The 60106-nt window shown below is 42.5% G+C and overlaps 4 protein-coding genes and 1 long non-coding RNA gene across 6 annotated transcripts; 3 read left to right on the top strand and 2 right to left on the bottom strand.

The window, feature by feature from the left end:
- Positions 1-1364: 1364 nt before the first annotated feature.
- LOC115054782 (uncharacterized) lies at positions 1365-3002 on the top strand. The gene is made up of 3 exons (XR_003841628.1): positions 1365-1459; positions 2518-2639; positions 2864-3002. It is a non-coding gene; the product is annotated as an uncharacterized LOC115054782 (long non-coding RNA).
- A 5631-nt stretch (positions 3003-8633) lies between these two features.
- Positions 8634-20350, top strand: castor2 (cytosolic arginine sensor for mTORC1 subunit 2). 2 transcript variants are annotated; one of them, XM_029519308.1, is made up of 10 exons: positions 8634-8663; positions 8975-9115; positions 12841-12911; positions 13968-14161; positions 16078-16210; positions 16608-16731; positions 17682-17792; positions 18801-18883; positions 19360-19454; positions 19632-20350. In XM_029519308.1, exons 2-10 carry the CDS (start codon positions 9003-9005, stop codon positions 19692-19694), a joined length of 987 nt encoding a protein of 328 aa, XP_029375168.1. In that variant the 5' UTR covers positions 8634-8663; positions 8975-9002; the 3' UTR covers positions 19695-20350. The 2 variants fall into 2 exon arrangements, with proteins under 2 accessions (XP_029375168.1, XP_029375169.1); XM_029519309.1 differs by lacking the exon at positions 8634-8663 and having other exon boundaries at positions 8962-9115.
- On the bottom strand, positions 19133-33210 carry rcc1l (RCC1 like). Its single transcript, XM_029519307.1, has 12 exons — positions 33085-33210; positions 31943-32228; positions 30990-31119; positions 30072-30200; positions 29664-29730; positions 28786-28837; positions 28234-28318; positions 27741-27922; positions 27019-27106; positions 26207-26380; positions 25093-25178; positions 19133-24821 (listed from the first exon to the last, which is right to left on the bottom strand). The coding sequence occupies exons 2-12, from the start codon at positions 32225-32227 to the stop codon at positions 24744-24746; spliced, it is 1356 nt and encodes a 451-aa protein (XP_029375167.1). The 5' UTR covers position 32228; positions 33085-33210; the 3' UTR covers positions 19133-24743.
- A 1992-nt stretch (positions 33211-35202) lies between these two features.
- tlcd5b (TLC domain containing 5b) lies at positions 35203-36075 on the top strand. The gene is made up of 2 exons (XM_029519280.1): positions 35203-35392; positions 35534-36075. Exons 1-2 carry the CDS (start codon positions 35203-35205, stop codon positions 36073-36075), a joined length of 732 nt encoding a protein of 243 aa, XP_029375140.1.
- Positions 36076-36792: 717 nt separating this feature from the next.
- On the bottom strand, positions 36793-59814 carry arhgef12b (Rho guanine nucleotide exchange factor (GEF) 12b). Its single transcript, XM_029519281.1, has 37 exons — positions 59749-59814; positions 52194-52285; positions 50571-50669; positions 50445-50494; positions 50256-50313; positions 49717-49913; positions 48891-48968; positions 48692-48811; positions 48026-48148; positions 46618-46749; positions 46364-46462; positions 46003-46113; positions 45583-45681; positions 45418-45460; positions 45011-45116; positions 44785-44922; positions 44647-44679; positions 44208-44322; positions 43833-43938; positions 43428-43655; positions 43100-43250; positions 42775-42944; positions 42545-42691; positions 42209-42294; positions 41875-42000; positions 41460-41574; positions 41274-41374; positions 41113-41190; positions 40926-41001; positions 40670-40837; positions 40351-40438; positions 40179-40259; positions 40024-40091; positions 39402-39698; positions 39091-39315; positions 38790-38992; positions 36793-38591 (listed from the first exon to the last, which is right to left on the bottom strand). The coding sequence occupies exons 1-37, from the start codon at positions 59778-59780 to the stop codon at positions 38478-38480; spliced, it is 4353 nt and encodes a 1450-aa protein (XP_029375141.1). The 5' UTR covers positions 59781-59814; the 3' UTR covers positions 36793-38477.
- Positions 59815-60106: the final 292 nt, after the last annotated feature.

Here is a 60106-nt window from a genome sequence, read left to right as displayed (position 1 = left end):
CATTATTTTACCTTTTTATGCTGTAGCTTTACGGTTAACGTAGCGTTATTTCCATACTCACGCTGCATTCATCTATTTGGAATGAAACTTGATTTTAATAGCCGATTTCACACCTTCACAGCTGGGTAATGAAATGTTTAACGCCACACATCTTACTTTTCTTAAAGTGTTATCAGCCTCTACAGCCACATTGATTTGTGAGGCACGAAGTCGCTGTGAAACCTTTTTGGCATCTCAATAAACTCCTCGACTCAACAGTGATCTCTCTCTCTCTCTCTCTCTCTCTCTCTCTCTCTCTCTCTCTCTCTCTGATGAATATGTAATGAATTCAACCCAACGTGTGATTTTGATTTTGTAACATGTCCGCCTTTGTATGCAAGCTCAATATTACGGGGAGATAAAACAAACAAGAAAAAAGAAAAACTAATTTGCATGCGTATGTTCTTGGTTTTGTCATGAGATGACTTTGCCTAATGTTTGATACTGTTTTCTGTATTTAAAAAAGGAGAAAAAAAAACTAAATACACGACTGTGGATGCTCTAAGATTATGCTATAAGTCAGTCTTTCTTCTGGACGACATTTTGTACCTTTGAACACTATCGCATTGCCTGTTTGGCTGCTCTGTTGACTATCTGGAAGCGTGACTTGATGTGAATTAAAATCTCTCCTTTGTTGTTTTGTTTCCTTTTTAACACTCAGGCACTTGTTTGCATTATTCTGTTGTGTTGAATGTATGACTATAAATGATTGTCCCAAATTATATTTTAGTCCTATGCCAAACGGACAGTTATTTGTGCCTTTTTTTTTTTTTTTATATATATATCTGTTTGTGTATTTTCACACCACATTCTTGACAAAAACATGTTTGGATGTGGTATCTTGATCGAGGTAAGAAAAAGTCTGACAGAAAAGTTTTACAGAACCTATACAGCACCAAATGAGGTTTTTTCTAATTGTCCTGTCGACTTCCATTAGATTTCCATGGATTGAGCTCTCAGGGCCACCGTAAGTTGTGCAATGTCTCCGGGACTGTACTGTACTGTGCTGTACTCACTGACATCTGCACACTGTTGTCGTGGCTAACGATCAGAAACGCAGTTATTAGCGTGGTGAAATGTCTGCGGTGTGGTTTTTCTGCAGGTCAGGTCAGCGTCCGTGCTAATGATGGCTCCAGACAGCAGGTGGTTCCTGCCTGTTCACTGATAAAAGCATTCTGTGTTTTGACTGGAAAGCAACAGGAAGCTGCATTACTGCTGCGTTTTCTGCTACTGTATGGCCAGTGTGATCACGCAACTTCAGCAGAGTAGATTCATCAGATTCTGTGCTTTTGTTTGTTTAATTTTTTCTTTTAATGCGTCTAAATAACCTACGGCACATTTCTCATCACCTACAGAAAGCTGCACCCCGATGGGAGGTGTTTCTGCACAGACCTCTGTCAGACCTGCTGATGTGCACCAGGTAAACTCCCTTAGTTCAGTATGCTAAAGGATCACTCACACAATTTCTGTCCTTTCATCCTGGATGTATTGTTAAAACGTTTTTCTTACAATTACAAATACGATCCGCGTGATGCTGGAAAAAAAGGGACACTGTTATATATTATAGATTCATTACATGTAGCCTGGGGACTTTTTTTGGTGGGGAGGTTGTTTTGATTATTGAAGCTCATGAGAAAAAACCCCAGTATCTGAAATTATAAGAAGGCCAAGGATAATAAATGGTTTAATCAAGAGGAAGATGAGAAACACACAAAGAACCGCAGGCTGATTATCAAATGCATAAATAAACATACTCTCCAGAAGCTGAACATTTCTGTTTTGTAAATCTGTAAATCTTTTGTCAGATCTTGGGGAATATTAAGATATTTTAAAACTCCAGATTTCAGATTTTCATGAACTGTAGGACGTTATCATCAATGAGATAGATTTAGGATTCATTGATATCTATTATGATGTCTGTACCAAAAGATATTCTGCTGCTTCTGGTAAACGTTCATCTGCCAAAGGAAAAACCTCTGATGGCTTATTAGTGTATGTAATGTAAACCCCAAGCCAATGAGCTAGTTGATGTACAAGAGATGAATTAATAACAAAAAATGAAAAACCGTCCGAATGGATAAAACTACAGCTTATAAGATGTCATTATAGTTAGCATCTTTTCAGTAGATCCACTCTGCAGCTCCATCATACAGACATTAAATAGACTCCCTGTGACTAACAAACTGATCTTTATCTGTAAAATTGGCTTTCCTTGTAAAGAACCTGGCAATCTGAAGATAATCTTTGTTTCTGAATCACTGCTTCAGTACCAGCTGTACAAAATGAACCTCGCAAAAACAAAAACTCAATTAAGGTCACGTTATTATTCAAACCTCAGCAAACCTGGCATTAGTGTTGTAACTTCTGCTTTTTTTGCACAGTGAGAGCTGTTCCTGTTCAGGCCGCTGAAAAGTGCTAAACCTACAATTCACAAAGATACAGATCTCTTTTTTTTTTTTTTCTTTTGCCTTTAAACAGGTTACAAAACAACGAGGCTACACAGCCCTGATTTAGATGCAGCAAAAAAAAGAACGTCATTTAGCTGTGTGACTGAAGGAGTCCGACCACGTACCACACCTCAGCCTTGTGTTTAATAAGAGGTAACATTCATGACATTCAGTAGTTACTTACTTCCACTGCTGTGAATCTATATCTTGGCCAATGATCGATAAATCAGATGATGATCATATTTAAAGAAATGTAACAGCGAACTTGCAACATTTGGAAGTTTTGTTATCGCTACAAAGCTAACATTAGCACAAGCTTACCTTCCAGTCTCAAATAATCATTACGAGGTAACTACTTGTTTGGCTTCATTTTCTAGGACTTCCTGTCTAAAATCAAAGGCAGGATGGTAACCAGGCAGTCTTGTCCCTTTCCAATACCGAGTCACTGAGGGATCCCTCTGAATCTGAAGAAGAAACTCTGCTCAGGCCGACCCAACGTGGACACCAGCTGAAGTCACTGAGCTGCTGCTAATTGATGCTTATTGATCATGTAATATTCTGACAGGAAACCTGTCGTCTTTGTTCGTCCTGAAGGAGCGTTATTGTTCATCACTTCATTCATCAGTCACCTGGCACAGATCCAGGCTCATTTCATCCCAAATTATTCTTCAGGTTATGGTGTTCTGTCTGATCATTCTTTGGGATGCTGTATCTACAGAACTCTCCTGTCAACAGCCTCTCTTAGACATGATTTGACATCATTTGTCCCTGAGCACAACAAAAATGAGGAAATTTGAGGTTCCAGCCGTCTTTAACATCTGAGCTCCAGTAAGAACAGAAAGCCACAGTATGAATATAACAAGTGATGCAGCTAAATCATAAAAATGAGGAATTCAAAATGAAAAACGAAACTAAATCATTTTCTTGAAAACACCCTTAAAAGTTGTATTTCTGCTTTCACGCTGATGTGTGACTAAGCAGCATCTTCGGGGGGGTTTCTGTGCGTTAGCTAACCATCTGATGATTTCTGTTTTTTAAAGACGGGCAGAGCTGGGTGTGACCATGGCAACAGCAGGAAGCACACACACCACCACGCTGGGTCTTTCTATATCAGGTGAGTTGTGTGAGAATCGTGCCTTTACCCAGCTCGTGGGGGCGTCACCAGGTCCAGTTTCAGCATTGAACTGACACCAGCTGGTGGCCGGGGGGGTCGAGCATTGCAGCTCCGGCTGCAGGGTTTGCATGTACTCCTCGTGCCCATGTGGGTTTTCTCTGACTTCCTCCCACAACCAAAACAAATGCAGATTAAACTTCCTGCAGGTTTGAACAGCTGTCCGTGTTTTAACTCCGTCCTGTCCTGTCCAAGTGAAAATAATTCAAACCAGCGACCATAACGTAAATCTGTAGGGTTGTGTTTCCATGTTCAGCATCAAGGATCCTGTTCAAAAGGAAACACAGAGAGGGCAGGAAGCAGCAGCCTGGAACACGTTCTGTTTCTATCACTGAAAGATAGTTCATAATGTGCTTTATTTACCCTTTATTTATCAGCAAGCTGCTTCATGACTTAACTGAAGGTGGTTTGGGGGAACAGCGCACAAAGTGCACTGAAGCACGATGATCTTAGTTGTGTGTAGTGGTGGAGGGAGGTCCTTCTAAGACTCGGGCTACACTCCGGTCGTTCTCAGGATTTCATCTGCGTCATGCGGAGGAGATTATAGCTTTCCCTGCCCTGTCCTCCATCTTACATGCCTACGTCGGCCTCTTCAGTGACTCCAGGCAGCAGCACTGACGCGACCGAACGTACAGAAATTTACAAATTCAGTCTGCGCTTCTACCATCATGCAAGGTGTTTGTTTGTCTCTTTGGGAATTTATTAGCAATGAAAACCCACACCACAGACCAAGTGTATTTAATTCAATACAACATCTAAGCACAGGCCTCATAATCCTTGAGCCAAAGCCAAATCTCTGTTTCTCAGAGCCTGATTATATTATTTCTGGAAAATGGCTCACATATTCATCATGAATAAATGGTACCAAACAAAAGCTCCATTCATTCACACGGTCCAAAATCTGCATTAGTTCAGACCACAGAAGACTAGAGCCCTGAAGTTTCAGGAGAGGGAAGCATGATTATAATCTTTAATTATAGAGCGCTTTAAAAAAAAAAGGTTAACTGACCAAACACTTGAAAATGAAGTCCAGTCTGTAGAATTGGAGCTCCGCCCGTTTTCGTCACTGTACAAAGTGTTTAAAAAGGTTAATGGGATCCAGAAACAGGATCATTTCTGCCGTCATCTCGCTTTCCATTTTATGATTAATTTCCTTTGACCGTGTGAAAATGGAAACAATGACCAATAGGAAAATAAGAGTTTTGATTTGTACTGTGCCTCAGAACAAGTTACAGACGACAGAAAGTAATTGTGTGTGTGCGTGTCCCTGGTTGTGTTGGCACGTTGTGGTTTAGTAAAGATCTGTTTTTTGGTTAGGACTCAGTTTTCAGGTTGTTGTTAAGGTGTTTGTTTGGGGGAGGGGAACGCTTTGTCTCAGCGAGTGTCCTGCTACTCTGAAAACCTGTTTGTGTGTGTGTGTGTGTGTGTGTGTTTCCTGGGCCAGTACACAGCACACCTTTTTGTGTACTGGAGTCATCAGAAATCGTCTTATCTCTGGCTGTTTGGCGCCACTGATGTGTGAAGCTCCATTGTGCATCTTTAAGGACAACTGTATCTTGAAAAGTGCTGAGTCGGCTCAGAAAAAGCGGTGACTCAGGGACTGAAGGCTGCAGAGAGGAATGAGTCAGGCAGTCAGTCCGAGGAAAGTGAAACATCCGTTTCTCACCATGAATCACACTCAGACATCTAAAAGTTACATTTTCATTTTTTTTTTTTTTTGGGAGGGGGGGCAGTTTGACAACCAGCCTGTGAGGTTTGTTATTCAGTGCATGATTACAGGCAATCATACCTCCAGAATGAAACTTTATTATTAGCACCCATAACAAAACAGCCCCCCCGAGCCACATATAGATTTTAGATGAAGAGTTCCCCCCTCCGTCAACCCGTCAATCTGTCAGCTGTCATCTGCAGCTCCTGCAGTTTTCCCTCATGATGCCTTCGTCTTTTCAGGGAAGGAATCATCACGGTGCTGCCAGAATTTAAAACGCTCCATCGCTCTGCTGCATTTCTGCCCCCCCACCACCACCCTCCTGCGTTCATTCTGCTCCTCACAGGGAGCTCATGAAGTTTTTCTAGTCTTTCTAGTTTTTTATCTTCTGTTGAAAAATGTCTGACACATGTGAGACAAAATGGTGGAAACTTCTTACGCTCAGAGAAGCTTCATAATAAACAGGAGAAGAGGCGTGATGGTTCATTTTGAATAACTCACAGCTGACTGAGGATCTAATTTGTGTCAAGTAAATATAGAAGATATTTATTTCTTCATGTCCTGTGAGGAGAAAAGAAAAACAGGCCCAGAAATCACTGTGTGTAGTTTTCCTACCTTATAAACTGAAGTGGTAAATGTATTTTCACTGACACAGATGAAAACAACACAATGGAAGTAAAACAACAATCGTACAACATCCAGTTTGGCATTTATTTATCTGCTGCAGCTTTCCGTCTCTCAGGTGGAAGGTTCTGTTTACTCCAGGTCAATCTAAAAGGCATTTCTCAGTCAACTCTTAAGTCAGCTCGGAGCTTTTTTTGTGCACGAACAAATGCTGACGCGACAACAGCTGCCCGACAAAACACTGTGCTGAATGTGCTGCCTGCCCTTTTCAATCCAAACCGCTAACCTGCACATGTCATCGTGACTGTTGACGAAAACGTCGATCTGAGGTCAAACCGAGGTCAAACCGAGGTCCACAGCTGTGGCTCGATCAAAATAATCGCCTTCAAGGGCACTTCTCTTCTTCGGGGGGGTTTGTGAGCGATGCCATCAGTGAATGCAGATTACATTATATTGTGGGCCTGATGTGCTTCCTTACAATTGGACGATTGCTCACACAGCGACTTGTACAGCTACTCTTGTTACTTTGTGTGTGTGTGTGTGTGTCGACACGATGACTAAGCTCAATGAAAAGCTTCTCCTTGAACCAAAATAAGACAGACTGAGCATCACAGTCGATTTGACTAATATTATTTTTTAAAAAAGGAAGACCCTCCCGAGTGCTTCTACCTGAGGCCGCTGCAGCGTCAGAAAAGGAAAAGCCAGAGAAGTGATGACATAATGGACCAACCCAAAGCCATAAAAGAGCCATCTGTACACACATCCAGCATCCAGTCGCTCACACACGATAATTTAAAATGCATTAATGAGAACGAGGGAACATTTCATTTCTGGAACGTCAGAGTTTCTAGAGGATGGGAGATCTATTTACCGTTCATCACATCCAACTCTGCAACTCTTTGTCAAGTTAAAACTGAAAAAAACAAAATATTTCTGTGTAAATGGCTGTAACCGTGTTTGTTACTTTGGTCAGTTACCTCATCTGGTTGTTAAAATATCAGATGATATCATCACTGCTCTATTTAACTGTTTCCACTCCATTAAACAGCTAAATATCCTGTTTGCACTGACTTGAAAGTGAAAGTCATGACTAATAATCGGTGCAGTATATTAGAAATATATTTTTATTTAAAAATAAACTGTTATTCCAGTTTCAGTGCTGTTAAAGTTTCTTTCTGGATTTATTTGTCCAGGGGCCAATTTGCTTTCATATTCCTTTACAAGAGTTTCCCAGCACGAGCGAAATCCTTTTTTTTTTTTATCCAACTGTCTTTCTGAGTTGTTGTAGCGGCGCTCGCCTCTGTGTTAGTTAATTCATACTTTGTTTTGTGGGCTGTTACAACCCAATGTTATGCAATTAGAGCGTTGGCTGGAAACGCTGCGGCAACAGAGGCCTCCGGCTGCAGCCAATTAACACCACAGTGCTTCTGGGAGTTTGCAGAGAGAAGCATACTTGTCAGAGAAGTCGTTTAAGACATTCAATAGAAACGCACACAGGTCAGCTGTGGGGCAAAGTAATGGTCAGGAGGGAGTGGCTGCAGATTAAACCATCCAAAACTACATTTTAGGGAGCCGTCAGGGAGCAACATTCACTCCAAAAAGATGGAATTTGGGCGATAATGCGTCAAAATTGAAAGCAGGATTAAAAAGCACTCTGATATTGCTCCCTCTGGGGCCTGAGATTTAAAGGCAGGGATTTAAGGTTAGAGCACTTCTTCTTCCTGGCAGCCAAAATACTCAACACGACGGGCAGGAAGCTGCTTGTTTAAGTGGACATTATTCAGGAATATTAGGGACGATGTACTAACCCTAACCCTCGAACATCCATTTGAACAGATAGATAGAAGAAGAAAAATAAAATAATCACGCTGTCTTTGATTTGTTAGTTCAACAGGACAGAAAAAGGAAGAAGTACGCTGAGGAAGTGCTTCTTAATTATGATGAGTGAATTCCACCCTGTTTGTGTGAACAAGGTGTACAGAATTTAACCATTATGGAAAATAATAACAAGAGAAATGTCGACTCCTCCTCAGATCCACATCTGCTCTCACGGCTCTCATTTAAAATCCAAGCTGCGTGCATGTGTGGCCAGAACTCCATTTCCCATGATGCCTCGCTGCACTGCAGACCCGCCCCCCCTTCGTTTGAATGGCAAGTTGTTTGTCTCAGTCCGACCAGCTGCTGGCTATTCCAGTCGGAGAGCAAACATGGGGAGCAGCGGATCTCTGCCCCCCCCAAACTGAACAATCAATGCACAGCTGCTCACACAGCCACTTCCGCCTGCAACACCCCAGCTTCAAAATAAGAGCACAAAACACTCCCTCACACCCCCAATCCGTTTTTTTTCTGTTTTATAAACAGCTGCTGAGGTCACAAGTGTAATCTGGCTTTAATTTAAATGTAATTTAGACACACAAACTCTTCAGACAGCTGACCTGGAATCACAGTTAAACAGGCTTTTTTTTTTTTTTTTTTTTGGATCTTGAGCTTTTCCCACCACAGCTTCAGATCAGACAGTCTGAGAGTAATTTCCTGATTATTTCTTTTTTTTTTTTTTTTTTTTTTTTTTTGGTCAACAGTTTTTATCAGAGGGAGTGGGCTCATGCTGCGGGCTTTTACTGTGAAAATCCTCCGGCCGGACGTGTGTGTGGTTCCCGTGCAGGTTTGACAGCAGGTCCGGTTCTTTCCTCTTTGCTTTCTTTATTCCTCCTTCTTTCTTTCTGTCTCTATTTAAAACGCCTCAGTCTGCCGTGTGCGTGTCTCTGTGCGTGCGTGCGCGTGAGTGTGTATATATACATTTATATTTATATATATATACACACCCCTGTGTGTGTGTGTTTGTGCAGCCGCGCACGCTGGTGTGTATTTATTTATTTATGCATCTTATTTGAAAGTATCTCCAGGTTTTTGTTGTTTTGTTTTGTTTGTTTTTTTGTTGTTGTTTTGGGTTGTTTTTTTTTTTTGTTTGTTTTTTTTACATTACAGTCGCTCCTCAAATGAGAAGACGTAAAAGATGGAGCTTCATATTTTAGAGCACAGCCTGAAAGTGGCCAGTATAGAGAAAGACGGGATCCAGGTCTGCACTCACGGATTAATCAAACTCGCCTTCTTGGCCTCCAAAACAAGGTGGGTAACTTCACGGACCGGTCTAAGTGTGGAAATCCTCAGTGTCGTGTGTGTGATGTGTTTACTGTCGGAACAATACAGCAAACTGTGTGTGTGGTTTTTTTTTGTTTTTTTTTGTGTGTGTTCCTGCGGATTCAGGTGTTATCTTTGTGTGTGTGTCGGTCCCTACCAGTTTCCAGGCCTGTCCTTGTTGTGTAGTGTCATTTTGTAGCTGAGTCGACGCCAGCTGGTGTGTACATATTTATATTTATATATATATATATGTGTGTGTGTGTGTGTGTGTGTTTGTGCCTCTGTCTGTAATATTATAACCAAATCAGACAAACTTATGAGGGCCTGGAGAAACTTTAATTTAAATAGGCAGCGCCACAACAACAGGCCTTGTTGTTTTATTGTTATTATTATGCAGTGTGTTGATGTGACTTCACTTCACGGCAGGCTCAGTCAGTCATGAGCCTTCAGTGTGGCAGCAGATGGGTAATCAGGTCTGAGGGGGGAGAAGTTACTGATAAAACACAGATTACATGATTTAATCAACATCACCCCTCTGGGTTTAACTAATGAGCGTCCTCTCTGTGGGTGCATGTTGTTGAATCTTTGGTCATTTAAATGTGGAAGAAAAAAGAAAGTTGCTGTGGATTAGTTAGCAGATTGAAGGTGAAGGATGAATCTGCCGTTTCAGGCCTCCTCACAGATTCTCCGCTTTATGGGTCTCTATCTACGTCATCCGGTTTCTTTTTTTAAAGCAGCTTCTGGCTTCATGATATTTGTCTCAAACAGAACGTACTGTGTTGATGGAAGTGAGGAAGTAAACATGATAAATGTGGTTTTTGTTTTTAAAGCCGGCTTGGTTGTCACGCACGCTGCTGCAGCTTTTGTCATTGTCAATTACGAGCAGCTTAAACTACTAAAAAAGCTCTTTGTGTGTGTTCTTTGTGAGGCAGTTACAAGATGCTTTTATGTAATCATCTGACATGAAGACCTGAATAGTGATAGTTCATGTAAAGAGATCACCATCACATCAGTGAAACCTGTTTCAGGCATTCAGTCTTCATCTTGTAACAAAGAGCAGCTAATTCTTCAATGATGCATTCAAGGACTTGTTTTTACACCAGATGCACATTTACTGTTTGTGTCTTCAGTAGTGAAACAGAAAAAGTTGTGGGGTTTTTTCTGGATATTTTCTGGACTCAGTACTTCCTGTAACGTCAGTTTCTTGTGTTGGATTTGTTGTTTGGTGAAACCCCCCACCACCACCTCCGAGGCTTGTGATGCTCACAGCAGTCAAACACTATCAATGTCAGCATCAGGTCAGACTTGGAAGCTGGAAATGTGAGGAAATTCTGAGACGGAAGTGGGAGAGACAAATGAAAAAGCTCCTTCTCTCTGATGGGATGAATCATGTCGTTCCCTGAGAGGCTTCGTCAAATCTTCCCAGCAGGCTCGGCTTTTAGCTGAAAACGTGAAACGCTGCACCTTGTGTGGGGCCGCATGTTGGCGTGGTCATGGCAGCCATTCATTAATGATTACATAACTTCATATCATTTGACTGCATCACACAAGTGTCCCTTACATGGCTCCGCTTTCTGTCGTTTAAACAGCAGCTCTAAAGTTCAGGCGTCCTCCTCGACTGAACGCTGTCCTCTTTAATCACAGCGCTTCGTTAGAACTACGACGATGGTTAAGTATCTGACACCTCCCAGTGAAGCCAAGTTTACCTTTATGCATAAAATTGAAATTCACATTTCGTGTGTATTAACACCATCACCGGACTGACACAGATGTCATTTTTTGTTTTTTTTTTTCATGGGAGTAGATGCCAAAGTGTTCGGTGTTCAAATTGCACTCGTTAATCAAAATATAATCATAGCTGCAAAATGTCCAAGTGCATTATTCAAATCCGTCTAGACCTAAAAGAAAAGGCCTGTTTAGTGCGAGCCCCAATTACATTTCAATAAGTGAATACGAATGGTTGATGAGTCAGACTGTGTTGAAGTGAATGTGAAAATGTCCCTGATTCTTACCTGATTTATCAGCTCAGTAAACGTTTTCCTGATGAGTTTATGGTCTCAGTCTGGAGTTTCTCTTCAATGAAACATGATGTCCATTTTTTTTTTTAAATGATTGTCTCATTTAGAGGAAAATAGACCATAAACCAGGGGATTGATTAGGAGGCGTGGCTACTGGCTGATTGACAGACTATAGCACCCAATCAGGATAGAGTACAGTAACATGTCTGATCAGAAGCATTAGAAGCTTGTTTACTCTTCAGTAAATCTTTTTGGTGCTCAATGTGTTTCATCCTTCAACAGATATTTCCGTCATCAGATTGTTTCAGACAGTTTGCTGTGATTCTTCTCATTTTTGTGTGACATACTGATGATTTTACATTATTTTACCTTATGAGCTTCCAAATACTCCCCTGGTGTAATGGTGCAGGCTCAACCTTCAGCACCCCCCCACTCCCTCAGTGATCACTCAGGTAACACACTAAATCTCTGCAGCGATTTGCTGTTTCATTGTTGATGTAGACAAATGCTGTCAAAGAATGAAGTAAGTCATTCGGCAGACGCTGGTGATGACCCAATCACAATTTTCTGCCCAGAGAGGACAGAAATTTAAAAAAGGAAAGAGTCCGGCGCTCATCGTCTACACAGCGCACGGCCAAAGTGACACTTGACAGCTCATTTATTTCTAAGAGAAAACGCTGCTGTTTCCATAGCGAGCGAGGCCGAGAGCCTCTCTGTTGTTCCCCCGCTGCAGTTCACACCTTTCAGCCAAATATGAAGTGCGAGCATCGGGCGGCTGGCCTGTAAAGAATGAGATTATCACAGGAGTGTTGTGCGTGGTGTTTTTCCAGAGCGGCGCTTTCCTTTGTGCAGGACGTGATTTCAAGCCGATCTTTCCGACCACGTCCTCCACTGTTTGGAGGATTTAGTCTTTACGCTTTCAGACAAACGACGACGACGCTGGTTTGGAAGAAAGCTCTTCAAAAAGTTCTTTTTATTGAGCGTCTTCAAAAATGTGTTTAATCTTTGATTAATGATTAATATTGTGAGTCGTTTGTTTTATTGTCATCAAAGTGTCAGAGTGATATGAAAAATGCGTTATAACTAAACTGTTGTATTGTCATCATATCATTTCATTTTGGGGTATTACTGTGAATGTTAGACTGTTTTAGTGCTGACATCATTATTTTCTGAATAATCCAACCTGGGGGCGTTCTGGTGGTTCAGTGGTTGGAGGGAGCACCATATGGGCACACTGTGCCCCGAGTATCAGCTCACAGGCTCGATGCTGACCGGGCTGGACTTCTCCCACATTTCTTGTCTGTTTCCAAAAAAAAAAACAAAAACCCCAACAACCTTAAAATCAAACTTTAAATGTTGAGTAAACAAAAGCAGAATCAGGATCGATGTGATCCCAGATCAGATCTGACCACAGCAGCTTTTCTGACCTGGCGGTTTAAACACAATCTCTTTGTTGACATTAATGTTGTTGAACCGTTATGGAGGTAAATCTAAGTCGTCCTGTTGTGTGTTTAAAATTGTTGGAGGCAGATCTGTGATATGAAATGATATGGAAGACACTGTCTCCTTGTCGTTTCCCTTAACATGAATCTGCCTCCTGGATTCTTCAGACTGAACTGAACGGAGACATGAATCCGATTTTGTCCAGCTCTGTTTATATTTGTTTTTGTTCTTTTCTCTCACCCTCCCCCTCAGATGCAAGTTCTTCAGTTTGACAGAGACCCCGGAGGACTACACCATCATCGTGGACGAGGAGGGCTTTAAAGGTGGGGCCTCGCTCTGTGGATCTTTAAAGTCGCTGTGGCAACCATAGATCGGGCAGCGGGGACGGATCACATTGTGCAAACTCAGGAGTCTCTCCAGCGCCACGTCGCTTCGGCTGCCAATGTTTGAGCACACTTTGTCATTATGGACGCGAGGCCAAGCTGCCGCTCGCTGTGTCTTGTGGTTGGCTGAGCGAGCGAGGCCGTGTCATTACACACCCTTTTCCAGGGTGACCCTCTTTGGTTACCCTGGAGACCGCAGGCTGTTGGTTGCATAACTGGCTCAGGTATTTTGTCCTGGTCACTGAGTCTCAGCGTGTTTTCTACTGAAACGAGTCCGTGAAGCTCAAGAAGCCGTGAAGAAACTTCAAAAAGGGCCTTCAGATACATTAAATATGATTCATGTGTTCATGATACTATCAGGCCTGCGAATTTAATAGAATATTTGTAGATTGAGTTGGCTGATAAGATGTTGATATGAAACACATTTCATCTATCGACATATATTTTAGATTTTAACTTGGAAAAACAACTGAAACTGCTTTGATTGTTTGATTGTGTCGGGTGTTGCAGGTTAAATTCCTTCAATCATGTTGAATTAATCACCAAATTGTTGCACCTCAATCAGTTTCATTCATTCTGTATTCCGGTCTTCAAAGAGGGAAAATGTCTGTGCTCTCTCTGCACCGACTCCCCCGATAATTTGTCATTTAAAACCGCAGACTAAGTGATGAGGCGTTTTAGGTGTCCGTCAACAGTCGCCGCTCATGCAGGCGAATTATCGGTCAAAAAGCCAGAACTCTCACACTCTGACATGATGATGTAACAAAACCAAACTTTTGTCAGGGCCTCCGTCTCTGACTCTCACATGTGCTGCGGACATATTACTTCCCATAATTCCAGCATCAGAAACAGAACAGCACAGCACAGAATGAAAATCAGGAAGTATTTCACAAGAACAATGAGGAACAGTCGTTACTCTGCCGTCACCTTTTTCCAGGAAACTGGAATAGTTTCATGAATTATTATAAATCCAACTGTTTCTCTGTCCTCTCTCAGAGCTGCCGCAGTCGGAGCACATCAGCGTCGCAGAGGCCACATGGTTGGCGCTCAACGTGGTGTCGGGGGGCGGCAACACCTCCAATTCACAGCCAATCGGAGTCACCAAGATCGCCAAATCAGTCATCGCTCCGCTGGCCGACCACAACATTTCCGTTTTCATGCTGTCCACCTATCAGACGGACTTCATTCTGGTGAGTCAGGAAACACATTTCTTCGTTCTCTTCATGTCCTGCAGACTTCAAATTTCTTTATACAAACATGAATCTCCTTCAGAAAAAGCCTCAACTCAAGATATTAAAATCACATTTCATTGGACTTCAAGAGAAACAAATATTTAGAAGTAGATGAAAATCCCACTACAGCTGTAACACAAAGTTTGTTGACTGGAAACTTTTGTGTGTTCAGTGATTATTCTGGAAGAAGTGACGAAATTTTATTGAGACAGTTTAATAATAAGTCACCCTGTTTGGAGGCTTTTAATGTGAAGCTCGAGTTCAGTGTAGGAGAGAGAGCATAAAGTCTGAAGCTTTACATTTAGGGATTGAAGATCATCTTCAGTGTCACACAACATTTAAATCATGAACAAATAGATCAAGTTGATCACCGATCTGTCAGTAATCAGATCAGATCTGTTTCAGAGCCTGGAGAGCTGCCAGCCACACTGTGCAGCTTGTTCACATTCAATCCAGACGTGAAAAAGCAATAACCTTGGAATATACGCCGCCCCTTCCTTTGGTTTAGGGACACCGGCAGTCCCTTTTTTTTTTTTTTTTTTTGTGCGTTTCCTTGCCGGTGAAAAAACAAGGTCTGCTGAACAGCTCTGGTATGTTTATGAAAATGGGATAAAAAAAAAAACAAACCCCGTGTCGATGCTGGTAATCTGTTACATAAACGGGATCAGCAGCTCAGCCTCTTTCTGGAATTCCAGGTATCAAACTCAGGCCCCGCTTCCTGTCCCGCCTGAGATCAGCGGCGCCGACCCACAATCCTGATCTTCGACCCATCAGATGAAACCGGTCGTCTCGCACTCACACTGTGTCGGGTTGTTACAGAATCTCAGAGCGGACCGGCTTTAGATGTGTGTTTGATTTATTTATTTATTTATATTTTGGTTTTATTTTTATGCTGTTAGGATCTTTTGTGTTACATAAAGCAGTAAAGCCTGACCCGGATGATAGATGCACTCATTTTGACGGAGCCATAAGTATCCAGACTGAGGCTCTCACACACACACACACACACACACACACACACTCAGAAATTCAATCCAAGTAAAAAACTGTCACCCTTCATGCAGAAACGCTCTGATCCTTTGAGGTGAATGCACTTCCACAGCTGCACAGATCGCCTTTGGATCAGGCACAATATGTTCTTAGAGAAACAACACGGAGCTTCATCTATTGATTCGAGTCAAAATGAATCTGCTGTCAATATCTGAGCTCCGTCAGCTCCGTCAGCAGGGAGCCAGCTGCATCACAATCACATCAAAAATCTTTACTGCAGTCCTCCAGCATTAACGGCAGTTTTAACGTGACCCCCCCCCATGCTCCCTGAATCTCTCTGACCTTTTGACCTTCAGTTCCTTCTCGTATCGACGACACATTAAAATCTGCTGCATCAAACTACCACAGTGGTTTTATAAGGAGCAGATGAAGAACAATGGATGGTGGTCCTCGTTGGTTCAGTTTGTATTTTACTGTATCTTTTTCTTTTCCTTTGAAAAGATTAATTTTCCTCTTCTGTGTGTGTGTTGCTGCTCTAATGTGTTCAGGCTCACACACTGAAATCAGTCCTGCTGGGTTCGGCTGCCCGGCTCAGATGGTCTTTTTCAGTCTTTGTGCTGTTGTGGCGAACAGAGATGTGACCCTGAGGGCTCAGCTCTCCATCAGCTGCAGGCCGCAGTAAACAGTGTCTGACTTTAAACAACCCCGACGTGAAGAAACACACACATTCGCTTTTATTTCCTTCACCTTGACAAAACTTACAAAACAAGCTTCCCTTAAACTCGATGTGGCGCGTTGGGCAGAATATCAATCAGTCATTCTTTTCTTTTTCTTTTTTTTTTTTGCAATTTCAAACAAAATCTAGTTTTGTTTTTTCTCATCAGGTTCGAGAGCGAGACCTGCCGATGGTCATGCACACGCTGTCTTCCGAGTTCACTCTGCTTCGGGTTGTCAACGGGGAGACCGTAGCCGCGCACAATCTGGGCATCACCAATGGATTTGTGAAACCAAAACTTGGTAGGTGTAAAATATTTACTTGTGTGTGTTTGTTTTGCTTAGAGGCCAGAGCTTCTATTTTCAGCTAACCCTAACCCTGTAATGATGACGGACCAGCTAACATCTCCTGATGGTCTGCAAGTGAGCATAAGTTTATCAAACGGCATGAAAGTCACCACATTTTTAAATATTAGATCAATTAAAACACTGTGTTTGGTTTAACTTACGTTCCTGTATGGTCCAATAATTTGAAATGAAGAAATAATTTTGTTTAAAAAAAAAAAAAAAAAGGTTTTGGAGGTGTTTGTGGAGTTTGCTGTTCCTTAGCTGCTTCCGAACTCTGAGGATTATTTTCGGAGCTCCAAACTTTGTTCTCGACCTTTGACACAGCAGTTAACCAGCTGTCGGTGTGTTTCAGTGCCCCGTCCCATCATCCACCCGTTGTCTAGTCCCAGCAACATGTTCTGTGTTACCAGCCTGGACCCCGACACGCTCCCCTCTGTGGCCACGCTGCTCATGGACGTCATGTTTTACTCTGGAGGGTAAGAATCAGCCTCCACTGTTTAAATGTGGCCGCCGCGTTACGCACACCTCTGAACTGACTGACTTCTTTTACCTGTTTGAGCTCAAAATGGGGCGTAGATCAGAATAATAAGAAAACTTTTGGACTCTCAGAGAGTCCGATTGGATTTTTGTGTTTCAGTAATTAACTGTGTTTGGACCAAAGTGCCTTTTAGCCTCATTAGCAGCAGGGCTCCGGTGGCTACTTTATATAAATTACAATAATGCTGTTTACAGACATTTGTGGTTCCCAGAAAATGACTCAGACCTTTTCCAACGCAAAATTCATTGAACTGCAAAACTGGATCAATCTGCGTTTATCTGAGACGAAGTGACGTTTTGTTAAAATTTGCCGCCGTTATAGCTGGACATTTTACGGTTACAGCTCTGCGTCGTGTTCTTTCTGTCTGGTGATTTATTTATTTTTTTCATTTTGCAAACATCACAGAACAAAATTTTACAATAAAACCTGTCATGATACAAAACCCCAAAATGGTTGGAAAATGTGAACCAGCTTCGTCAACATTGTTTATTATTTGCCTCCTTTCGTCGTCTAACTCGCATGAAAAGAAATGAAAATCCAAACCATCTGCGTCGGGTCGTGCAACAACAACAACAACAACAACAACAGCCGCAGCAGCAGGGACTCCAGGAGAAGCATTTCTCTGTTTGACAAGCTGTTGCTGTTGTCGTGTTATCGATCTCGGCCTCACCCTTTAGCACCTCGCCCTGCTGCACCCACATCAACAGAAATAGAAAAGCATGCAAGGAGAAGCCCACACAGCGTTCATATCAGCGGTGTAAATAAAGAAATCCGGGGCAGCCAGCACAAACTCTTAGCTCTCTTGATGAAATGGCTGAAAATGAAAATGTATGAAATTTAAATGTGACTCCTCATTTCATCCCAGTCGTAATTTTTTTCCTCCTCCAGACCGAAAGAGCCCGGAGCGTCTGGCGACGACTCCAGCCACATCCGCTTCTTCTCCTTCTCCCTGATCGAGGGCTACATCTCGCTGGTCATGGACGAGCAGACGACTCAAAGGTAGCACAGCAGAAACACCTGTGGTACGACAATTACGATAACAACAACAACAACAACAACAGTCTTTCAACATGCTGCTTCCCTCCGGCCGAGGTGTAATGTCTGATTTTTCTATGAGGGAATGATTAGTTTGTTGCTAAGCAATATCAGAGCAGTTGGTATGTACGACGTACTTCAGTCTGACTCATTCATTCTCCACTGTGCCCCCCCACACCCCCATTTGTTTCACAGTAGACTCTAATTAATCAGGAAGCCTCGAACAAAACCCGAGTAGACGCTGATCCCATGTGGCTGCTGCGCTTATTAGCACGGCGTCCATTCATAAGTGAGGTTTCTCTTAAATGGGTCACTGATGACTTAAAGCCATCAGGAAGGTAAATTAATAATTGGACCAAACTTTCTTGATGTTTTTTTTTTTTTCCCTTCTCTTTTCTCCAAAGTTCATGTTTTCTTGGTGCAGCATGTAGGTCGGCCTCGTTCCCACGTTTTATGTAAGCGGCGCCGTGTCGCCTTAAAGGGATAGGTCACCCATTTTATTCCGCTTTTTACGACGGCGGTCTTATTTGGTGCAGCAGGTTGGAAGCGGGACTCCGCCTGCTGTGTAACTGTGGCACAACGAAGAAGAGCTTCAAACTAAGTCAAACACTGAAAGGTGACAATTTCCCATAAATGTTTCACACTTCACAGAAGGAGGAAGGAGACATTCTTGGTTTATATCTTCAGTTAGTTTTTTTTTTTTTTTTTTTTTATCTGCAGCCAGAAATTTAAGTCATCTTGTTTTGAGCGGCCTTTAGAAAGCAGCAACATCACTTTGGGATCAAAGCTGAAGCTGAAGCTGAAGATGACAAGTCAAAAATAAAATAAAAACATTTTGCAGACTTTAAAAAGTTTGTGCTGCACGTTTATCTACCGAAGTGAATTCAGTGTTTAGGAGAATGTCTGTCTCAAACAACAACATTCATTTACTGCGTCTTTTACTTGAATCTTTTTTTTTTTCCTCTCTTCAAGGTTTCCTAACAACGTCCTCTTCACCAGTGCTTCTGGGGAACTTTGGAAAATGGTTCGTATCGGAGGTCAACCTTTAGGATTCGGTAAGCAGCAGTTCTCCTTGTTTCTCGTCTTTGCAGGAAGTTAGTTGGTGATACAACACATCAGAGGTTAGACAGTGTACATTATACAATCTGAATTATTAGATAAGATCGACAGCACAGCTGCTTTTTCTCAAGCTGAGCCTCATCAGCAGCTTTCAGCTCTGCTGCAGCCTCCAGCCCACGTACAGAACAATGACTTCATCTGCTGCAGTTAGCATCAAATTAAACGAGTCATGAGGAATTTTTTAAAATGCCATTTTATTGTCATTTGCCTCCGAACATGTTCAAACGATACATAAAACACAAAATCTAACCTGACTGGAAGAAACAAAAGCCTTCTGGATCAGAGCTTCAGCGTCTTCCAGTCCAAACTCAAGATGGAAAACGCACATTAAACAGCCAGTGAGAGAGGGAATGACTCACATCAGCAGCCTTTTGTTGTTTGTTTTTTTTTTTGTGTGTGTGTGTTTCTGCAGATGAGTGTGGCATCGTGGCTCAGATAGCAGAACCTTTGGCAACAGCTGACATTCCAGCTTATTACATTAGTACCTTCAAGTTCGACCACGCGCTGGTAAGAACCGCCTGGTCCTTTTAAAGCTGTAATTCCATTTTATCACAGGAAATATTATTATTTATAGTTTTAGATCTCTGCTGGCCCAAAACAAAATGTCTGACAAATTAACGGATGATAATAAAAAGAAGTCGGGCGTCGGTCGCAGCCTCACTGTGCTGCTTGTGTCTCCTCCAGGTTCCTGAAGAAAACATCCAAAGTGTGATCGGAGCTCTGCGGACCGAGAGCTCGGCACAGTGAAAGGAAAACGCAAAAAGTTTTCCAAAAAAAAAGTCATTTCGTTCAAACATTCATGTCCGAAAAGTGCCAAGAGCTTATCAGCGGACTCCTGTGGGCCGGCCGGCGGTGCGTTAGGAGGCCTTTTGTTACTTGATGGTTTAGTTTTGTTTTTTTTGTTCCCCTTCCTTTTCCCCCCACTGCCGCTCTGAAGCTGCTTCTTCCCGCTCCGTAAACTGTACAAGCTACATAATTCCTCTCATGGAAGGATGACGAATGTACTCTCAAAAACGAAAAAATATTATATCAGTATATATCAAACTGTCCTTTTTTTTTGTTTGTTTGTTTGTTTGTTGTTGTTTTTCCCAAAGGTCATTTTTTTCTGTGCCAAGATGTTTGAATGCCTAAACTAATGCCTTTGTCAGAATACTTTACATGTGCAATTGAAGGAGACAATTTCAGCGATGATAGTTTGTTTGGTGTTTTTTGCTTTCATTAGATGAAATCGATGATCTGACTGTTGGAGTCCTTTCAGACTTCGATGTAAATTTTCAGCTGCCCAGTTTGATGAAACATGAAGTTAATCGGAGATGTTGAGGAATCAAGTTTCATCCGTTCACACTGTGAGCAGCCTGGTCCAAAAAAAAAAAAAAAAAAAAAATCACAGCCAGCAGAGTTTAGATTCCTTCATTTGTTCAAGAAAAATTTATTAATTCCTGACAAATTAGATGTTTCATTTAACCATCAAAACTGCTTTTAGAGTTTAAAACCACATTTTGGCATTTCCTACTCGACACTGTAATTTGAAAGAAAATGAATTAATGTGACTTAAATTTGACTTTTATCACCAAATGTTGCCAACTAATTTCCCCGTCAGCCCCTTTCAGTGTTCTTTAGCTGTTGAACCTGCCAACTCGAAGATTATTGACACTAAAGCTGCTTTTATAAAATGTAGCATCGCACTGTTAGCACATTAGCAACCACATACAGATCAGCCACACCGAGAATCAAAAACATTTCTAGTTGGAACGAACACGAGCGCTGCTTTAGATTCTTGGTCTTATTTCGCATTGATCACTCCAAAAGACGTTTCTCTAAAGTGAGTCTGTTCTAAACTAATATCAGTATGCATCGATATCAAAATGTTAAAGACCAAAAAGTAAAATGTTAATTACCTTATAAATCGTTTCAGCATAAGGCTGATGTGCCAATCGATACAAAATGTTTGTATCAGTTTGTTCACCAATTCAGATGAATATTGTTCAGCACATTGTACTTTTTCTGCCAAATGCAGAATTGATAAAGGAATTAATTCATATTTGCTGCTCTGCTGATAAATTTACCATCAGCAGCGATATTATTGGCTCGACTGCAGCGAGTCGGAGGAATGTTAAATTTGTGATCGGGACTAAAATGGAGGATTGATGCAGACTCATGTCTGCAGCCAGCAGGGGATTAGCATATTTTAGCATAAAACAGCTAGCCTGCCTCTGTGCACAGCTGGAAAAGTACACGTGTTGTGTGTCGGTTTAATCTGCACACACACAGAAGTGAAATCCACATAGTGCAGTCCAGCTTCTCCGGACTAACGGGCCTGACGGCGTTGCTCACAGTGTGAAGCCCCGATGATAAAATCATCTGCAGCGGTAATAAACGACTGAGCCACTTTGACAATGAACTCCCACAATGACGGCACAAAACGTGCACGAGCCCATTTTAGGTCCTGAAGCTGCCCCAGTCTGCACTTTAACGCAGGGCCCGCCCCCACAGGCCTCTGTCACCACGTGAAAACGGGGAGGGTATTTACCTGAGAAAGATTTCTGTTGGTCTCTTCTTTTTGTTTTTTTCTGCACCTAACAGCAACCTTTCTTCTGATCGGTCTTGATTAGCAGAAACTGTATTTATCAGTGTTAATACACGAGGAAGGCAACATTTCTTCTGATTCCATTTCAAAGAAAATGTTCAAAGCTTTTCATTTGGAGCTTCTTGTGTGGAAAAAATAAAAAAAAAAAATAAACAGGCTTTTTTTTTTTTTTTGGGAGCTTGATTCATGTTCGGTTTTTAATCATCTCACAATAATTAGTTATCTCACTCTGGTCAGACTCGCTGCTCTTTGAAAACAGTCTGAAAATATAATAAATGAGTGACTACAAAATATGGTCAGCCGTACACAGTGAAGTGAGACGAGGGAACAGGACAACAACTGGGAAGAAAAAAGCAAAAACGCAACACAAATTGCATGAGAAACATCATCTGTCCGTAATGACCTGCCAAGCAGCAGCGACGTCCACCAACAACATCAAAGCAACAGGCAGCGAAAAGAAAAAAGTCAATGAAAAAAACAAACATTAAATGTAAAGAAATGGTTAAAACTGAAATTCGGCGTGTGGGAGAATTCGTTTTTGGAGGCAGACTTTCAGAATTTCCACTCAGAGCTCACATAAAGACGATCGTTTGAAATGAACCCGTAAAGCAGTCGAAAGGCCGAATTTCAGGGAAACAGCAACACGAACAGAGAAAAGGCCGATCTGCGCTGATGATATCGACGACAATCCTCGAGCTTCTGCTCAAACTGAGTTTTTCCATTCTGCACTTTCTCACGGGACCAAAACGGTCTCCTGTTCAGTGTTTCCACGATGAGCAGCCGAACTGCAGCTTCCTGATAACACCTGCCCTTCTGTCTGTCTCTCCACTGCCGGACTGGACTCCACATCCTCGGGCCCAGTCCAGTGGATTATTTGACCCGAGTAAACAGAGCGGAGAACCGCCAGGCGTTCGGCTCACTTCAGGCCGCTGCAGCTGCAGAAACGCTCTCTGCAGAGCGAGGTGAAAGGAGCAGACGTGGTATGTTAGTGTTTCCCCTCATGATCGTCTTTCTTCTTACATAATCTGCCTGCGCTTCAACTCTGCGGCTCACTGGTTTGTCAGAAAAAAGGTCTTTGCTAGCTAAATCACGAGTTGAGCTACAAGACTGAGATAACAACGACGACAACAACAACAACAACAACAACAACAACGACGACAGCAGCAGCAGCAGCAGCAAATGTTTTCCTCATAACATTCAGCTAACTGAGATCAAAAGATTTCTGGGTATTAAAAGGTCGTTGCACTTTCATCACCGAGCACGAGAGTTCCCTCTTGACCTTGAAGTCAGTAGTTTGACAGGACCAGGCGCTCTCTGGAGCGTTCACTCCGAATCACATGGTCTGCATATCAACTCCGACTGAAAGAAGAAGCCCACAGAATTCACACTTTATGTATCCGTCTGATCTCGACGAGCGCCGATAAAACGCCACAGCAGGCAAACGTGGCTCCAAATTTAAAAGGAGAAAGCAAATGAAGGTGTATTTCCTGATTAAAACCAAAATGGCGTCGTTTCAACCTTCCAGAAGACGCAAAAATGAAAATTAAAACATGTATTTACATTCTATTTATTGAGGTTTGATGCTATTTATTTCGTAAAGTTCACGTTTAAGCTGAGACAAATTTGAGGCAGATTTTCTGGTTTTCTTGCGTGCAAATTGAAAGTACACAAACGCAGGACACCAAAACAACGCCTTCACAGTCAGGAGTGTAAAGATAATTCAGCCTTTCAAACTCTTTTCTACTTTGTGTTTCTGGATGGGCAGCGAACCTGCACAGCTCTGACGAAACGCACAAACTGGACATTAAGTTCAAGTGTTTTTCTAAAACTGCACCGGCTACATTTTTACTGCCGCTTTAAGGAGCTTCAGTGAGCAAAGCTCCACCAGGACGGAGCCAAATTCGTTTGGCCGTGTCCTTATCTTGAAAGACAAAACGCTGTCTGTGCATTCGGGCTGCAAAATGCTGAATAATTCCCTCCTCAGACTGCAGCCGAAGTTTCTCCCTTTTTTAACTTCATCACTCTGATGAGCTGCACTGCAACAAATTAGCTCGAATCTGGTCGCCGTCCAGATGTCACGACGTATTCATCGTCTCTTACGGAGAATTTATTTCTTCATCTCCTGTATCTCTGAGCAGAGCGGAGAAGTCACTGTCATCTTCCATATTTACAGTTTTTGGAGTCAAACTTGACTCAGTATTTATTATTTCATAACTTTTGTGGTAAATAAATATATTCAATTTAATGTATTCCAACTAGCGCTCTGGGTGGAAAAAGGTTAATCCTCAAAAAAAAAATCCAGATATGAAACTGTAAACAAGTTCTGCCTTCAGCAACTTTCTCTTTGCCTTTGAATTATTCTGCAGTAAATGTCGGAGCAGTCTGATCCTTCCAGCCAGTTTTCTGCAGTTTTCTTTGGCTCCCATTAACCTTTTATATGCACGCCGAGCACGCTATTGATGACACGGGCTTCACCTCTGCAGTCGGCTGTGGGACGAGCGATTCTGTGTGGATTCCTATCAGTTCCTATCAGCGACTTTCCAAACAGTCTGCGGTTCCACAGATTTAAAGTGCCACAGCGAAGAGTTTGTTGATTCCACCGTGAATCATAAGTTTTTTCGTTCTTCTCTGCGCGGTGGTGAAACAAATGTAATTGTACAGAGTTAACGACCTGAGAGGAAACTCAGCGTTGGTTTCGTTCAAGTAGTTTTGGCTTTTTGTTTAAATCGACTTCAGGAAATTGAGAGTCACCAATGAATCTGATGTCCAGGGAGTCCATGTGAGCAAATACAAACTCCAACCAGGTTCAAATCCAGAACTCAAAGCTTCCTGTGAGGCAACAGCGCTCACCGCTTGTCCACCGCGCCGCCCTGTTCACTCCACGTTAACCTTCTGATTGTGAGCAGACACTGAAAACTCAAGCTGACGTCTTCGGATGTCTCATTTTGCCCGACAACACGCAGAGACGTCCGGTTATTGAGCAGCTCGTCACGCCGAAGAGGCTGCAGCTCTGCGGTGATTTGAATCGATGGTTTCAGCAGGAGTTCCATTAAAAACGTCCGTCCTGCGGGACCTTCATCAGCGGTTTCGGCTGCAGAATCGACCACTTGACGTCCCCGCAGGACGGAGGAACATGAGGGTCCGTCACCTGTGGAGAGCAGCTGGGGGATGGTCAGCGAGGAGAGGACGGGTGGGAGCCATTTGTGCGCTCAGAGGAGGGACTTGACCAACGCCACCATGTGGTCGACGCCGCAGGCTACGTCTACCACCTGACCCGGCACGGTCACCTGGGAGAAGATGGCAGACAGAAAGGAGGTTTAGAGGAGACCGCACCGATGACAGAAGGAAAGATCCCTGAAAGTGTCTGGAGGGAACACCTTCAAGGGACTCATGTCAGTCTGGAGAGAACTTAACAACCTCAAACGCACTTTTCTCCATCCTGAGCAATAATCTGCAGGAAGGTGGTTCTGGACTACGAAGGAACACGGACCTACAGGCCGGCTGTGAAACGAAAAGGAATGTGGACGTTTGACTAATATTGAATCAGTGTTGCCTTACTCTCCACGGGAAGTACTGGTCCTCTTTTCTGCCGATGCCCAAACAGCCTCTCACATTCTTCCCCCAGACGAAGAGCTCGCCTCGATCTGCAAAGCAACCATCAAACCGTCAGCACGCTGTGAGCCTGAGCGCCCGCTGAGCCTCCGCACAGAGCAGCTGCGGCCTCAAACCGCTTCTACCTTTTAGCAGGATGAGTCACACACAAAATAATAAAAAATAACTCAATAACAACAACAACAGCAACCTAAATTCAATGCCAAACCAAAAGCAGCTTTCCAAATACTTTGAAGTCTCAATTTTGGCACAATCCAACATCACAAGAAAAAAAAATTGCATGTCTTTACCAAACAAGGAAATGATCTGATTTTCATCTTGAATTATTTCTGACGGGTACAAACTGGAAGGTGGGTGTCGTTTCCAGTCTTCATGCTAAGCTAGGCTAACTGACAAAGCATTATCCATTAAAAGGAAAAGTAGCTAGGAAGACTGCTAATGGTCCAAATCATCACTTCTTCAAGTGTTCTGCCCCACATTATTGCATGTTTAGATAGATTTCCTCCAGAAAGTAAAAGTAACAACACAGTCACATAAAAACATTCCGAATATATTAAAGTGACAACAGATAATATATATATTTATAAATAGATTCAGTGAGAGTCACAAGACGAATGTGATGGTTGTTATTGGAGGTGCAAAGAATAAACACTTCTGTCCGGAGTTTTCGTGCTGTTGGCTCCTTGAGTGGTGTGACTAATAAAAACCGGCTCTGGAGGCTTTTCAGCAGATCCCTGTCTGTTCGCATCATCCGCTCTATGAAAGGCTGAGCACTTCCTTTCAGTCCAGATGAAAAATTGACTTTTTTGTGCAGCGCCATAAAGAGCCTAAATGACCTGACTCGACAGCAGACTGCCTCCCCAGACGCCTGCACCTCACTTTTAGCTCCTCGGACTGGATGAGACTTTTTGTTTTATGAGTTTTATTTTTCAATCTTCATGGAAAAGGGAAAAAAAAAAAAGTCTGAAAGCAGAAAAGTGGTGCACTGCTCATCGAGCATCATGAAGCAGAGCTTCAGATAAACGCAGATATAGTCATGATCCGTTCTAAACAGTCTTACCTGTTACTGCAGCGAAGTGGTTGAGGCCACACCGGATCCTGGAGACAGAGACCGACGGGTTAAACTCTGTGCGTCCAAACAGCGTCGGGGGAATCATCTCCGGGGCTGAGGATTCTGAGAGCTTTGGGCCTTTTCCAAGGATGCCATATCCCCACACAAACACCTCTCCTTTGTCTGAAAACATCCAGAGGCACAGAGCTGCACTCAGGCTGATGTTTATGTGAAACAAAAGCTGAAGATATTAAGAAACAAACCGGATTTAGGACTGAATGTGAAGTGCAGCTACAGTAATGAAGTTTGGTTGTAAACTGAAGTCAGTTACTTGGATTCATTTCATGATCATCCATTTAATGTTTGTTCAAATACTTGTTCAACTTTCAACCTCGTGGGTTGAATATGTGATGAATTCTGTTATTCCATCTCCTGTAACTTCACTCTGCTGTGTGACAGACTCATTTGGTTTAATACCAACAGTGGCTGAAGGTTTCCAGCTCTGAGGCACGATTTGTTGTTTTGTTTTAAAATAGTCTCTTCAACAACTGCACAGAAGTTCAGTGCTCATTTGAAGCAGCAAGTCTGGAAACCTAAAAGAGTTGGTGACATTCCTGTCTTAGTACTGAAAAGGAAAATGAGCCAAACACACAGTCTTGTGATCTGTGATGCCACCGTGAGGCAGGAGGAGGATTCACGCCTCTAAAACCGGTCAGGCAGCTCCTCTTTATTCCAAAGAGCCGCTCAATGAAGCCACCGCAGCTCTCGCTGGCAATATTCGTTTACACAAACAGTTTTCAGGTGCCTTTATGCAAACTGACCGTTGATGACGGCCACCTGCGTTCCTCCACATGCGGCCTGAACAACCTTCCCGCAGCCTTTCAGGGGGACACGGCGAGGAGAGCTGAGCTGAGAGGAGAAATATGAATTTAGTGATGAAAGAACAGCTCGTACTTTATACAGGTTTTTATAAGTAGGCTGTTTTCCTCATGTTCACAATCACAAATGAAGGAAAGCTGTTTTTTTACATAATAAATGCCTTAAACTGAAGGAATGGAATAATCAGTAAATATGTAACAGCAATAAACAGCCACCCTGAACAAAGCCTAAAGTCTTCATGTTTGAAATGTGAAATGATTGACGATACTTTTTATTTTTCTGGCCTGACAGTTTCTACATTTCAATAAAAACTTCTCCCTGAAGCCGTCCAACCACAACCATCCAGCCGTAATAATGTTCTGACACCAAAACGTCTGCCGGTTGGCAGATTTTAAATCAGTGAACTTGCTGTGAACCTTTTCTTACTCTTGGGGGACATTTTAATGAACAGCCGCCCACATATGGAGCAGACTGAGAATATCTGGGAGGATATGAAACTGAAGGATTTTAAAGTTAGAACATTGTGCAGTTTTAAAGTTTGCAAAACTGCAGGATCAAATTTAGAAAGAGGGGCGAGACCGACGGGTTCTGTCAGTCCTCTTCAGACAACAGAACCATCAATGTAAAACTAAAGACATGAAAACATTTCAGACGCTCTCCCCACCTGAGTGGCTTCGGTGACTGAGGCCAGCTGCAGATATTCGGAGTTGCCCCAGCCGAAGAGCTGTCCGTCTCTGGAAACAGCCAGGCTGCAGTCTCCGTACGTGCTGACCTGCTGCACCTCCACGCCCGACAGATCCCCCCCCAGCTCCACGGGAGCCGAGCTGATGCTGTGGTGGCCCAGACCTGCAGAGGACGTGAAAGTTAAAAGTTATCTTCATCGAGTTGCAGCCAGGCTTCCAGAAAACACACGAAGCAACAACAGAGTTCAACAGGTCAAAGGTCAAATAAACTGTTTTTGTTTATCACCTGGAACAAAAAGGACATATTTTAATCATCATGACTGGAAACCTAAACCAACAGGTAGAACTCCAACCTTCCAGTTCTTTAACTATATTGACAGAATAAATTACAGAAGACTCTTCAAAAGTCGAATCCCAACGAATGAATCCATATTACTGAAGTCACAAAGGGACCATCTGAGAAAGTTAACTGACCCGTCTGTCCATCAGCGCCCCATCCACACGCAAACACTTTTCCTGTCTCGGTGAGGAAGAGGCTGTGGTCCTGCCCACAAGCCACCTGGAAGAGAGGAGACGCCCGTCAGACTTCACCTCTACCTGAAAAAGCCCCCCATCTGGTCATTGTGACGTTAAATGTGAACGTGATTGGCTTCATGTCCGTCCTGTACTCTCATGCTGTGCCTTCCACGCTCTGTATCGTAGTTACAAATAAAGTTCTACGCTTCAATAATGACTAATAAGGTTCTAACCGCCGCTCTTCGTATCAGGCTGTGCGTGTTGGACCTCAGTACAGTCAAGAACAAACAGCCATCTCAGCTAAAAGTCGAAGCTTCTAAACCAGCTCACCTTTACTCACCTTACTCTCATTAATGTGAACTATTTGTTTCTTCAATTAAAAAAGTTGAGTTGATCTGATGTGTGAAATTTAAATACGGACTGAGTGATTGGAGAAGAAAGCTAAATGAGAGGAAAGTGAGACTGATGGTAGAACAGCAGGAGCCGTCTGTGATCAGTGTTCAGACTCACCTGGGTGACCCGGCTGCTGAAGCCTTCTATCTTGTGAATGATGTGACTGCCACTGTTTGAACAGGAGACAGAAAAATGAGCGATCCATCACTGGAGGACAGCAGAGTGTCCCCAGAGAGACACACAAAGACAATATATCCAGTTCAAAGGCCTGACAGATGAGCGGCACGTCTCAGTTCCAGCTTTGGGAACAGTGAAGTGAAGTGAAGGTCAGAAATGAACCTCAGTGCTGAATTCAACTGCTAAATTCAGGTTTGAATCAAATCCACGATAACTTTCCGAGCTGAAACGAGATCGAACAACAATAGAACGGGATTTTTATGGAGAATAAACAAATCATAAAAGAGATTTATTCAGGTACTTCCAGCTTTGTGCGGCCAACAACTCACTATCAATAATATCAACACTGTACTCATTAAGATCTGGGAAACCAAAGTGCAGCATGTACAGATGAATAAACAATCCCAAATCTCTGAGGTTGTAAACAAACCGTCAGATTGGTGAAACCTATTTAGAGGAGAAATGAAAAGGGAAAGACTAACACTTTGACCACGCCACTCCTGATTCACGACACAAAGCTTTATCGAGCAGCATCTGATATTTTCTCAACTATCTCAGAAACATTTTATTTCCCTACAGTTTTGTCAAATGAAACATCTAAAATTTCAGTGCTAATTTAATGAGTCATGTCTGTGATCGACTGTACGTCTGCACAATGAGGGACATTATGCCCTGTTCTCCAAATAAAGTGGTTTAGATAATCTGTTTGAGCTGCTCATTTGTCTGGTTGGATGTCCCAAGGTTGATAAAACAGAATGTACCAAAATAAGAGCCTTGTTGTAACAAACTGGAGCTTTATCAAAAGCATTCAGCCTCACCTGTAGACTTCATCGTCCACGATCTTCCTCCCACACTGGCCGTAGGCGTTGTTGCCCATACTGAAAACTTGGGAGAGAAAAACAAAGCGGCTCGTTATCACAGTGACTTTTGGTCATATTAACTGTATTAATTGATTTTATTCAGCTCAATTCGGTGCTTTCCATGGACTCTGTACACAGTCCGAATCATTATGAAAACTCAAAAAGTTTAATCAAATCAAAATCAGCAGCAGAATCTGGATGCTAATTAACTAGATGTTCTAGTTGAGCAGCTGCCTGTTTATCATGAACTGTCAGCAGGAGGTGGAGGATGTTACTGGTTCCTTCTCTTCCTACGAGCTCTGAAGAACACTCGGCTGTGACGTCTTCTCTTAGATGGCCTTTCTGCAGAAAAAAGAAGCCTTTTACCTCCTTCTTTATCCGTGAGCACCAGAGAGTGAGCTCGGCCACACGAAACCTGAACCACTCTGGTCTGCAGCGGCTCGACGAGCGGCAGAGCCACCGGGGACGGCTCCAAGACGTAGTCATAACTCTGATCTGCAGAGAGGGGCAAACAAGTCAGGTCTGATGTTACAGACATCTGCTAAATCTTAAAAATGGGACATTCTGAGATACAGTGAACACATTTTATCTCATATTTATGGATTTTAGCTCCCAAAAACAATATTTAACCAAAAAGTTAGTTTTTAGTTAGTTTTAGTTTTTATAAGGCAAACAGCCAACAAGACAAAGAGACACATGATGCTGATCTCATTGGATCTACAATTTAAGAGCAATAATCAAGATAAAATGCTTCATCAGGGCCCGACTGCAACCAATCAATTTGATCGTTACATTTCACCAGTAAATATTTTGTCTCTCCTTTTCAGGATAATTTCTCACAAATAAAGCAATATTTTCTGTGATTACGAGAGCTGATGGCTGAAGACGCAGTGGCTTTACAGTGTTGCCATTTACAGTCAAAGTTTTATGAGCCAAAATCCACTGATGATATCCAGAAAAGACTTCTGCTAGTACACCAGAAAATTTTAAAGAAATAAAGATTTAGCCAAATAATGGCACAAAATTTTTATGCTGACTGATTCAAATAGAAATAAAATCTCAAAACGCAGAATTTAATTTTTATACAGTTCGGACTTCAGAGGTGTATTTTTGTATTTATCTATTTTGCTAATGTGAGCAGGAGAGATGAATTGTTTAATGAGAAATGCTGACACATGCAGCTTTAATTAGGTGAGAGTGTCAGTCAGTTGACTTTTCCTAATCAAGCTGAGCTAAATCTCAGAATAATTTCCTCTAAGCAGCAGCATTTGTGGCTGTCCTTACGGCGGCTGTGCTGGGTGCGCTGGAAGCCCAGCTGAGAGTCCTTGTTCAGGCCCATGCCCCACAGCTTGGACACATCTTTGGTGGAGGAGGCGATGAGAGTGAAGCCGTAACCACAAGCAGCAGAGGAGATCTACAACAGGAGAAGAGTTCAGCCTCACAAACTGACCCAACAGTCCCCGACTGCTCATAAAAAGGTTGGTGTGAGAGAGACCTCGGAACAGAGATCAAACCCATCAGATGTGATCATGTGTTTCCAACGTGTGCTGTAAAACAGTTGGTGAGTCAGATCTGATAACTGAGCCAGACGGGGACACTTAAATGGGAAGATAGGAGATAAAATATTAATCCTGTGTCTTTGTAATTAACCCCTTTGGAAAATGACTGGAGCTGGTTGAGTAGAAATACAGCGTGAGTTCAGGTTGTGTAACAGATGTTACACAACTTGAACTCACGAATGAACTCATGAATGTTAATAATATTAGTAACCCAATATTTAAGAATGATTTAATCCATGCACATTATCTCTGAAAACATTTCAGATACTTAAACCAACATATTCAATTCATTGTAGATTGAATCGCAATTGACATGAAATTTTAAACAGCCCATCTTGCAATGTTTTCTTTTTGTTAATTATTAAAAAGGCAAATTGATTACGGCTCATCAGTAGAGTACCGTTTATTGTTTTCATTGCACATGAGAATGAAACAAAATTTAGTTTGGCACTTTCACTCCAGCAATGCTGCAATAACTGAGACAGCTGCTACAATACTTCATTTCTTTACTGTGAAACTGACTGAATGCAATATTAAAACCTCAATAAGTCATCCTGAGCCAAATTGGATTTAAGACACAATACTGGCACACTATGTATCGTACCAATATTTATTTATTTAAAGTATATTCTGTTGCAGTAGATGCATTAAGGATGAAACACAGCCTGATGACTTCACCTGCTCTGCTGTCTCCAGGCGATAAGGAGTGAGCTGGTATTTGCGGGGCTTCTTCCTGCCGCTGTCCGGCACCACAAAGCTGGGGATGCCCAGAGCACCAGTGAAGCTGAAGCCCCACACAAACACTTTGTGGCTGGGCTTTCTGTGCTGGCCGACGTACTGAAACACCGGACCACTGGAGCTTTTCTCCTGCGGCCTGGATGCTTTACTGTGAGTGCCATAAGAAGAAACCTGAAGGCCGGACCTGATGTGTCGAGAGCACAGCCGCACACAGAGAGAAGCCATTCTGTAGGGAGACACAAGAGAGGAGGATGATTAAAGTTCAATAGATTCATTTACTGAAACCTTCAAAAAGACAGACTCACAGATGTAAGAACCCTTTTCCTGCTGCTTCCTGCTTTTATTAGAGCCAGTTACAATTTCAACGGTCATGCATGTTATTTGTAATTATTAGGGAGGGAATGCCACAAATTATTCTGTATGTTTTGGTAATAATGACAACGCAGCTTTGTTACTGTAGTTAGAATAAATAGATCACACATCAACAAACATTTCATTTTATTTGAAAGGTTATTTTCATGACTGTAACCTAAAATATATAAGAATAAATTTCACTACAGTCTGATCTCACCTGTAGAATTTAATAAGAAAATGTGAAAAATTCAAACGTGACGGGATTTTTAAATGAAGAAACCAGAAACTTATTTGTTAATATCTAAGCTTTGGTTTTAACGAACATCGTCAGTCTTTGAATGAAATTTATCATCGTTTGAAAACTAAACATATAATATTGGTGGATTTTTAAGACACTAGCAGTGTCCGGATAAATTTTGCATACAGCTTAATATAAAGAGCAAATCTTCATTTAACTTGTTTATTTATTTAACGCGTTAATATTAGCTAAAGCTAACAGAATAACAAACACTACAACGGTTGTATTTTCTTGTTATCCGACAAAATAAATTAGATCTACTTGTCTGCTTGTAGCCGAAATAGAGAGAGAGTCTAAATGACTTGTTTCATGTGTAAAATACATTAAAATAAGACAAACCATTTTTACAGCATCTAGTTGAAGTTTAAATTGTCCGTAATGTAAATCCAGTTTCTTTTTCCTCACCCGTATCCGTTAACATTGAACATACCTTCACTTCCGGTTAGATCCGAGTGTTTTTACGTGTTTTAGGCTGAATATAAAACAAAAAACATTATCTGCGATGAACCAAATAAATCAGAAATACATTTCAATGTCATTATCACGTGTTTTCTTCTTTTTTACTCTGAAAGTTTCTTCACACCGGAAGTGAAAACAGAAAAGAGACTCATTCTTCTTCTACTGTTTCCGGTCGGGTGTTTCTTTTAGATCCAACATTGCGCCGCCTGCCGTCCGGAGGGACGACCTGATAATCAGGTGACAATTAGACGACAAATTTTAACATAATTTATATTTTATCTTTTTGAATTACAGCTTTTTATTTGTTTACTTATATTGATATACATTATCTTTTGTTCACATCTGAAATTACATCAATTTTTTCCCCTAGAATCATTTTTTTATTCTTATTTTGTTACATTTCATGTTTACTGTTCCTCGTTTAGCTGCCATCGTGGTTGTGATATAAAGGTGTAGTATTTAGTGCCCTCTTTTTTGTAACCGTACGGCTGTGTATGGAATATTTGGGGATGAACCTTTATCCACACATCTCCACTCAGAAGTGCATCTTTTTATTCATTATATAACAGAAAAGAACCAATTTGATGGAGTGTACAGATTTACGTGTCCATGGGTGGCCAATAATCTGCTCTGGTGGCAGATTAGAGGAATTGGATTAAAGATTCAGGACTGTGAAGTGAAGATCCAACCTACAGATTATTAACCTGTAGGAGCAGAGAGGAGGGAAATCCACCGCAAAGATTCAATCTCACATATATGTCTTTCACAAATCAGTATGCCGAGTCTGTGCAAACTGTGAATATATGTTTATACATCACATGTACAAATACACAGACACACAAACGTGCAGGGAGGAACACTGACATAACAAAAAATAACAAAAATTACTTTTGCATTTAAATTTAAATGGATTTACTCCAAAGAAGATTTGGTTAAATCAGTGCCAGCCAGATTTCATTATAATTTCGGTTTCTTTGCTGCACTTTCTGCACATTTGCAGGATTTGTTTTAACCTTTTCTCTCCTCTGTAATGCATTTCATTGTCTTGAACAAAATAAAGGCAAATGTAATCACTATTACACTGCTGAAGGCGGCAGCAGTTATTATCAGCATTATCTCAGGCCTTTCAAGTGAAAAGGAGGATTGTGAAATCCTGACTTGTACTTATGGTCAATGCAAAGACACGAGGACTGATATTAAGGGCTCCAACTTCATTTATCTTGTTTTCTTTATTTGGTTCTGATACAGCTGCAGCCTCGTATCGGCCGTCCCGTCTAAAAGCAGGTATCTGCAGAGAAGTAGAGACTGTAATCCCCTAAGAGGATCAGGTCTGAGGTCCAGGGGGAAGGGATACAGGATCCAATCGACCCAGTCTATCGTAGCCGGTAAATGGCATCTCTGCCAACTTAACAGACTGAACATGTGTTTATTTAAAATGTGTTGAGCTTTGGTGGAGTTTTTTTTTTTTTTTTTTTGCCTTGTTATGGAAGGTAAACAATGATGGAGGCCGATGTGTGTACGATCACTGGAGTCATTTTCTCCATGTGTCCTGAATCAGAGGACAACAGAGAAGAGGAGGCGTTGTGGTAATCCAAAATATGTGAGTGCAGAGCGCTTCCTTTGTCACACACTATAAATCACTGGGACAAAATTAACAGCAACTCAAAACCAAATAAAACCTGCATTCCCAAATTTGATAAAAAAAAAGTTTTTATTGGATTATTTACCCAAATTAAAACTTCAGTATGACTGTTGTGTATTAAAATGTGATTCTTTTTTTGAAATTCATCTTTCTTACTGATTTTATCAGTGATTGTTTTGTTTCTTCTTCTTTTTTTTTTTTTTTTTACTTTAAATCTCAGGCAAATAATAATACAGTAAATAAAAACATAACACAGATATTAAGTCAAAACTATCCACTGGTACTGAGTTATATTAAGTCATTTATCTCCCAGCAAATCATCAATAATAATAATAATAAAAAATGATTAGTATATTGATATGGTTCTATCAAATATGCATCAACGTTAAAAACTAGAGCAAAGAGCTCTGAGGATATCAAGGTGATGTGTGATGTCTGCAGACTGCCATGCCGGTGCTGGAGGTGCTCTGCAGCCTGGTGGGCTGGCTTGGCCTCTACCTGCTGTTCTGCTGCACATTCAGCCGGCGGGGGCCCGAGTGGAGCTGCCGTCTGGTCACTCTGTGTCACGGGGTCGTCATTGTGCTGCTGACGGCCTACGTTGTCTTCATAGACGGACCCTGGCCCCTCACACATGCAGGTCAGTGAAGGGCCGCAGATGGAAGCACGAAGAAAAGAGTAATAACAACATAAACTCTGTCAGGGCAGCTTCAGTGCCTGTAGTTGAATTCCTTGCGGTACAAAAGGAATTAGATTTATGGCTGAAAACTTTCTGTTCCAGGTACAGAGAACACTGAGCTGCAGATCTTCGCCTTGGCCGTCTGCCTCGGCTACTTCTTCTTCGACGTCGGCTGGTGTGTGTGTTATCGCACGGAGGGCCCCGTCATGATGGCCCACCACGCCGCCAGCATCCTGGGCATCCTGCTGGCGCTGTTCATGGGGGTGTCGGCCTGCGAGACCTGCGGGGTGGTCTTCGGCAGCGAGCTCACCAACCCCCTGCTGCAGACCCGCTGGTTCCTCCGTCAGCTGGGCCTGTACGACAGCTGGCTGGGCGACGTGGTCGACCTGCTTTTCATCTTGCTGTTCGCCGTCGTGCGCCTGGGAGTCGGCACCGTGATGTTTTACTGCGAGCTCACTTCTCCCAGGACCTCGCTGATAATGAAGCTCGGCGGCGTGGCCATGTACGGCCTGGCCTGGGTGTTCATGGTGGACATAGCCAGGTTCGGCTACAAGAAGAGCAGAGCCAAGTACAAAAGATGGAGCGAGAAGCACAAACTGAAGGAAAATAACACACAAAAACAAAAACTGGACCACAGTGACTGAGGGAAGGAGGAGAAAAGCCTGTCAATACCTTTAAAGGTGGATAGAAAAACACAGTTTCAGTGTATGATATTAAAGCCCACAACAACGAGACTCATTTCTTTGACCCATCTGAGCGATTTCTGTCACTGCACACTGAGCATGAATGGAAACAGAAACAGCCTGCACAAATATACACAACAAAACCAGCAATGTGTCACATTTGGGGTCGTGTGTTTATGTGTGAAAGGTGCCGCTGCTGTTCAGTGAACATGCTGCAGACTCTTCGCCTGAATCCACCAAACCTGTTTTCTCTTTGTGCAGTATTTTACAATAACTGAAAAAAAAAAAAAACATTACAGAGCTCGCTGTCGTGGAATCAAAGTTAAAGAGTTTATATGTTCAAATTAAGGTTTTATATTAAAAAGAACAGAGAAGTAACCAAACGCTGCAGTTTGTTGCTCAGCATTTCTTTTTATGCACATTATTTAATAGCTCGTAAAAATGGCTGCGGTCCCAAATCTTATTACTGTGTCATTTAAACGTATCTTACAATCCACTCAGGACGTGTTAGACTGCTCACAGGAGCAGCTAAAATGAACTGACACCTTTCCAGTAATGTAATAAAATCATATTATTTGAAGACAGGTTAATGCTGCCTGGTTACTTTACCTTTGTTTAAGGTAGTTTGTGTTAAAACACTACATGACTGCACTGTGTGACAAACACAAACACAAAACACACTCGAGATACAGTTGTAATTGTACATTGTACATCTTTTACATTTGATTTTGTATTTTTTTAGGTTATTCTTCTTTATTTTGACTTTTAGTCCAGAAATCAAGGCCATGATGTCGTCTGTGCAGTCTTGTGGCCAAGATATATTGATATATTTGTCATGTCAGTCCAAACATTTAGGTGATGGGTGAATGTTTAGTAGCTGGTACCTAAAACCAAACATATAGACAGAGTGAAGAACCCGAAGAAAACGTCAGGATTTGATTTGTTTTTAGTGTTTATGTATGAAAAAGGTCACTCAGGTTAGTCGGTCACCTCAGAGAGCACAAACAGAAAATAACTTCAATTCATTTTATCCGCTTGTGCGCATGATGTGAAAAGCCTGAATCCGTTACAGAAGCTGCATGCACAACCAGAAAAACAGCAGCGGTGGCGCACAAAGTGAACATTTCTTCTCTTAGCTGCAGTGTTCGTCACTCCGCTAATACAACAGTGATTCTTTAAAGCACCAAGTCAGCGAGCTTCGGTCTGTTCATCCTGTTGAGTTCAGTTCTGTTTTGTTTTTTTATTTCATTTGATGCTACATTCAAGTGCTATGGAGAGTTTTAAAGTCAGATGCTGAGCAGAGTCATTCTTTGTGTGTCAAACTGAGGAGACAACAAGTAAACAAACAGCAGCTCCTGATTCTGTGTGAGACAATTATTCTCTAGAAGAGAAATAAAACTCAACTTATAAACCTGGTTACAGGAATACGTCACAATTTTGATGCACGTGGTTGTTTACAAACATTAATGCTGCCTGCACGTCAGAAATAATATAACAATGAGCGTATTTTTGAAAAGGAGTGAGGAACAAACTCTGCTGCTTTCAGTTCCAAGTAAATAAAATTTGACTTACATAAATGTGCCACAAACAAAGAGGCAAATTTAGGATTTTGATCTTCAGCACTGCAACTGGAAAAGTTTGGCCTCGTTTGTTTAATTAAAAAAAAAAAAAAACCCAGTCTGAGCGAGTAAATTTTTTCTGTTTGTGTTTGTTTGAATTAAACAAAAACAAACAAACAAACAAATCCTTCATTTCTCCTCAGTTTCAGTTTCATGCAAACAAACAGAAAAGAGACTTTGGGGGTGGTGTGAACAACTTCGCTGAACGTTTCTGAATTTGAAAAAGACAGTCGCCGTGATGAATGGTTATTCAGAGCTTTTACACAGTAAGGAAGTGCATCCTGAAGCATATTCGACTTTGCAGCGTGAGGTCTCGCTCATCTCTTCTTGCAGATATTTACATCAAGCTTACAGCAGTGCTCTGAGTCCTGGACAAGTCGGGCTTCACGTCTCTGCTTTGCATCCATGTGACTTCACACTCTTGACTTGCCCTTCTCTGTTTCATGTATCCAGTGTTTAAGATCATTTATGAGCTTGGTTATTATTATTTTTATACCAACGCATGAATTATCTGCAGATAATCCCATAGTTCTGCGGTCCTGCTGGTTTCAGGATTTTCAGTTCACAGTGGAAATTTCATCCACTGATTGCCATGATGTGCCTGAAGTGGGTTGAGGATTGATCACAGCAGAGCTCGACTCGAACGTCCAAGAGAGGACTCAAGTCTGCCGTCACTGAATCCCGTCTGTAAGACATGAGGGACAAAGTGACTGAGGCTCACGGTGAATGTACAGAGGTTGAAAATTAGCGGATCGTTCCCGGCGACTTGGAAAAGGGAAACACACCATAGTTGTCGTCTGAGTCGGTCGTTGTGTCGCTCTGTGATTGCCGCAGCTCGTTGTACTTCATTTCCACCTCCTGGAAACATCATCACAACAAAATGTGACTCGAAGGTTAAAGACAGGTTCAACAAAATGTCTTCTAGATCTCATCTATGAATGAAAATGACGAAAGAACTGCAGTGATGAAATGTCTATGGCAGATTTGTTTTTAAAATGAAGATATCTGTCAGGATAATGCCAATGAGCCATTCAGATGGCTCCCAGTTTTGGATACCTTCAGATACTGCAGGTCGGCCTGGAGGAGCCGCAGGTGTGTCATGAGCTGCCGGCTGAGGTTGGGCCCGCCGCTGCCTCCCGTCTGCGAGGAGGACGACAACAGCTTCCTCATGTCGATGCCCACATCGACTCCCAACCCGCCGTCGTCGTCAGTGCTGCTTTCTTCGCAGCCCACGTTGAAATCCAGAACCACAAAACCACCTGAACGGAGAGGACGGGGCAGGAGGAACGATTCAACAACACATTTCCATTTGATAGGAGAAATACAGCAGAACCGTTAAATCCACAGAAAGCCTCACTGTTGCGTTCGGTCGTCTCCGACGGGTTTGTGTGTCCAGGAGGGAGTTGTGGGTCGTCTTTCTGTGAACTTGTGGCTGCTCGGCTCTCATGGCGAGCAGAAGACGACCCCTTGGGGCTCCCGGGCGTGGAGGCACTGAAGTTCTTTTTCTCCTCTGTCGCCTCCTTCTCCTCCTCCGTCTCTCTGCTCATCATGTGGTTGAAAAGAGCCTGCTTGAGCATCGCCACTAGAAAGAGAAAGAATTCAATTTCAGAACCGAAGCAGGTAAAACCAAAACTATGTGGGTGTCTAATCTGATCTGGGCCGACTTACATGTCTGTAGAGCGTCCTCAGCTTTGGAGGAGGTCACGCCGAACGCGCTGTGCTCCTGGTCCTCGATGGCGATGCCCCGACGTGACCCTTCCTGCTGCAGGAAGGGCAGTCTGTCTGCCAGCTGCCCATCCAGGAAGGCCTCGAGTTCAGCTTCATCCACCTCCTCATCCTCCTCCTCTTCCTCCTGTCTGTCCGCCACAGCCAGCTCTTCTTCCTCGTCCTCTGATTTCATGCCGTCGAAGGGGTTGATACTGGCCAGCGGAGTTTGGATGTCTGGACAGGAAGTGGCGTCTTTATCTGGAATAAAAAAAAAGGGGGGGGGGGGGTGAGGTTGTCTGAAGAAAAAATGCATTTTAAAAGACTTCATTCAAATTTAAAAGCCTTTAAGATGATAAATAATCAGTTTAAAATGATAAAAACGATGACACAATGCCTGTCAGCTTCTAATTCAAAGATTCTGATGAAGAAATAGATGAACAGAAACAAAGTCGAGAGTTATTTCCAATTAACTGTGCTAATGCAGAAAACATTAAATTTACAGCGATATGAATCATAAATCTGTCACATGAAAGCTACAGCCAGCAGACGATCATGATTTTTTTTTTTTTTTTCCAGTCGGTACCTCCACTTGATGTCCCGTTTGGATCTTTACACGGCTGGTCGATGATCTCAATGGCATCTCGCTCAGCGCTGAGAATGAAAAAGACTTACATTAGAAACAATAAAAAATAATAATAATAAATCTAACAGTAACATCAATGCACACATCAGACTCACTCAGACTGGCCGGGAGGTGTGTGGCTGCTGTGAGGTTTGGCCTTCATGGCCTCGGCACGTTGAGTGATCAGGCACTGCCACCTGAGAAAAAAAACAAAAAAAAATGAACAGGTGACAGGAAAAGGAAAAGCAGACGACCATGACGACGCCATGTTTGCAGCGCAAGACTCACGTCCTCTGATCGGACACCGTCTGAGCCATCAGCTCGTAGATCTGAGGCCCGTTTTCCGACATGGACAGCATGAAGAAAGACTTGTTGTCTGATGAGCGCAGAAACCAAACCATGATTATTAATATACATTATTAAGACAGCAGGTAACATCACAAGAGGGAGCAGAAGAACTGGCCTTTAACACAGTTAATGCAGAAACATTTTTCTGCAGGTGAACCAAGTCTGTGAGATATTAGTATAAATCAGGTAGAAGTTATTCTGAGGATTTATCCTCTGGGGATCATAACCCAGGCTCCGTCCCGGAGGATTCGGCTCTCACCTGTCGCCACCGGACGAACCAGCACGGTGTTGAGTTTGATGATGGGGCTGAAGATGTTCTTGGTGTCGGCGGCGCTGGCCGGATTCTTGCCGTGGAACTTGAGGACCAGACGTTCGTCCTGCTTCTGCAGTAAAACCAGAATGTCCTCCAGGAGAATCGTATACAGCTCTGAAAGGAAAACACCGGTCTTTGTTGCTGTGGATTTTATTTCGTACACACGTGGAACACGTCTACTGTCTGAGCTGTCCTTATGTACCGATCGTCTTGTCTTTATTGACTTTCCAGGAGAGAGGTCCCTCGTGCACCATCTTCCTTTTCGTCAGGTCCAGATTCTGCAGGAAAAAAAAAAAAAAACAACAGAGTACAGCTTCATCTCTCCGCCTCCTGTGACCTGATAGAAATAAAAAAAAATAAAAAAAACTACTGTGCTGTCTGTTGGGTACCTTCAGCTCCAGGATCATGGGGTTTTCATTCTGTTTGAGCGAGGAAATGTCCAACCTTCTCTGATATTCCTTCAGCCTCTGTTGAGAGATAAACAGACTGCAGATAAACCTTTCGTTTCCTTTAGCAGACTTAAATATGGCTACGATCCAAATGTGCGTACCTGTATGTTCTCTGCCTCTTTGACGGCCTGGTTGACGTGGTTGAGGATCTTTTTGCAACACTCGCCGGCCTTCTTCACCTTTTTCTTTTCCTCGCCATCCTCTGCACGGAGCAAAACAATGAAAAACCAAATATCTGCATTTGATGCCGATATAAGGAGCGAGAACACGTGTATCCACGATCATACCCGTGTATTTCACGATGTTGTCCAGCAGCAGCGGGTATTTGGTCAGCCTCTGCATCTCTACGGGGATGATATCTTTGAGCTGGAGCCTGCGACACAGACGGTTGCTCTCAGCTTCCTGCAGACAACGAGGTGGAATAAAGAGGATGATCAGCCGTCACCTTCGTAACTCACAGCAAACAAACATATACGACAGCAGGGTAAACCCCTTCAGGAGGGCCATCTCGTTCCCAAAATATCTATGAAATAAAATATTTAAAAAGACTGGAAGTGATTTTATTTCGGACACATTTTGGGATTTGTACAGCCCTGGAAAAATAAACAGGGCGGATTCTTCAAATTCCAGTCATCGTCTGATGTTCGTCTCGAGCACCGTGGTCGTGTTTCCAGAACAAATAAACCGTGCAGACCAGCTGACCTGCATGAATAAGTTGAACCTCTGGTCCTTCTTCTTCTTGGTCTTGATGAGCTCCAGCGCAGACGGCTGGTTACAGCAGAAAGTTCCCACCGCTCGTTTAATCTTCTCCTCTTCCTTGCCGCTGAACTGGAGTCGACACAGAAAAGAAATATTAGTTGTTGCATCGTGTGAGTCAGTATTCTCAGGTGGACTCGACATTTTAGCCAAACTCTGACTGACGTAAGGTTCAGTGGTTCATGTTTTGGTCCGGTTATTAAAACACAAAGCCATCTAATGCATCCTGATGATAATCAGCCTGTTATAAAACTACATACTGAGTTGATGCCGGTCTTACCCACGCCAGCAGATCGTCTCCGATCTGACCGATCACCGACGTCTCGCTCCTCTTCCTGGTCGCCGTCATTTGCTCCGTTATAGAAACTGTGGAGGGAAAGAAATTCAACATTTGGCTCAATTCATAAATTCATTGTTCTCGTGTTGTTCTACTGAAATCATTTCTTCATTAACAACAAATTCATAACCCATGACAGCTGATCTCCCGGCACGGTGGAGCAGTGGTTAGCACGGTCACGTCACAGAAAGCGGGTTCGAATTCTCATTTATCTTGTTGTGCAAACAGAAAAATTGGCAGCTTCAGTAGAAGATGTGAAATGAGTAACTCTGGCGTTACCGTGCAGCTGGATGATCTCCTCCAGGTTGATGAAGATGTGTTTGATGTCGTCGGGGGGGAGGATGCCGTCTCTGTTCAGCCTCTGGTAGAAAACACAGTCCAGCACCTTCAGCGTCCGCAAGTGGGCCCGCTCGGTGTAGAAGAGCTCTGAGGGGGTGAACACAACGGGGATTATTCCATTCGATCACTTTCAGTTTCTAAAATCTTCTCGTGAGGCGTCGCTGACTCACCGTTGATGACTTCCTGCCGTTTGATCTCCTGCGGCGTCAGGCTGGCCAGGACGCCTCGGCTCACCAGACTCTGCCAGTTCGGAAGGTCGTCTTCACACTCGACCTCGCCGCCTTGGTCGTCCTCGCTCTGGACGTCGGCCGAGCTCGCTGCACACTGCACCTCCATCCTGCTGCCGAGCGGACACAGAGGGAGGAGACAGGCGTTTCAAAAGTCACAGATCATAAATTCAAATCCAAAAATCATACATTTCCACCACATTCTCCTTTTACAGACACATAAAAGACTGTCTGAAAATGGTTGGTTTGATTCTGACAGCGTAAATACCTGAATGTCTCCTGATCCTCCTCCTGTAGCTGGTCCAGGTTGGACGGGCTGAAGTCAAACTGAGTGCCGGTCGGAACGAAGACGCCGTCCTGCTGCTCTCCGGCCTGCAGACCGTCTCCAAGTCTGGACGGCATGGGGAACGGAGACAAGTCTGGAGAGTAAAGAGAAAAACAGAACAGTAAGATGAGCATGATTGTTGGATGTGTGTTGGATGTGTGTAAAAAAACAAACAAACAAACAAACAGAACAACAGGTCCTTCCATTCCAACACAAGATTAACTCCACAAAGACTGAGAGATAAAACAGAAGAGAAGCAGGAGTTTCTAACTGGAGTCGGAGTCGTGTCCGCTGGTGTCTGAGGCCTGAACGATGGCGAAGCTGTGCGTCGGGGAGGGCAGAACTTGGGCGCCAGCGTCGGATCCCTCGCTGATCTGATTGGAACGACTCCGTGATCCAGGATTCGAGGCGGCGGAGTCGGGCTGCTCCGGGATGCCGAAGGCCGAATGGGGGGGCTGCTTCGGTGAGCGCTGCTTGTTCATCTCCACGGCCTTACCGACTGCAGAAGGAGCCAGACACACACACAAGCGTAAACATTTAGATGTAAAACAAATACATCCTCCTTTTTCCTGCATCGGGTCGAAATCTGGAGGCTTCACGAAAACACAGATCACTCTGCGTTAAAGCTGAGATGTTTGTGATATTTTAAAGGGCTGAACAGAAGTTTTGTCTTAACCTGAAGTTGAATCCACTCTGCTCAGGCGCCTCGGCGGTCCGAGGATGTTGGGAAAGCGAGGCTTTTTCACCTTCTCCTCTCCCTCCTTCTCAGGCTTGATGCTCTTCTGTTGGTGACAGTGAGACATAGTTTGGCATTTAATTGACTGAACAAGTTAACGATCCACGCAAAACACAATTAAATACTGAGAAAAATCAATTATTAAAATTTTTGCTTTACAATAATGGAGCACAGATCATTAAGCTGAATGTCTTTAATTATTTACCACCAGCTCCATTTCACATTTTTTTATACTTTATACATTATAAATGTCCTCCATTTCTATTGTACAACAGCTGACAGATGATTTAACGTGTTGGTGGAAAAGAGTCCAACCTTAATTTTGGGAAGGAAATTGATTCGTGCTCGTTTGTGCTCGAGGCCTCGAGGTTCCTTCACTTTCACCCCGAGGTGCTTCATGTAGGTGAGAATCACATACTGCATTGTTTGGCTGCAACAACACAAGACGCACAAGCAGGTTGTTATTTAGTGTGTGTGTTTCTCTTTTAACACAACTCCTCCATTGACACATTCAAGAACTGAATGTGCCACACTGTCACACATTCCATTTCTTTACTCTTTAATTAATATTTGAATATATTTAAAATTTTCTTTACTTGTTTCATCTTGAATTTACTCTAATTACTAACACACAAATGTGCGTTAATGTGTATGAAGCACAGATGAGATGATGATTTAAGAAGCTTTCTAAAATGAAGAGAAGCTAAAACAGTTCCCCAAAAGTACACATCGGTGGAAAAACCCCGTCTCTTACCACTTCTCGTCTTCTGAGGGCTGTGAAGTCAACCTGCAATGAGCAACTCCAGGTGAGCGCACACAAAACCACAATAGAAATATAGGAAGTGAATATTTGAATGTGCACGTGTGTGTGTGTGTGCGTTCAGGGACTCACAGGACGTCCTCGATCTTGGAGATGATGTGTTCGGCGCAGGAGCACTCCTTCTCCGAGGCCTGCTGGTCTTTCCCTCGCTCCACGTCCAGCTTGGACAGCTCATCCTCAGCCAGCGTCAGACCCATGCTGCGCTTCTGTCTGCAAAGAAGAAGCGCACAAATGGCACCACACAGAGCGATGGGCGGCTGAGAGCGGTGGCTCGGTGGGCCAGTGATGTGCCTTTTACCTGAAGTCTTCCAGGTTCTTGTGCAGGTCTGGCAGCAGTGTGTCCTGTAACAGCTGGGTGTACTGTTTGCAGAGATCCTCGGGGATTAACTCCAGCCTCCGCTTCTCTGTGTGGACGCCAACACAAACCCCCAAAAGAGAGTCAACCTGCAAGCTCCTCACTGCAACTTTTAACTCAACAAACAACTGAGCACAACAACTTTGAAACTTTTACACCACAGCAGTTTGGATTTTTTCTTTTTTTAAATATAGGAAGAAAAAGCAATGTTATCAGATACTGACAGACAAATTGCACCGGACAAGTGTTTCCCTAATTCAAAATCCGACCCACCTCTGGTTAAAGATTTTCATATTGTTCATAAATAAAAATAAACAAAGACAAATCAAAGACGTCTTTCATGTTCTTACCCAGTTCTGCTCCAATCGTCTCTGGCACGGACACTTTGAGATTCTACAGAGGACAAAAACATTTTAAATAAAATAAAGTGCTGGAAGAAAACAGCGCTTCAGTCAAATTCGCTGGGGAAGGACAAAAAAAAAAACAAAAAAAAACAAGAGAAAATAAGGACTCACCGCTGTTCGATCCATGAAGAGCGAGTGGAACTCCATGAAGAAACGTCGGCTTTCTTTGGAGCTGGTTTGTTTGTGCATGTCAGCGTAGAGGTAACACAGCTGTCGGAGGAATATGAATTATCTGACTATTTCATTGAGCCTCACAGTGATTTAACAGATTACATCATTCACTACAAATAAAACAAGCTTTTCTGTTTCATGTTAGAAAACATATAAACATATAAAAAGTTGTGAGAAAGTGTAAATAGTCTTTTTTTTTTTTTATAACCAATTCAAAATGGACTCATCCTGCTGCTAAGTGTTGTCAGTGAAGCTCTGTGAGCTCTAATTTAAACCGTCATTAGGAACCAGTTATCTAAAGTAAGAGGGATTCAGATAGAGAAGAGAAGTATTTAACATTTTGTTGGTGTGTAAACGTACCAGAGGCACGGGGTCGAACTGTGAGACGACATGATGGAGGAAAACTGCCAGGTGAGCCGGCCGAGACTTCAGCAGGTCGATACTCTGGAAACAGCTGCACTGTCCGTTAATCTGACAGACGCATGCAGAAGGAAACGCAGTTAGCACCTTTTTAATTCATTTCATTTTCACAATAACTATTTGCTTCAGCTTTTTTTTTAGCTGAGGCCTTCAGGTGTCAACTAACCTTTAAGGAAACTTTATAACTGCGTGACTGTTTGTTCCATCACTTCCATATTAATATACATTACTACATAATAATATCATTCTGTATCCAGTCAACCTCACGTCCAGTTATTCTTTCAGTGGCTCCTCCAAATACCTGCTCTTGCTGAGAATCAAAGTAGTCATCCTCCGCTCCAATAATCTGGGGGTGGATGAGGTAAGGCGGATTACCCACAATGCACTGGGCACTGGAGTCCTGGGTGACAGATTCAGGGATAAATGCAGAGATTTGTCATCCTTATTAAATAGCAATTTAACAAATTGTTCACTTGTATCCAACTGAAAATGAGATAAAGGAATTAGAAAGACATGACTTTACTGTGTGTGTGTGTGTGTGTGTGTGTGTCTTACAGCGTCAGTGTTGTCCTCAGCGTTGGCCGATGAGCTGAGTCCGCCTCGCCGGCCGACGTCCGGGCTCTGACAGGGTGTCTCTTTCTTGCCTGGATTTTCTAAGAAGGGGCCACCATGCATCTGAGACACACCCTAACCAAAACACACACACACACACACACACACACACACACGTACAAGTACACATTAATATACAGAGCAACACAACACTTAAGCCAAATTGATTGTTTAGTCTGGTTCTGAATGCTGGGAAATCCCCAGAGATTGGAAAATAAGACAATTTCATCTCTATTTATAGCAGCTGTGATAAAAAGATAATTTGTTATTACAAGGAAGTCTGCGTGAGCTCTATGTTCAGGGGGGGCTTTCTGTTTTGTCTGGATTTAGCATCAGGTCGTGGGTACAGCAGCCAGCAGCACCTGATCTCTGTTTAATAAGGGGGTCTTTTTTTTTTTTTTTTTGGGGGGGGGGTGATAATCATCATGTTCAGGTCAAGAATCTACAAGATGCTTTAACTTAGAAACTGACTGACGTCTTAACTAGTTCTAAAGTGGCACGGTGGTGCAGTGGTTAGAACGCAGGCCTTTTGTTCTCTCTTTGTCTGTATCGGTTTCCTCCATGTCCTCCGTCTTCCTGCCGCCGTCCAAAGACAATTAATAGGAGACTGTAAATGGCCCATATGTGTGTGTGTGTGTGTGTGTGCGAGTTAATGTGTGTCTATATGTCGGCCACGTGACTGACTGGCGGCCCGTCCAGGATGTATCCCACCCTCGCCAATGTCAGCCTGTTTGTCTGCAGACCCCCCGTGGCTTTGCTGGCGTAAACAGGGTAGAAATTAGATGGATGGACAAAACTGTGAAAAATGTCCATTAGTGACATCTTCAGATCGGACAACAACCTCTTTTCGCCAGCAGAGTCCAGCTGAGTTTCTTATTTAATCCAAAACTGATGAAAAAGTTACCGCCGTGTGTGACAGACTGTCCTGCTTTGAACAGCTCTGAGCCATAGCTTTATTTATTTAAATATCTCTGAAACAGAGCCGAGCATAAAGATATTTCAAAGGAAAAGTGTATTAAAAAGCTATTTAAAGACCTAAGTTAAATATTATCTGAGAAAGCACGAGTTATCTTTAAAAGAAAGACATTTACTGCAGCCGTCAGAACACGTTTCTACTGCCGACATTCAGTTTTATCCCTTTTTTTAATTGTTGATTGATATAAATGCAGGAAATTTGTACTTTAAAATGTACAAAATAAAAAAAAAAAAAGAAAGTAGAAGTCAATGGCTAAACTTAAACTACAGAGTGTCTGTTTGGTTAGTACATTAAACAGGTAATGAGTGAAACTCCAGGTTCATAACACACATCAGCACAAAGTGATTCAACACAAGCTGCTGTTTTTATACCCACGGAGTTATTATTAGTCGAGGGCCTGTCGTTGCCGCCGTCACCCCCCGAGGATGAAGCTGGTTCCTTCGCAGGAGGCCCGCCGTCGACCCCCACCTCAGCCTCCCTGGACACAGTGACTCCATCCTGAGACACACACATGAGAAGTCCACGATCTTATCAGGAACAATTACCAAAGGTCACGCAGACAAAAGAGCTGGAAGTGGCACGAGGGGCTCGAGCTTGATCCACACAGCAGAGAAATAATGATGTTGAGGTAAACTCATTTACTCCTCATCATCGTGGACAGATGACGCAGCTGCGAGCCTCCTCCTCCTCTTCAGTTAACTATTAAATCATTTCTGTTTGATGGTTGGACCACATTTATTCATGTTTCTATTATTTATTAACGATTAGGAGACTCCACTGGAAAATAAGGGGAGCCACGTGATGCTGGTCTTTAATCTGTTGATCTACAACGCCACAGCTGTGAATGTTGAGTTTTACAGGTGGACAAATGATTTATGGTAACATATTTGTAATAACAATCAATGATATAATAATAACTACCTGTGATAACAGTGCTGACTTCTCTAGTTATCAACATTTAGCTTTCTTCAAACAACAAAGGTTGGAGATTTATCTTGTTTCTGGAGTTTGGAAAATAAACTGAAATAACACGTTTGGTACCTGGATCAGTGTCGTCGCTTTGCCGAGCTGCTCCTGCAGCCGTGAAATGTGCTTCTTCGCCTCCTGGATCTCCTTCACCAGCTTGGGTCGGGGTTTTCTGCTGCACTCCTCCTCCTTCGCCTTCACGCAAACGTTTAAATCCCAGTTTAGGTGGAAATATAAATCGGCATGAATTTACATAAAGGTATCCCACACACACCTGTAAGTCCAGCTGCTCTTTGGTTAACATCTTTTGCAAGTTGTCGATCATGTGGCTACGCATGAGTTTGCTCTCATCCTAAAAGAGGCAATAAAGAGGAAGCAGCTGAAGTCAGATTAAAATGAATGTTCCTGTAACATATAAAGCAACTCAAGTGAGAAAAACTGAAGTGATACTCAACTGAAAGTGAAGAAGAGGAAAGGGGAACAGAAGGACAGTCATAAATGAATTAAATAAATTCACATCGAATGATAAAATAAACTGTATAATTATGGTGCAAACAATTAGATCATTCTAACATGGAAGAATTTATTCAGCAGACTGAATGAAACAGATTGTTGACACTGTGCAGCATTTTTCAGAGAAATGGACTGAAACGATGTGGCCAATCAAAAATAATGAGCTGTAATAATGCGTGGGCCGTGCCAGAGAGATAAGCCTCTGACGTCATGACTCTTATCACGGCTTAAAACAACATCACGCAGAGCGTTACACATTCAGTTCAGTACCCAGACGCAACAGCACAATCCACACAACATAAAATAAGCATGAAGTTCCTGCACAGTGCGTCTGAACACAGAATGCATTTTTATATCATTTTAAAAAGCTTATTTTACAAATTACACTTCCTTAATTCAGTTTAATTGGATCAGTCCATCCGTCTGATTACTCTTACTTAAAAGATTAAACACAAACTTTAAGGCTGACTTTAACAGGAAAGTTAGATCTGTAATCTGTAGATTATAAATAAGAGTAGTTTGTGTCACATCTCAGTAATTTATTCACTCATTCAAGCCAGTCAATATCAAAAGTATGTGGTCCCTACCCCATCAGGTGGAGGGGGGGTCACCTGCTCTTGGCTGCAACGCTCCCCGCCTGGTAGCACGGGTGAGGTCGGCACAGAGAGAGAGGAGGGAGTGCTGAAATCTGCCCCTTCCTCCTTTGCATCCTCTTCCTCCTCCAGGGGGATCTGAGGAAGGCCCGGAGGCCTCCCCAGCACCGTCAGGGCGACATAGGAGCCCGCTGCGAGGAGTCATGAGAAAGGAATGAAGGGAAAGAACAACACTGATACATGCATCAAGGTCCGGCTGCAGACCGAGCGGGGAGCAGGAAGCCCCCCCGACTTTTCTCTACAAATTAAACACATTTGTTAAACGGAGGTTTTAACAGCTAAAGCACAAAGGGGCGTGCGTTGCGTTCATGTGTGGTTGATGGACAGCTGGTTAAGCCTATCATAAGCAGCTGCGGGAGTTGATGTGCTGAGATGTTGATTTTATTTTAAACAGCAAAAAGTAGCAGCAAATGAAAAAAAAAAAAAACTCAGTTTCAAAGATGTTCATCGCTAACTCCTCACGAAATACTCACATTTTATCAGCTTTACAACCTCTATGTGGTTGGAATGTGTAACTAAGGTCCCATTAACCTGCCAAGAGAGTTTAAGATTATTATGGATTGTTGTTATCATTAAAAGCATTTAAAACTTGATGTCTCTCAGAAAATAGAGTTGATCTGAGATGAGGAGGAAAAAGGCAGACAAAAGAGGGAGAGACTCACCTTGATGATCCTGTCTCCTGTCTGGACGCCTGCTCGCATTGCCGCCCCATCTATAACACAAAAGACCAAACTCAGAGGTGTTGACTTTACGTGCGCAGTGATTTGGGGTTTGTACGTGAGCATCACCTTCTTTGACCAGCTGCACAAACACGGGGTTGTCTCCGCTGACGGTCAGCCCGAAGCCATTTTCATCTCTCTGGATTATCACACAACGCTGGACAAGACCTGCACACAAAGACAAACACACACCGTGTTACCTTATAAGATATATGTACATGACAGTTAGTCACAGAAGAGTCCTCACTAACAGACTCACAATGAATACGGTGTTTTATTTACAGCCCAACTGTTTTGTGTATATTTTTCAGATTTAATACACAACTGAAGAATTTTGCCTCGGACTGTTTGGCACAGAGTATCTGGAATACTGGTTGTCTGGTGGAGTCGAATCCTTTCACACAGGAAGAGACAAATCAAGACCAGAGAAGGGTTTTAAATAGCCTTTTTCCGAGAAAACTGGAAACAACCACAAGAGACCCTTTCTGCTCTCTTGTCTCTGAGAGCTTTTGTGTAAAATATCATCTGTGGAAACATAAAAAAAAAAAGAAAAAAAAAAAAGTTCCTCATCGCTGACAAGTGCTCAATGCAAATGGACACATGCAGCACTTTGTTATCTCTCATTATTCCCTGACTTTTCCTGGAAAAACAACCCTCAAAGGTAAGATGTGGGGAAATAACAGACTCGGAGCATCTCTAAAAATGTCTCCTCGCCACAATGCAGGCAGGTCCTCCGACAGCTATAAAGGAACTGCAGGAAACGCTGTGCACATTTTCAGACTGCAGTGCAGAACATCCTGACGACTGTGACCTTATTCTGCGGAAAACTGCAAAGGACACATATCTGAGCTGTTATTTGTACAATTGCTAATGAGTCTCGTGTTTGCTGGATGCTTCTGTTTCAGCAAGGAAAAGACTTTTTATGCAGAAGACGCACGCAGAATTATATACATTGTACAGAACCCCGGACAAGGTGAACAGCTTGAACAAGGAGCGGGCGGTGCAAACACACGTAGACATAATGAACGTATTGTAGTGAAAGCTTTGGACTTCTGTGCACAAAGAACAGCTGTATGATTACAGGTGGGTTGAAATCTGTTCTGCTGGTGGATGCTGACTGGGTATCCAATTAAAACTGAACGTTATGTGAAGAAGTAGAGAAACGAGAAATCCCACAGCCGTGTGCCAGAGGGACAGCGAATAGCACCCGTGTAAATCTGCCACATCTTCACGACCCTGTGAAATCAGACACGTTTCTCGACCCAGCGGTGTCAGCGAACGTCTCCCCGCGCTCCGACTTCTCGGACACGCTGAAGTCTGCAAAGATCAAGAGGCGTTCTTCCTGCAGCCGCCGAGGAAGTTTAGCGACGTAGTCATTTTCCTTCTCCCACTTCAAAGCATAATCTGAGTGAGCTGAGTGGATAATTTTCTGGCCTCCATGTAAGAGCCTCCAGACTCCAGGGTGAAGAAAAGGGCAGGAAGGATTAATGTCGACCCCGCAACCCAGGCAACCACCTTAACAATTTGTTTCTGAGAGCTGCCAACATCCACACCATCTCCCCTCTCTTCCCTCACCGGCCTCCAGAGTAAAAAATGTGGAACAGCTGATTGTTTTAAAAATGGAAACCATAATAAAACCCAAAGACATAAATTCAAAAGGACTTGCGCGTAACAGACGGCATGCTCTCTTACCTGTTGGATCAAATTCATGTTTGAGGGAGACGGAGGATTTGTCATTCTTCGGTTTCTTGTCTGTGGGGTCTTTGTTGAGAATGCTTGGGGTCCTAAAGAAAGTGAGACAAAAAGACTTAAGCATTCAAATTCAACTATAGATATTAATAATCTACCTCTAAATCTCCAAATGCCCCTCCTGGCTCGCTGTTTGAAATTCAACATCAGACTTGAGAAGCTCCAGCTACTCAGATCTCCAAACTTATGATGCACAATTATGGAGCCGGCTACAGTTAGGCTCTTTGGAGTGATGCCCAACCGAACAAATAACGAGTACACAGCTTGTAGAACAATGCACGTTTTTGAAAAATATATATTTATATATGATGATCTCTTTGGGAGGTAAAGCCCAGAACATTTTCACCTTCATGCCAATGACTCAATCAGTCAATCATACACGTGGTGTTTTCCCAAAATGAAGATATAACAGGGCAAAGAGAGCCGGACTGAAATGAACACACACACACAAGATGGAACAACATCAAAGCTCTTATTATTTATCATGTGGAACACACACAGCTCCAGGCTGCACACCGTCAGCAGTCAGAAGTTCGGTGTATGGTTCTCCAGTTGACAGTCTAATAGTGAATAAATTACAGACTGCGCTTTATATTTAAACTGCATTTCCTTCATGGGAGCTCAGCTTGATGGTGGTGGTGATTTATTTATTAATAGCACAGCTCCGACCCCCGCCCTCAGCACCTCCTACTTGTTCCGCAAGAGGGGGTTTTGTTTGTGCTGCTGTTCCTCCCTCGGACAATGGGGGCCCAGGGCCTCTGACAATGGCTCCCACGTCAGGGCCAACTTACTAAACTGTGGCTTTGTGAGACAGATTCCCGGAAACGGAGACTAGGGGTTTTTGGCTCTGCTCCAGTTTCCTGAATGTGGGAGAGGGCTGGGAAAGAAACAGAGGAGAAGGGGGGAGGGGGAGGAGGAGGAGGAGGAGGCGGCGCACAAGTGTCTTTGAAGGAAGACAGAAGGCCAGGCGAAGGAAACCTCAACTCAGCTCCCAGAGTGTGTGAGACGAGCCTAACACTGCAGAGAAAAGTGATGAAATGATCCAGAAAACCTAAAAAAGGTTCTCTGTGCATCTGAGAGGAAAGTGAAATGACTCCACAACAAACTGTCACAGTTACAGACAAAACGCTGGAAATGATGTTGAACAGGAGAGTATGAGGGCGACGGGGCGGCCCGCTGAGGGAGCCTCCTTGCTGTGGTCGGACCAGATTAGCAGCTGATAAGACGCGGCGAGACGAGGACAGACTGCATCCTGCTCAGTGGGTGGCAGCTAAGAAACGACTGCTGGCTGAGACGGAGATATTCACCTTCCAGCGTCGCACTTTGTTTTGCACACTTAAGTGTCCAAAAATCAGCAAGACAACATCAAAGCCTGCTTAAAGCTTCTGCCTCCCTCCATTTAAGATGACTCAATCTTTGTTCAGACACAATAACTGAACTGAGCGACCTGCTTTTATAAGGAGAAGTCACACAGACAATATTACATGACTCACAATTGGCTTAGATCAGCTGCGATTCGTCCCAACAAGAACATGAACTGCTTTAAAAAAAAAAAAAAAAAAAATGTTGCTGAACGCACAAACAAAATGAAGCTGTTGAAAAACGCTGATTTAATAATCTGGATCTTGTTTCATTTCACTTCTGAAGTCTGGGTTGATTCTGAGCAAATTCAACAATGATGGCTCCATTTCTGTCGTAACACAAGACAACACACTTTGAATTTGTCATTGTTCTAACTTGCATCTTCCCGAGGCCACAGTTTTTATTTTTTATAGGCTGTGCAGAATAAACAGGGAGGATCATTTTATTAGCTGGAGGAGATTTTTACAAAACAAATGATCTGGTAGCTGCTCTGTACTGAACAGATGAATGGCAGCACTGTTTCTAAAAGGCCTAAAAATATCTTTGGAGCTTCTGTGCTGCATTTTCTTGTCACTTATCAGCTGATGAATTACCAGGACATATGTAATATGGTGATATCAGCTGATGGATCCTCCGGGCTCTGCTCACAACATGTTAAAGTTTCAGAAGTTCACAAACACACAGGTCTGCAGAGGAAAAGTGTCTGTGTGAGATGTGAAAAGGAATCACTGATTATCTCGTCGTATTGGTGTCACACAGTTGGGATAAAAGTCTGCTGGCCAATTTGTTCAGACTTTCTGCAGTTGTCTTGTCTACAGTTATCAAAGAAGGACAGGAAAAAAAAAAAAGAAAACAACCATCCAGCAGTCCACTTGGGCCTCAGATGCCAAAAATACCAGATAATTCCTCTGGGATGATAACAGCAAAGGGCTCAGCTCCACAGGCTGGGAGAAAAGAGCCCAGTGAGAAAGAATCTCAACCTCCAAACACACCAGAAAAGTGAAGGCGGGTGAGATCTTAGATTTTATAACTGTCATCAAATCCCATGACGACGCCGAAATCAGGAAAGTGTCGGATTATTTCTCGATCCAAAGTACATTAGTTCCTCTGCAGCTGGAGCTTTTAGGAAATGTTTCCTCCAACAGGGGTAAATTGTGTGTTTGTTGAGAACTATTTTCAGCAGCGGATGGATACACAAACTAAAGAAGTTCATGGAAATAAACAAACCTGTCGCTGGGTTTATGGAGAGAGTGGCATTCTGGTTCAGAGAGAAAGGGAGAGAAATTGTCAACTGAATTAACTCATCAAGTATCAGTCAAACACGTAAGACAAATGTTTCATAGAATAAAGTTTGAAAACTTAAACAACAAAACAACCTCAAATAATCCGCTCTTTATCTCCCATCACCAAATATGAGGATTACATTACTGGAAACAGTCTGCAATATAAATAAAGCTTTAATGTTGTAAGTCCCCGAGCCGATGATGTGTTGATAAGCTCTCTGAGCTCATAAATCATGTTAATGTGTAATTTAGATCTTGAAGGCTGTTTCCTCTTGAAGCTCTCTGCTGATTTATCACAGAATAAAAACTGTACATTCATTCTGAGATCTGAACAGTAAAACCCCTGCAGGCTGCCCGACACAGCAGAATCTGGATCAGGGAATAAACCTTTGGGAGGAGGATGAAACGTGCAGCTGACAGATCTGCAGAAATGGTGTGACACGCTGAGCAGTCTCAAAGGAAGCTTCACGACATCTCTTATGAGTGAGTTTTTCTTGTCACGCAGTTTTAAAAGAATTTCACACATTTGTATTGTGATGGATTATCAATCTGAAGACGTTTGTTTGTCGTGGCAGAGCTTTCCCGCTCATCCTTGGCCTAAAAGTTATTTTTCAGGACCGACACAGCTCTGAACATGCATCTTTTGGATCGGCTGTTTGATGATTTGCATTCAATTTAGATTAAATGAGCTCTAATAGGAAGATTCAGATGAATTCAAAAAGAAGAATCTCAGCAAACATCTGGACTAGACTGGATTTCTTGTGAATCCATCTTCAGCAAGACTGAGACCCCAAAAATACACAAAAAAAAAAAAAAACTGTTCTTCCAAGATCGGACTCTCTAACTGCAATCATTGCCCTTTAAGTCAACTTCAATATCACAGATTATTAGATGAACCTTTTACAGTCTTCCAGTTCCTTTGTGGTTGTTTAGAGTCTTTTTGCGGTTGTCTCTTTGGAAGTTATCGACCTCGATTGAAAGACACAAAATTACCACAAAAAAACAAAACAAAACAAAACATGAAAATATATTCAGCCAAATGCCTCGAGCAGTCAGCCTGTTGGATTATCTACCATGGCCTGGAAAACAGAAACTACCATTTCTTTGAAACATTTCAGGAGCCTCCTGCAACTTTCCAAATACAAAGAAATGCACAACATTTACCAATCACAATGGGGTTTTTAATTTTAATTTATGGGGTGAAATACAGCTGATCCCAGAGCTTTAGGGTGCTGGGGTGTCAGCAGTAACATGGCAGCGAGCTCTGTCTGGCCGGTAGCCTTCCCGCAGTGATGCGTCACCACCGGCACTGTCAGTCAGCCAGGAAGAGTCGGCGGACTGTTGGGCCCGACAGACATTGTTTAACAGTGATGTCACCACTTCCCGTCAAAGCCCGGGGTAAGGTGGACCGAGGGGGGCGGTTCAGCGGGGTGGGGGAAAAAAAAAAAAAAACACAGATCAGCAAAACTGTGTGACAAAGAGCTGAAGCGCTGGTCCACAGCCTGTGGCAATGAACACGAGCTGGAGATGATGCTGCAGTGAAACAGCCAAACACTCACAAAAAGAAAGAGGAGCACGGCTAATTGTGGTGATTTTCCTTTGTGAGAATCACAAAGACTGCAGGCTGCGTGACGTTAAATAATAACTGACCTGTCAACACGTCTCCACCTGATATATGTGTGATCTTCATTCACGGATTCGTGTTGCTGAAAGACTAAGTCCATTGGTCTCCATGGATAACAGAGCACAATCATTTAACTGGAACAATGACAATAAAAGTCATGTTCAAATAAACCTTTTCTTTCCTCCTCTTTAAAAAAGGTTTAACAGGCTGCTGCTACTTCCCAAACTGTGGTTCCAACATGAGCTGCACTGGAGACAGGATGGTTTTACACCCCATGCTGGCGTGGCTCTCACATCCTGACAGTAAATTATCACAAATGCTAGGAGAAACTTTGCAGGCTCCTCAAACTAAATTCTTCTCACTGAGAAACCTTTGAACATCGTCCAAAATGAAGCGGGGTTGGCACAAGTGTTGCTGGGTGACTGTGGTGCCCTTTTTCTTTTTTTTTTTTTTTGCAGCACAGCCTCCAGCAGCAACCTTCAACATCCACAGATGAGCGTGTCACATTTACACAGTGAGCCAACATCATGTTGTCGTAGGAGAGCCGTAACTTCAGAGATGTGGAGCCTGCTCGGGGCTCGGCCTTCGTCTCTGAGCTCATGATGCAGAGACGTGACAGGATCAGCAGTGAGATTCAAATACAATTCATTTGCTAGTAAAAACACAGTGCAAACTGACACGGATGAAACGCAGCAGCAACCTCTGACAGGATACGACAAAGTGTGTTTGCTGCACGGTACGTTGAACATGTGTTTTTCCACTCTGCTGGGAAATTAGCAAACTGACAATCTGAATTTATTAACATGAGGGCTGATGATTCAATATTCAACATGATGTGGAAATAGATTGAGTACTCAATGACCTGAACGTTTCAGATTCTTATCCCTTTCTCCAGTCTCTACACTTCAGTTTGCTGAATAATGTTGTATTGGAGCCTTAATTGATGAATCCAAACAAGACACAGACATTAAAACTAAGATAACCAGCTGCTGAAGTTACAGTCAAACTCCACGAAACAGATCAGTATATATCGGCAGTGTTCATTATCTGAAGAGGAGACAGTTTTCCCAGCACTATCACACAATGACTCCACTGTTTAAACGGCTAAATTTAATCACAGCAACATTGCCCATATGCTTAAAATAAAAGGAAGTGGTATTTTCAGAGTTTAAAAAAGGCCCAGAGCTTTTTCTGCTGGTTCTACTCTATAAAGGCCAGTCGTTTCCTTTACTGAAATTTTCATTTCTCCTTTTGGATTAAGGGGACACTTCACAGCGTCTATTTCTCTGTGATACAAATAGATCTTTTAAGTGTGACTGCATGAGAGGATCAGACTTCTTCTTTCAATTTGTGTTTGAGTAGATAATTTTGTGTCAATTGTCTATTTCATGGGTTTGTTTGTTTAGTTTTTTAACCCAGAAAAGAGGTTAAAGGTAAAAAGTGACATGCACAGTTTTTGTTAAGTCAATTAAGTCATTGACAGAAAATATTCAGTCAATATGAAGATTAAAAAAAAAACAGGGAAACTATCTCTGTCCAATATCCAATATACCACCTACTGACACGTTTAATGATCCCGAAGTAATAAGACATCCTGTGTCCGAGTCCCTTAATCTGCTCACGGACAAAAATGTAAAGATGTTTAAAGGGGGAGTCACGTGCTGCTCCTGTTTCATGACAAACAGCATTCAGGCACAGTGATCATCTAATCACCACAGCTTCCTGAAGTCTTATCTTCTCACTGAGGTTGCCAGGCTTGCCGTCATTCTGTGCGTAAAGACTCCAAAACTTTTGCTCAGTGACAATATCTGGCATTAAACAAACTTTAAAAAAAAAAATAAAAAAAAAAAAAAATGGTATTTGCAGGTGTAATTCTCGTCTTTATTCTAATCTGTCCTTTAGTATTCACGTTGTGTATTCTTCAGGTGAGATTTTTTAGAGTTGGGCCGCTTGTTAAGGTCTCATGCTGCTCTTGCTTTACATACGTGTTTCATCTAAATGCCATATATAATTACTGCTGTTGGTCCCTCCGTTGTTCATGGTTGTAATGTTCAGAAAATTAAAAGGCTCATTGTTCTATAAAGTGGGAAAGCAGACAAACTGCTCTGTCCTCTCTGCAGGCTGAAGGTCAAGAAATCAAATGACTTTGTTTGCCTTTCCGAGGCAGTCATGTGTGCCTTTATTTTGGCGTTTCCTCAGAGGAAACTCCTGATTACTGAGCATAAAAATATACAAGTGACTTATGTCGGATGGAATCTGAAAAGCTGAAAGTCAACTGGTAATGTTCCTACAATATTTCACCTCATATGGTTCTTGTGGACATGGAAAACCAAGCTGTTCCAAGCTGATACCAGCGAACACCAGAGCTGCAAGATTTTATCCAACTTTATCAGGGACTTTACCTCTCAGCCAAGAACCAGACAAAAAAGGACACAAAAGAGATGTTTTCCCGTGAATTAGTCTGTCTGTTCTGCTGTCAATACAGGGAAGTCATGAAATTGCAGGTTAATGTGAGTCAGAGCTGGAGTTTTTGTGTTTGATGGCTCGTAGATGAACACGCTGTGAATGAAACATAAGAAGCTGTCAAAGACTTTTCTGAACCTCCACATGTGCTCCGGAAAGATTTTTAAGGAAAAAAGAAGCCAGATAACAATAAATGTGCTCCAGATAAAACTTTTTACCAAAAGGTGGGACGTGCTCTTCAGCATCCTCACCTGCAGGTCATCAGGAAAGGAAAAAAGCTCTGGGAGCTTTCAGTAAGCTTCAGGTAAAGAATGTTGTAATTCCAGAAATATTCCTTCTGCTGGTTTGACACCATAGACTGTCATTAAAAGTGAAAAGGGATATAACTTGTCACTGGGAAAACTTTTACGAACTCCGTTATGAAACATGTACATTTAGGCTTGATTTGAATTTCCCAGAGAAATATTAAATATAATAAATCATAGAAAAAAACTTGCAAGAAATAACGAAGGCCTGTGCTCAATCCGGCGTATAGCTGATAAATAAAAACGCCTTTAAAATTGGGATTAAAGACAACACATGACATATTATGTTCTCGTTCTAGGCTATATTTCCGAACAAGCAATGCAAGCTTAAATTAAAGGATTTTTTTAATGGAGTTTCGCTTTTTTAGGTACATTTATGAACAGGACAGAAAGACGTTTTATCCCCATAAAATGTCAACAAATACACTTGAAATTCATTGAAATCAGAGAAGAACACCTACCTGTCAGTGAGTGTGGACTGTGTGTCGCTCATTGGGCTTCCCTTCAGTTTCCAAACACCTCACCGGAATAACATCTTCCAGATAAACCTCCTTTTATTTTATTTATTTTATTAAAACGACTCCTGGATTTTCTCTCCTCTGTGTCCGACCATGTCCTGCTATGTCAAAGAGCTTTTAATCTTTTGTTATTTCGCTGTGAAATGCTGCTTAAAGGTCCCAGGACGGTAAAAGTCACTATTTATTTATGACCAGCATCGATAATAAAGCCTGAAATCCAGAGTTGCAGGAAAAGAGGGAAAAAGTGCTACTTTCTTCTTTTGGGGTGTGAAGGGAGTTAATTCGTCAGCAGCTGCATGCA

This window comes from Echeneis naucrates, chromosome 14, assembly GCF_900963305.1.
Source record: "Echeneis naucrates chromosome 14, fEcheNa1.1, whole genome shotgun sequence".
Taxonomy (NCBI): Eukaryota; Metazoa; Chordata; class Actinopteri; order Carangiformes; family Echeneidae; genus Echeneis; species Echeneis naucrates.
Note: the sequence above shows the minus strand (reverse complement) of the source record. Positions and strands in the feature narration are given on the sequence as shown.

Excerpts from the sequence above, each read along its gene's own strand:
- castor2 (XM_029519308.1), top strand. The coding sequence starts at position 9,003 with ATGGAGCTTCATATTTTAGAGCACAGCCTGAAAGTGGCCAGTATAGAG. Across the intron at positions 16,732-17,681 it reads GTCATGTTTTACTCTGGAGG|ACCGAAAGAGCCCGGAGCGT; the intron begins GTAAGAATCAGC and ends TTCCTCCTCCAG. Across the intron at positions 19,455-19,631 it reads TCAAGTTCGACCACGCGCTG|GTTCCTGAAGAAAACATCCA; the intron begins GTAAGAACCGCC and ends TGTCTCCTCCAG.
- rcc1l (XM_029519307.1), bottom strand. The coding sequence starts at position 32,227 with ATGGCTTCTCTCTGTGTGCGGCTGTGCTCTCGACACATCAGGTCCGGC. Across the intron at positions 29,731-30,071 it reads GCTCACGGATAAAGAAGGAG|TTTTCAGTATGGGCAACAAC; the intron begins GTAAAAGGCTTC and ends TTCTCTCCCAAG. Across the intron at positions 24,822-25,092 it reads ACCAGTACTTCCCGTGGAGA|GTGACCGTGCCGGGTCAGGT; the intron begins GTAAGGCAACAC and ends ATCTTCTCCCAG.
- arhgef12b (XM_029519281.1), bottom strand. The coding sequence starts at position 59,780 with ATGAGCGACACACAGTCCACACTCACTGACAG. Across the intron at positions 46,750-48,025 it reads CCTCGACTAATAATAACTCC|GGTGTGTCTCAGATGCATGG; the intron begins GTGGGTATAAAA and ends TGTTTTGGTTAG. Across the intron at positions 41,375-41,459 it reads CAACATCGTGAAATACACGG|AGGATGGCGAGGAAAAGAAA; the intron begins GTATGATCGTGG and ends TGCTCCGTGCAG.
- tlcd5b (XM_029519280.1), top strand. The coding sequence starts at position 35,203 with ATGCCGGTGCTGGAGGTGCTCTGCAGCCTGGTGGGCTGGCTTGGCCTC. Across the intron at positions 35,393-35,533 it reads CTGGCCCCTCACACATGCAG|GTACAGAGAACACTGAGCTG; the intron begins GTCAGTGAAGGG and ends TTTCTGTTCCAG.